The sequence below is a fragment of the Anopheles coustani genome, chromosome X, assembly GCF_943734705.1.
Source record: "Anopheles coustani chromosome X, idAnoCousDA_361_x.2, whole genome shotgun sequence".
NCBI classification, from domain to species: Eukaryota; Metazoa; Arthropoda; class Insecta; order Diptera; family Culicidae; genus Anopheles; species Anopheles coustani.
Window position 1 is genome coordinate 15,289,745 of NC_071290.1, and position 71,840 is coordinate 15,361,584.

At 45.7% G+C, this 71,840-nt stretch overlaps 2 protein-coding genes across 4 annotated transcripts; both read right to left on the reverse strand.

The window, feature by feature from the left end:
* Positions 1-21,773: 21,773 nt before the first annotated feature.
* On the reverse strand, positions 21,774-23,197 carry LOC131268897 (hydroxyacylglutathione hydrolase, mitochondrial). 3 transcript variants are annotated; one of them, XM_058271194.1, is made up of 3 exons: positions 23,017-23,197; positions 22,809-22,833; positions 21,774-22,728 (listed from the first exon to the last, which is right to left on the reverse strand). In XM_058271194.1, exon 3 carries the CDS (start codon positions 22,676-22,678, stop codon positions 21,887-21,889), a length of 792 nt encoding a protein of 263 aa, XP_058127177.1. In that variant the 5' UTR covers positions 22,679-22,728; positions 22,809-22,833; positions 23,017-23,197; the 3' UTR covers positions 21,774-21,886. The 3 variants fall into 3 exon arrangements, with proteins under 3 accessions (XP_058127177.1, XP_058127176.1, XP_058127175.1); XM_058271193.1 differs by lacking the exon at positions 22,809-22,833 and having other exon boundaries at positions 21,774-22,721; positions 22,918-23,197; XM_058271192.1 differs by having other exon boundaries at positions 22,809-23,197.
* A 4,674-nt stretch (positions 23,198-27,871) lies between these two features.
* On the reverse strand, positions 27,872-59,496 carry LOC131269349 (serine-rich adhesin for platelets-like). Its single transcript, XM_058271700.1, has 10 exons — positions 57,928-59,496; positions 53,820-57,888; positions 34,557-34,693; positions 34,272-34,445; positions 32,144-32,298; positions 31,903-32,050; positions 31,642-31,821; positions 31,395-31,541; positions 29,918-30,063; positions 27,872-28,084 (listed from the first exon to the last, which is right to left on the reverse strand). Exons 1-10 carry the CDS (start codon positions 59,494-59,496, stop codon positions 27,994-27,996), a joined length of 6,816 nt encoding a protein of 2,271 aa, XP_058127683.1. The 3' UTR covers positions 27,872-27,993.
* Positions 59,497-71,840: the final 12,344 nt, after the last annotated feature.

Below are 71,840 nucleotides of genomic sequence, written 5' to 3' on the forward strand. Positions count from 1 at the left end.
TTATCTCAAACAAATCTAAAACACAAAACACTATCACTGGAAGCTTGCAAACACTCAATCACTGAAATGACAAAACCGGCCAAGCTGCTCAGCCCGAGCGAATCATTTTTGCTGATCGTTCTTGGATAGTCGAGATCACGAAAGAAAAATGTAAAACAGAGTAAAGCAATACGAGCAAATAGAGTACACAAAAAAGCAAACACATACCCCCAAATAAAACACTATCACGTGCGAAAACAAAAAAACACACAGAATCATGCAATGGAGAACATATTCATTAGAAATGTGTAAACAAATTATCCGAACACTAAATTTAGCACAAAATATCAATAATAAAAATGTATGTAATAACTAATCAATGATAACGCATGCTAAGGTAGTCATCAGAATAATCAGATTTTTTATTAAACGCGCACAAGTTAGCAGAGCGATAGCGTTATAAAGAATTAGCAAGGCTGTTTCTACTAAATAACTTCACTTGGTTTTATTCATTAGAATTTCCCCACAACATCCTTTTGATCTAGCTTAAACAAAACTTAATCAATGCGAAAAATGTAAATCAGATTACATACCAGCTTAAATCTTTAAAAAGCAGTCAAATAAATAATACAAAAGTAAAATAAGATGTAACACATTTGAGTGATGATTTAAAAACAAAGAATCTTCATCATTATTGGTATTTACCATATTCCAAACACAATTCGTACTTTGCATCCAGTATGTAGAGTACTTGTATGAGGAGGAGCACTTGATTCGACCAACGCGTCAAGTGCCGGATTGCGTGTATCGCCTTTTCGGTAACACGATTCCACTTTTCTTCGGCACAATTTCCCTCGTTTTTTTCCCAGTAGCCTTTCTTCCTTTTACATTGTGCCGCAGAGAAGGCTGACCCCGGAGAGTGTGACACATCTGCAAATTGATCCCTACACGTGCAACTTGACCCGCCAGGCTGTCTGGTGGCAACTTTCCGCACGCAGATCTCACCCTACTTCTGAGATGAAAAGGACAAACCGGCAAAACTGCTTCCCTATCGAATTGTTGCTGGTTGTTTCTTGGAAAAGCTGATGTTAACATGCTTTTCTTGCGATGATGGTTTGGAAAGGAAAAAGGCGTCAAAATGGCTGTTGTTCGTTGCTCGGCCTACTCGCCATGCCTTCTATCTTCGTTTGTTTTCCCACGGCGGATGGAAAATTAACTACGTACTTGATTAGACAAATCTATACCAAAATCTTATATTCGAATAGATTGCATATATTTGTTTTTGCATTAAACTTGAGAAATCGAAAAGTTTCCACAACACTTTTTTTATATTTTAAATCCACTTTATCACTCGCTCCTAAGAGAAACAGATCGAATAAAAAACATCCATCAATCTATTCGAACGAAACGTTACTTGATTCACGAAGACATCGTTTCGTTTCTTCGTTTTTTAAGAATTCAATCCTTTACGATATGTTGGACTTTTGTTTATGAAAACTTGTTACCAAATATATTTACCCGGATATACACGTTTGGATATTCGGTTTCGAAACGAGAAATTCAAATTCTCTAACGTTCGTTTCCAACGATGTCGAAAACAACGGTGTCAACCAAGTGGTGTATTTTTGTCCGCCGGAACGGAACGTCGTTGTGGACACAGGACGTGCTTTTTCGAGGTCGCCAAAACCCGTTAAACATAGTACGTGCCAGATTCCCAAATGCTGCCCGGATGACCACCCAACACCGGAAGGTTGTGGTAGATTTCATGTGCTCCAGTTTGATATATTTAAACCAAACGTCGTTGCCACATCCTTTGCCCGAGGAGGATGTAGGAGAACCCCACCAGTCGACCGCGACGCTATCGAAACCCGTCTTTTGGCACGTTTCTTGTATGGCGCCAGTAAGACGAGTAGCTCCCGGGTTGGTTTATGAGGGTACGACATCCGGCAAGGGGTTAAGAAACGTCGTTTCCTGTCTATTTCACCCGTTCTCAAGTATATTCGTTGAAACCTTCCGAACTAGAGTGAGATGAGAGAACGAACACATTTGGCGCCATCGTGATTTCGACTAAACGCGTCGCGCACGAAATGGTGCATCACAAAGAGGTGCGCTCAGGTGCAACAATGTAATCACAATGTCGTTAGCTCCGCCTTTCGTTGGTTCTTTGTGCGCCGGACTGGATTGAACTAAAGTATGGTGGTTATCATTAATGCCAAATTTCCCGTATTCGAATGCAGCTAAAATTAAAACTTTCCTTTCTAGTTCAATACCCAATACCTTTTCCTAACTAGCTCAATACCCAAGATGAAGCAAATAGAGACAAACTTTATTGAATGCTCTAGTTTGAACCCGCTTTTTTGTTTTATAATTTACTTTTCCATTATTTGCATGTTGTTGTAAATTTATAATTTAAAAAAGGCTTTTAAAACTCATTTGATTCAACAAAGCATTCTAAATAAGTCAAAAATACTTTCCTACCATTCGAATCTTACTGTTTATTATGGCCTCCAAACCCTCAACCGAGACGACATAATAATTTGCTTTTGGAAACCTACTCTTTTTAATACTTTTCTCCTTCTCGTTTCATGTTTTTCTACTTCGTTTAACAAATTGAAATTTATTGTACTGTTAAAAGAAGATCTTTTATCGGCTTCTTCTTGGTGTATTTAGTGTAGTTCTTCTTGGTGGTATTTAGTAAGTCCTTCAAACGGCAGGCAAAACCAATACGGTCGTTGTATTGGTTTTGCCTGCCGTTTAAAAGACTTACTAAATATCCCCTCCTTCCCCTTCAGGATCTTTTTATAAAATTCAAAAAGCTACCATGTAATATTTTTAATGGTCCCACAAGACATTTGAAATCGCTCTCCAATGATTAAATCCTTTGATTAGTTTGATGGTCGATTGGGAAAAAAGTTACATGAGTAACATAACATGTTTAAAAGTGAAGAAAAAGTTGTTCCGCGAATAACCCGAAAAGCATAATCAAAAACCTCAACACCGCACTAAAGAGAGACGCAAAGTATTGTAAAAAGTGAAGCTCAAAATAAATAGTGCAAAATGAGAAGCCATTTACTTCACTAGAAATAGATGCAGGTGAAAATTACCTAAGAGTAACTGAAAAATAGACTCAATAGACTGGAAACTCAACTCAATAGAGTGGAAAAATAATATAAATTATCTAAGGATGAACTTTGAGAAAAAGCTGGCGTTCAAAACTCAAAATAGCAAGACCATAAATTGGATAGCTACACTGACAAAAGTGTTTTATCTCTTTATAAGCAGGAAGCCGAAACTAAATCAGAAAAAAACAAATGACTCCTCCTCAGAAAAGAAATTAAAACTGCAGCTGCAACTGAATTGCAATTACACATCGCTCCAATCGATTCACCTAAAGGAAAACTAAGGGCTTTAAGATCATCTGCATGTTGTTTGACAGAATTAATTCAGCCCGACGCTAATGAATGTGGTTATTTTCGTACTTCAAAGGTGTATTTTGCTTGAGAACTTCAAAGTGACCAAGTTATCCAGCAATAAATCACATCAAAAGGCAAGTGTGCAAAATACTTAGAAATATGATGAGACCAACGGATTGTTGTTTGTGCAACCTCCACTAGGTAGGTAGTTGGTGGAGAAGAAAGGGGGGGGGGGGGGGGGACTGGTGGTGTTGGCCTCGAACGGTCGTCGTTCGATGCGATGCGAAGCGAATCGGACGCCATGCGAAACAACAATCAGCTAGACAAAACAGGATGCAGCTGCATTTGCAATTTTCCACGCATCGCCGTATGAACGGCCTATCGGCCTCGGTGGAGCATGTGCATCGGTTCAGGTTCAGCATCGAGACAACGACGACGTTTTACACCATCGTTGGCGACACAAAAGTCGACAAGTATAGGAACCGATAACGAACGTCTTGCGAACGATTCTCTCCCTGTGCTCGATGTGCCAAGGAAAAGCACAAAGAAAACGAACACAGAATGGGGTAGAGATGCTGCTCCATCCCTCCCACCAGCATCCCCCCCCCCCCCCCACAATGCAGGCGCATTATGTGCGGTTCAAAATTAGCCACGCACTCTGTCGAACCGTTTGCACATGTTTCCATCCTTTCCTGTGGCAAATTTTCCTTTTAAGTGATGGAAAGGAGGAAGGGAGGAAGGTGGGGGAGGTACACAGAGTTGCCCAGTTGAACACAAGACGATACGGACCGATGCATGCATTTTCTATCGAGGTCGATAGGCCGTTCACCTTCGAATGCGTGGAAAATTTCCAACACGCCGTCCGGGAGACGGCGTATCTGCAGCTGCAGCTGCAAACATGCATCATTTGCCTGGTTGTTGGTTTCGCAAACCCCCCCCCCCCCCCCCCCCACTCCTTTCACCCATCTTCGATCGCGGTACAGCATGGGGCAAAAAGTCGCATATAGCCGTCCTATGTGCTTGCTTGGCCGATGTTAGGCAAAGGCGACGATGCGCTAATTTGTGCGACAAATTGCACAACAGAAAAAGAAACCTTGACGAAAACCAAAAAGGGAAGATGCGGGAAGTGCGCGAACAAAAATAAAAAAATTACAGGGGAAAGTGGGGCAAGATGCACAATGCAACGGCAAGATTGAAGTAAAAATTGTATGAGAAAATCGTCACTATATCATGCACATACTATGTGAATTTCGCGGCTCTAGATTAAGATTCCGACAATGAAAATAGTATAAAGCAAATTCATCACCAACAAATCAAGTGGTAAAATAATATATTGCATTCGTGAAGTAACGAATACTGAACAGAATTGAATTCATTCATCCTTGCATTCTAGTAGCGAAGTCAAAATTTAACTTTTCTTCTGCATTGGACAATATACACCGGCTTATGTGGTCGAAAATACTCTACTGCCAATATTAGGCAACACAGTTACGGATTGAAATAAATAAAAATAAGATAAAAGATTAATTTTTGATATTTCATATTGAAATGTACGATGTGAAATTTATAGCAGAAACATAAATTTGTATATGGAGTTGGATGTGCATTTTACTGAATTTGATGATACTTTTAACCTTGTCTTAGAATTTAGAATACTCAAAAAATATCAAATCTTGATAGATAGCTCAATATAACAAGTTATTAATACGGACACGGTGGGTGACGCGGATGAGTAGTGCATTTATATAGGATAAGGCTATAGTAGCTTCAAATGCATCCTCTGGGAAATCTAGTCATTGCTAGTGTATTAAAACTGTTTTCTTTTTCATTTTTGATAAGTTTTATTTATTAAACGAATGCTCAGACTTGTTTTAAACCAGTAACAAATAAATTAAGCTTCCCTAAAGATACTTTTTTATAAAGTGCAATACTACAGGAAAACCGTGGCAAGCAATCGGCTAGGAGAAATTAATTGTTTTTCACTTAATGGATGCATCATGCCCCACCACACCTTAATCACACCGAATGACCACAAAAGGTGAGAAAATGTTTGAAAAGTAAAAAGGGAACAGTTTCTTGCAAGCAAGATAAGAAAATCGATAAACTTGTCAACCGTGTCGAACCGGCTTATCTTAGTCAAAGGGTTTTCTCCCTGCTTTTTATCTCCTTCGTCCGTTGGCGGGATGGGGATTATTATTATTTTTTTTGTTTGCGCAATTTTCTCGAAGGCAAAAGCTTTTCTCAAACCCTCATGTCGCCCGGCGATGGTAACCGATTCCTTTATCAGCAAAAAACAAAAACCGGTTCTGTTCCGCTGGGAACGTTTTAACACTTTTGAGGAGTTTATGGTTTTGCAAAAACCGAAAAGTAAAAAAACAAAAAATCCGGTTTGAGCTCGGGTGTAGCTGGAGATAAAACGGTCGCTTGCGCTTTCGAACCATGTGAACAACGAGTTGGAAAGAGCTCTGCAAAAGGTCCATACATAGAGTCAAATATATAAGGTAGAGTTTGCAAATGAGATTTTCTTTCATTTAAATAAATGGTACGACAATTTTTCTGGGTTTTTCGTATGCCACGAAGAATGAAAAGCGGTTTATTTCATGATGCTTCGATATCAGGTGGCTCGACAGACGACTGACGTCTTATAAATGCAGCGTTCCCGGCTGGATCACTGGAAGAACAGCGACGGCACGACGTCCCCGTTCATGTCCATCAGCCAGCGGATGGTGTCGTTGAGCTGCTCCACGTCGGTCAGCAGGTTCGAGTTGACCAACACCTCCAGCATCACCGCCCAGCCGACCATCATCGTCTTCAGCAGCTGCACCAGCTGCAGCATGCCGGAATACACGACGTACAGGGCGTACAGCAGCCCGATGAACAGCGCCAGCTTCGCCAACGGGATCACGTGGTATTTGGCCAGCACGCCCTTCTCCGATGCATTCTGGTTCTTCATGGTTCTGCAGCGACGAGGTTTGTTTTGCTGTCGATGAGGATGGCGTTTTTGGGCGACAAAACCACCAGAATCAGCTCGATGTCTATATGTCAGGGCGCGCGTCACTTAAGACTACCTACCAGCTTGAGATTTTTCCTTCCAAAGGGACGCTTGAGCGAGAGTCGACCGTACACGATGAAGGTGCGCACGCAAGTAGCTTGTCCGAGGATCATTTTTGGACTCGGAGGCGTCCTATTCCTGGCGTGCCCGGTGCGCTCACGCACACCAGTTCACAAATTCGAAGCACGCATGGTTTCACGCTCTCCTTCTCGCCTGAGCTTCCGTTTACGGTAAGTGTAGATATGAGTGCTTCAGAGCGAGATGGAACGGCGTCTAAATGGGCCGTTTGGAAATTCTCTTTGATTTTTCACGCGCACGCCCAATGCACTGGCATGGTATATGTTAAATTATGCTTCCGCTCGGAAAATTGCTCGATTTGATCATGCTTCATTTTTTTTTTTTGAGGTTAAATAGACCTCTAAAACAAGAAGAATGCTCAACTATGCTTTACAGCTTAAGGCAAAACCATTACGGTGGTTGATGGGAAGTTTTTAAAACATCATTAACCCCTCAGTATAGTCATATTCAGAAAGCAAAAAATACATGAAAACAGTGGATGCACACTGATGCAGTGACAAGTCTCTTGATTGGTGTGTCTTGCGAACGAAGTACAAAACCACAAAACGACGAGATTTCAACAGATGAAAGAAGACGAAATGGGCGATCGAAATAGTACCACTTAGTAGATCAGGGGTCCGGCACACGTTATCTGCAACGGGTCGAGATGATAAAACAAGAGCCCGAAACCAATCATTTTTGATAACATTTATAAACCGATTGTTTCCGTGGACCAACTCAGCTTCTCTATTAATAAGTTTTTAATATTACTTTAGTTTGTATGTTACATTTTTATTTATTTATGGGGCAAAAACTTTTTAGAACTAATGACAATTAGCTATCAAAAATAATAGCCATTGCTGTCAAACGGTGTTTTAATGTTTAGAAAGTGTAAACCTTTTTGAAAGGGAGTATTATTTTTCTTATGCTGAAAGTATCATCAAAATGAAACAATGTCATTTTACTTTTAACTCTTAGTTTGTGTAACTAGTTTTGTAGCATTTTGTACTTTTCAACATAATTGTCGTTTGTTGTACTTTGTAATTGTATTAGTTGTAAAAACTAATTACTTTTGTTAAGTTGAAATTGATCGTATTTTGTTTTGTAATGGTGTCGACAATTGTATTCGCTTAATAAAGTTATTGATTCTTGACGAGTTTCAAGAGAATGGGAAATTTTAAGAATGGTAAATAGTAAAACTGTGGTTAAAAGTAAAGTAATGTGTGTGTTTTTTTCGTAGTTAGTCCAAACGTTTTCGATTTCGTTCGATTAACCGCGAGTGACGCTTTCATGATCGGCAAACTGTTCGAAAGATCAGCGGAACAGAACGAAGCAAAACTTGACAAAGAAGTATAAAAATACTTATTACGAAGTATTAATCAAATAAAAACTTTGATTTTAACTTTTACAACATCGTTTGAAACAATGATGTTGCATTAAGAGAACATAAGGCCTTTCAAAAGTGTGTGAGTTGACACCTAAGTGGAAATAATTATCAGTACATTTAAATTTCACGGAACATTTTTTCCACGATTCGGTTTCTTCGTAAGGAGTCATGAAGTGAGTAACAACGAAAAAAAGAGGAAGCAGATAAACGGGAAAGGGAATGAATATTGAATTCGAATAAAAGCAGTGTAGAAATGGCCTTGTTATATTGATCAACATAACTATCTCCCCAAAATCACGCACCCATCGGTGCGTGATGCCATACGCTCCATTTTCTGATACGTGCCGAAGTGGTCGTTTTCAAAATATGTTACATCTCGGTTCTTTGTTCAAGGCTAGCGCGGCCTCTTACGATGACATCAGCCGGTTCGTATAATTTTGTTGAGGTCTTAACTCGACCAACGGACGGTCTGGATTTTTCTGCACACCAAAGACTTACCCGCGATCAAATTTCCATTTCCCTTCCCTAACGATGTCATCATGTTTTTATTTTCCCTCCTTCCAAAGAAATGAAAGTTTTTTGTTTTTTTTTTGTTTTTTATGGGAGGGTGGCCAGAAAGGGTGGAGCCGGTTTACAAATTTTATTATTTTCCAAAGATTTTACACTATTGCTCGTTCTCGGTGGAGGATTGCTTTGCCGTTTTCTTAAGTATTAGTAGCTGCTCGTGGGTATGTTAGTTGATCGAGGGAAAGCACGCGGTTGAATTCGGGAACAGTTTTCGAAGTGGTGGGGTGGGTTTGGGGTAGATGAAACGGATGGCTGCTGTTCATGAATGATTGCACAAGTTCCGTGTTGCGGTGTCCTTTTCTCCATCGCCGGGTCGGTGCCATAATTGGGATCGCGATGTTTTTGGTGCTTTTTCTGTACTTTTTATACTTTTTTTGGGCTTTGTTTTGTGTTGTTTTAATGATTTTTTTGTAACTTTTTTTTCTCCCTCGGGAGGCTTTTTTTCTTTTAATGATAAGTGATGATACGATTAGGGTGTTTACCGAGCGTTTGTTGATTTGTTCCGTTTCCGAGATTGCGGTGTCCTTTTCTCCATAGCCGGGGTCGTTGTCAGAAGGTTTTTTGTGTTCGATGAAAGGTGAAGAGAGATAGCTACCGTGCGTTGAAGATTTATACCAATTCCGAGATGCGGTTTCCTTATCCAGGCTCGTCGGTCTCAGCGTTGGTATCGTGATTAATTTTTTTGCTGTTTTTTGAACTTTTATACTTTTTTTGGTGTCATTTTGTGTGGTTTTAATGATTTTTTTTTGGTATTTTTCGTTTGCAACCCGAAGACACTGTTTTTGGAGGATTTTTGTGTTTTTTAAATTTTTTTTGGGTTTTTTTATACTTTTGACTTTTATCGTGACACTTTTCGGTGTTTTTTTTTTCGTTACTCGGGAGTGTCCGGCATCGGTTCGGAAAGCATCAGCACCAGCTCACCCAACCGGTCGGCGATCTCGCCGATGTTGGCGCTGGTTATCATCGGCTGCGTGATCTCCATCAGGTAGATGATGTGGTTGGTGTCGTTGCGCAGCCCTTGCAGCAGATGGACCACCCGGTCGTTCCGCAGCCCTTGCAGCAGAACGACCACCTGCGAGGCGACGTGTGCTTGGTAGACCATCGCGCTCGCGATGATTACCAGCAGGGCGATCCGAAACAACGCTTGGCCGCTCATTTCCCGTTTCATCATCAGAAACACCGGCGGACCTGTGGCGAACATGGTTTTTTAGGCTTCACTGGAAGTACGACTAGCAAACAACAACACCGGGGCACGAATTAATCAAGGCAACTCACTACGCGACACTGCTTGCCACCAAACCTAACCACCAAAACTAACGAAAACCCACCCCCAAGCAGCTGGCTTACCTGTGTGAAGGTTCACTTTCGAAGAGCTGGAAAACGGCACAAAAAGCTGGCTGGAGAACACTGACCGAGCACGACGAAGGCGCGAATAAAAGTAACCTTCCCGGGGGTTGACAGTTGCCTTTTAAAGGCCCCGAAAGGCACCCGAAGGTTTTGTTTTTTGTACATAAGCGGTCCGGGAGGTGGAAAAACATGCCATACAACCCCCCCCCCCCCACTTTTTCCTTTCACTCGTTGCAAGTAGGGGGGCAGCATGATCTATGATTCCAGTGTGTGTGGGTTAGGATAGCATACGTGTTTTACATACGGTTGTGTTTTTTTTATGACAGTTCTCTTTTTTTATGGCTGCGTTTGAAAGCAACACAGCATGTATGTATTGGCAACGGCAATGTTTCCCCAGTTTTCCATGCCCACGGGCGTAAAGTGCACGCACACTACGCTTAAACGGGAATGCTCGGCACCGTGCTTGAGACAGTTGCGCATGCGCATTTGCAGAAAAAAAAGGTGATTTGTTCAATATACTTTTCCGGATATCTTTCCGAAGATCTCAGAGACTCCCTCTGCGAATGTGTCGCCCTTTGTTTGGGTAAATTTTAAATCATTTCTTTGGTAGCAAATCTTCTCAGTCTATGGTGCATATTGCAACGAATTCCCCTAACGATAGATCTCATCAAGCGATCGAGATGCGTTGAGGGGGAAAAAAAATGCTAGAGAAACATGCATGTACAGCATAAGAGAAGGAAGATAAAAGCCGTTGGGTTTTTTGTCCCGCTTGATGAGCGAGAAACGAAGCACAACGAAGCGAGACAAACGCGTGTGTATTAAAAAAATAAGAGCATTACAAAAAGTCACGTTCTTGCATACCAACTAACTAACCACGTAAAACCGATAAGCGACGGTTAACGCCCGATTTCCCCTACCCGAACATTGCTAGAAGCGATCGAGGAGAGGCTAGAGGAAGTAAAATACTAGGGCAACATGCGTGTGTATTAAAAGAGGTAAGCATAAAACTGTCGCGTTCCTGTACACCAGTACTCGTGTTTGTTTTAAGGCAAAGTAACAAACAACAACGGTTTATGTGCAATTTCCCCTACCCGAACGGTTCTAGAAGTGATCGAAGAGTTTTGAAACGAAAAAGTGTAGATAAGAACGTGTGTGTTGAAATGTCACAATATTTAAAAAAATAATGTTTCTGTATACCAACGATCGTTACACGTACTTCTTAATACATGAGAACAAAGTATAGCAGTTGACGTACAATTTCCCCTACCCGAACGTGCTAGAAGTGATCGGGGAGAACCTAATAGAAAAAATAACTAATAGACCTTGAAGACGTTCGTGTACCTTGGAGCATTCACGTTCCCGTACACCATCGGTTGTTTTTTGTACTATGTATTAAACATAAGATATGAAAACGACGGTTGAAGAACAATTTCCCCAACGTAGCTGGAAGTGATCGAGGAGATTTGAAAGGAAGGAAAACACTAGGCCACAACGCGTGTGTGTAAAAGAATAAAAACATTAAAAAAGTTACGTATACCGCAATTGATTTACTCAACATATAAGGAAAGAAAAGAACGGTTTACCCGCTATTTCCCTGCACCGAACGTTTCTCGAAGCGATCGAGGAGATTTGAAATGAAAAAAAAAAATCCTTGTGCAACATGCGTACGTTTTAGAACATAAAAAAAACGTTATGAAAACATAAAAAAATAGATGTATGAGACCATATACGATCATAATAAAGACACGATTTTGCTCGTTTCTTGAACTTCTTAACACATGAGAACAAAGAACAGCAGTTGACGTACAATTTCCTCTACCCGAACGTTCTAGAAGTGATCGAGGAGATACTAAAAAGAATAGAAAAGAAATTCTAGAAAAAATAACTATATGCTTGGACGATGTTCGTGTGCCTTGGAGAATTAAGAAAGTCACGTTCCTGTACACCATCGGTTGTTTTTTGTACTATGTATTAAACATAAGAAGTGAAAACGACGGTTGAAGAACGATTTCCCCAACGTTTGCTGGAAGTGATCGAGGAGATTTGAAAAGAAGGCCACAACGCGTGTGTGTAAAAGAATAAAAGCATTCAAAAAGTCACGTTCATGTATACCGTATTTCATTTTCTCAACATATAAGGACAGAAAAGAACGGTTTACGCACTGTTTCCCCTACTGAACGTTTCTCGAAGCAAGGAGTTTTGAAAAGATAAAAAGTGATTCCCCTACCCGAACGTTCTAGAAGTGATTCCAACAGAAAAAATAGCGATCGCGGAGATTTGAAAGGAAGGAAAACACTAGGCCACAACGCGTGTGTGTAAAAGAATAAAAACATTCAAAAAGTCACGTTCGTGTATACTGGAGTTCGTTTTCTCAACACATAAGGACAGAAAAGAACGGTTTACCGAGGAGTTTTGAAAAGGTGGAAAGGACAGAAAAGAACGGTTTACGCACTGTTTCCCCCCACTGAACGTTTCTCGAAGCGATCGAGGAGATTTGAAAAGAAAAAAAAAAATATACTTGTGCAACATGCGGACGTTTTGGATGTATGAGAACATAAAAAAGACACGATCGTACTCGTTTCTTGCACACATAAAAATTAAAAACAACGGTTGCCGCACGCATACGGACATACTTTGCGGTTGCGGTGGATACAGTAATGTTCGGCTCGAGAACCGAAGGAACGGAGTTCGGTTGAGTGCTCGCTGTCATTGCTCTCAGTGAGAGTGAAAAAAAATCTAAACAAAAATTTATCACTTTATGCTGCATATAGGCACGCATTAAAATTATACACTATCGACATAACGTGATAACATTGTTGTATAATTTCATTGTTTCTTCACAAAAGATTCAAGATATCTATTTTTATTAGCCACCAAATGTTTATACTCAAATTTCCGTTTGTCCTGTTTGAGATCCGATTAGGTGAAAATTACGTTGAGTGAGATCTGGACAGGTGTAACGAGGCGTCTCCATTTAATTAATGAAGAACAGCTCAGGTGTTTCTTCTCTCAGAGCGCCATCGAACACATTCTAATGCGTTCGACGAAACGGCATCAGCTGTAATCATAGTCCAAGCTCATACACCCTTACACAGGTGACATTTTGGCTACTTTGAGTGATCGACGGGTTCATTCACCTGCTATCAAATTAATTTGATCGGTGGAGGCGCCCCGTCTTTTTCGTACTACTTCGAACTGACCAGTACAAGCACAAAACGAAATGAGAAAACCATACAGCTTTTCCATAAAACTCATTTTCCGCCACCGAAAGCGGTCGCTCCGATTGAGTGCCACCACTCAGACACTCGGTGGTGTTGGTGAAAAATCGTCCGTTCGTCCACTCGCTTCCATTGCGTTCGGCGTTTGTTTTCTTTCTCCCGCAAACGCTAGCTACAGTGCTGGACAAGCATTCAGCTTCGCTTTCTCATCGACGCTCAGGGAAGGTTTAAAAATGAAAGTAATAATTATTTGTAAAAGTAAAATTTATTTGTTCGAAATAAAAAAAAACCAAATGAATGGTTTTATTTGAGAATATCACATAAAACCTATAGTGGAACCTATAATACTTTAATGATTACTAGAATCCTTGAATACGTTGACTGCCAAGGTTTGCAGTTTTGAGGTTTTGGCACACTTTTTAGTACAATATTTTTAAAAAAAATTTGTTCATAATATTTGTTAAACCGATGGTTTTTGAAGGGTAATCAAAAATTTAGCTCCCCAAAGAATTGATATTCAATATTACTATAATTTTTATGTTTCATTTCCATCTATTTATGGGATAAAAACTTTTTAGAACTAACGACAGCTGGCAACGTGTTAAGTTTGCTTAAATAATATAAGTTTCAAATATTCCACTGTCATGAGTTCTTAGTTGTGTTTATTGTTGTTTGTTGACAAATGATTTGCCAACAGCTCAATAAGTTAGACAATTAAGAGCACCGCCAAATGTGTTTTCTCACACTTCGGGAGGAATTTCTAAAACAAAAAGAAAAAACCTCTACTCAGATGAATTATTCTCGAGAGAAAACTAAGCCGGCGCATTTGTTCCGTACCACACTGTGCTTGGAAACGGTTTGCGCGTGTTCTTTCGCGGCGGTGTGTGTCTGTCTGCGTGACGCTTCCGGGTCGCGTTGGCTTTCCGATCGTCGCGTTAATAGTTGGAAAGCGCAGTCACTCTGCATCGTGTCTTTGCCACGGGTAGTTCACCCATTTTTGCAGCTCGCGAAGTTTTCCGTGCCTTTCACCGAGCCGTGAGTCGTGATAGTAGTGTGCCAGTGTACGTGCAGTCGATGACGGTCCCGTACGGGAAGCCGTCCTCGCAGCAGCAGCAGCAGCAACAACGACAACAGGCCGTGAATCGGGCCAACCGCCGACGTCGCAACCTGACGGGTTTGCCGAACCTGCCGCAGAAGCGTAAGCTGGAACGGATCCCGGAAGATGCCGAGACGGGTGCGGATGTGGGTGCAGGTGCCTCGGCCCAGCCGCGTCCGGCGGCGCCGCCGCCGCCGGCCGGCAATGTATCCGCCCGCCCGGCCCCGCTCACTCGGCCGTTCGCGACCATCCGCTCGGCATCGCGTGTGCCGCTGGCTCCAACCGTCCACTTCTCGCCGGGACCGAACTTTCCGGATGCGATGGTGGCGCGAGCTGCGGCCGCAACCCGCCGCCAACTACCACCGCCGCCGACCACCGCCACGCCCACCGTTGCCGCCGCCGCCAAGACCGCCGCCACCACCGCCGCCGGGGTCTCCGGAGCCGAGGCGGCGACACATTTCGATAACAATACGGGGGAATCTGCGGCCGTGGCGTCACCGACTACCGTCTCTCATCCACTACGTCATTCAACCAATACTAGCTTCGCTTCGGATGTCGTTGTCATCCGTCGCGGAGCACATGGATCTACGCGAATTTTATCGCCGATCCTGGCGAATGATGGAACGCTTATAGGATATCGGACACACCCCTCCACCGCCGGCGAACCCCCGCAGCACACCCCCGAACCCGAGGAGCTCAGCTGGTGGCTGCGCTGCCTGCTGTTCCTGTGCTGCTGCCCGTACGTGACGGAGGATGACAACTAGCACCCGGCCCGGCCGCACTCTTTCCCACACCATCACCCTCCCCGGCACCGCTTAACAATTGTACATTTGAATTGCACATTTTAATTTTTTTAAACACAATAAATCACGTAAAGAAAAAGTATTCTCTTCTCGTTTTTATTTTCGCATTATCATCATCGACATCCGAAAGCAAAACGGGGTGGGGAAGAGGGAGGAGGGGTTGATTGTTGTTTTGATGCTTTCACAGCTGAGAATGTCTGCTACACGCTTTGGTACATGATCTTGACAAAGTCTGGTATACACTTAAGTACATTTGTTTGGTGCAATAAGTTTTTCGCGATTTTCCAAGCAATTTATTTATCTGTTTAAAAGTAGACTAAATAAATTAGAAACAATTATCTGTTGAGATGCTTAGTCTGTTTGTGATTAGTTTATAAACAGGTCACAACTATATGGAATATATTAGTTCATTAACACGTTGACTGCCATTGCTATTATTTTTGATAGCCAGCTGTCATTAGTTCTAAAAAGTGTTTGCCCCATAAATGAATAAAAATGAAACATAAAAATTATAGTAATATTTTAGATCAATTCTTTGTGAAGCTAAGTTTTTGCTTAACCTTCAAAAACCGTCTGTTTAATAAATGTTATAAAAGATTTTTATTAAAAAAGATTGTACTAAAAAAGTGTGCTAAAAACGTGTTACCGAGTCCAAACTATATGGAATATATGAAAATGGTTTTTCCTTCGAAAATGCCTCTGCGAGAAACCTCAAAGTCACAAAGTGTTAAATAAACAACTTTCGAAAGCCAAGCAACCCAAAGTATTAATGTTTGTTAAAAATTATAGTCATTGTACTTGACATGCCTAACTGTTTAAAAATAGTATTTTTCAATCGTTTTGCTCTTTGTGCGTTCCCCGTTGGTTATTTCTCCCCCCAAAAAGCAATAGAGATGGATCGCTCGGCAGGCATATGGTTTTTTTTTTTTTTTTTTTTAATTTGCAGTGCCTCGCAGATGCTCCGATTGTTGATCCAATTGTTGTTCTCATACAAACATACAGCTACACTTGAAAAAACATCCGCCGGAGGTGTGGAGCCGTAGATATGGAAGTCTGGCTCACTTCCCGCCCGGGACCGAGGGGGGTTTCCGATGGTTCCGGGACGCTCGAAACTGGAACCCGCTCAGGTTTTTGCACGTCCGCTCCGATCCGCTCGGAATCGGTGAAACGTGCTCACATGGCTAAAACTCGAAAAAGGAGACGCCGAACGGGAAGCGGGAAGCATAAAACCGTGTGCGATAAGAAGGAAAAAGGGTTGGGGGGGTTGAACAACGGCGCCAACATATGTCAAAACATGACGAATGCGACGGCACGCACCGGCAACACCGTTGGAACAAATGGAGGAATAGGCGAGGATGGCAAAACATGTCATCCGCTGAGTCGAGAAGGGTCTCAGATTGCCGACGGCGTTGGGTTTGTGAAAATAAAACAGCAATTAATGAGGGAATATAGCACGGAAGGCGATGGCAAAATGAACAGGGGGATGTTATTGAAACTCTACGAATGCCGTTGCCAGCAATGCAGTCTTCTTCCAGGAAAAAAAAACGGTCGTCTACACAGATGGAGACCGTGACAGATTGTTTTGATTGTCATTTGGAGGTGGGGTTGAGTTTAGATACTGTTCAGAATGCAGAATGACGCAAGCCAGCTCGAAGCCAAAGGCTGCAAATGATGTCAATTGCTCGATTCGTCACACAAAGCGTCTGGAACTGATTTGACTGACCGAGGGTGGAGCTCGTTTGCATACAGGGTCATTAAAAATGACAAACCTTTCAAGAATTTCATCATCCAACAAAAGTACACATCTTTGTACGGGAAACATAGCGAACCTTGTTTACGTCCACTAGCTAGAGACGAAACCATTTGCATCGACTTCAGACTTTAACCCTATCACGTTCAAGGACAGTAACGTTACTCATGCTCGGTGATAAATGGTTCAACTGTGTCAAAGGAAGCAAAATAACCATATAAAAGGTTCCGTTTTTAAAGCGAAAACACTACGAACACTTCATTTCTTTGATTACATTTTCAAACCCAGAGCACCTTAAGAAAACGAGGAATAATTACTTGTCATTGACGCTTTTGCTAATGGGAAGTCTGACAAAAATAAATCACTGTTTGTGCAGACTTCACAACATGCATTTTGAATCGCTTGTGCTTCCCACTAAAATTAGCAATAAATAAAATAGACATTAGTAATAAATGAAATTTATGTAAATTGAATAGTGATTTTTATATTTCTTAAACCACGGTCAAGCATTTTGTTTGTTGGTCATCTCTCCAGATAGATACCTTCTGAACGATTCAATTTGAATGTAAAATTTTAGCTTTTCGAAAGACAATTAGAGAGTGACATTTGCATCATTTTTCATTACAGAAAATATTCGTTTACGGTGTTCGGGTAGGGAACATAACAGTAATAATAAATTACACTTCATTATTCTACTGATTGCTTTCTTCTATTTTTAGTTTTTTAATCGGTTGATGCTTACATGACATTAAACAAAGACGGCCGCATCGAGCACAAAGGCCACCCTGATGGTCGCCATTACGGGTTTCGGTTGATTGCGCTCGCTTCATAGATTCGTGTCGCGGACACACACGACGGCGGCAGGTGCTACATTGTAATTGTAAGCTCCGCCTTCTCGAAGCGCTGCAACGAGCGATGGTGAAAATCACCGTATCAAAGAGGGTAATATCGTGTCGCAGCCAATCGTGGGCCGAGGAGGGCGCGGGCATCGGAGGGTGCGGGATCCGGGGGTAAAAAAAACATCACATACCCTCCGATTGGGTGGTCCGGGCTGGCGGATGGAAAATACCTAACTTTTCGGTGAAAATTTATAGCGCGCAGGTCCGCGCAATCGCACTGGCAGTGTTTCTCCACCCCCCCCCCCCCCCCTCTCACCTACCACCACCCCCACCCCTCCTTACCGAATTAATGTGGATTATTTGCTCACCTTCACCTAATGTCTCAACCGTCACCCAACGATGCATTTCGTACCACACAGATGAAGAAAAGTTGCGACAAAAAAAAAGTTGCGCTGCACCGACACGGTTTTTACAGCGACAAAATAGAGTCATTAAAAAGTGCACCCTTCGTGTGAATATCATTAGCGCTCCGGTCCGGATGGAAACTCCATCGTCGGATCGTAAAACTATAATCGGCGGTAATGGGGCGCTCGACATCGGTGACAACGTAATTAATTCTTTAACGACCGAACACTCCGCTGCTCAGCTCGTTTACGTTTTGCACTGAGACGGGTGTGACCTGAGAAGCACTTGTGTTAAACACCCTTCGAAAGCGTGTTTTCCAAATAACTGAGAGTTGTTTCCTTGCCGAACGTACGCCTAAGTTGGTTAAAAATTTAATTTATCTCAGCAATGAAAATTAATTATTTAAATTGACCTTTTTTGCAGAGCTATTGGGGCTAATCGAGTTGACTAATCATTTAAAATAAGCTAAATCCCTCGTTGGTCATTAAATCCACAACAATCAGTTAGTTTCTCTATTTTATAATCATTGGAACTTGAATAATATTCGACTCAGGAACTCCCTATTTCCAATAACGCTCTACGAACGATTTGTGGAGAAAGTAAAAAATGAGACAAGTCTAAGTCTGGCAAAACTTTGGGCCAACACTAAATGAGTCTCGAGAAATTTTAAAGTAACTATAAACATTTGCATTCAAAGTAATTTTAAAGTTTTAAAAGTATGCTTCTCTCGGCATCGGTGCGAACTTCCAACGCTGTGAAGGATATAAAAAAGGACATAAACGAGGGATGATTATAATCCCCACCTTGGTCTCATTAAATTGTCGGACATGCTTATGCAGACGAGAACTTTATCGAAAATGTCCACAATGTCGGAAAACTCGTATTAAGAACTAAAACCTCAGGGGTGGTTTATGCTCAAACAAGATGTTTTATTCATCTTTGAAGTTGTACAGTGCCTCATGAAAGACCCTTTATTGACAATATTCGATCCAAATTTAGAAGGTTTTTAAAAAGGTTTAATAAATGCATAAAGCAGTAACCAAACCGTCACAGTAGTAAGCAACCTGTCTCATTGTCGTGTGACTGAATAACCTGAAGGGCATGAAACAAAGTTCTGCAGTAATTGCATTCGAATGTCTTTAAGTTTTGTGCCTCGGTGTTTCTGTTGTTTACTTTGGTGTTGATTCCTAAGCTGAATAGCTCAAGATTTTAATTACAATAAGATTCTAAAAAATATGTCAACATGTTACAATACATTATCATTTCATTTGGCAATCAAAGTTTTTTACACTTCATTTGGAGTTTGTGTAATTATTGCATTATTTTGCCCATTTTCTAAAGATTTTTCAGTTACGCTCAAAATTTATCTTTTTTTTATCTTTTTCGAAATGTATTTACAGTGGTAGAATCAAACTTTCACCGATATATAACCTTTTTCAATCATTTTGTATTGTAATGATGTTGTATTTCGATTCATTTGAAACGAGACTTTAAACTAGAAAGTATTCGGTTTCTGAGGTCCGCTGCACGCCTCCCACGATTCGTGGGAAAGGTTTAACAATCATTGCGTGACCATATGGTGGTTGTCGAAAACGAAACCAGCAAAAACTGAGTGTCACCACCGTCCGAAACAAGAGCCACCATTGTCGAGACGCGCAGCGTACACGTATCGAATCGGTAAACGTTGGTGGTTAGAAATTTAATTAAAAGAAAACATCCTCGTCCACAGGATATGGCGAACCGTGGCGAAGCGCGTTTATGGTAGTAACAGGAGAGAGTTGACGCGTCGTAAACCGAAACAAGCCAATTTTTGTTCAATTTCACGCCTTCGGAGGGTTGTCCCGACTGCATCGAGTACATCGAAACGGTTAGGTGGTGTCAAATAGCGCTTCCTTTTCGTCGTCCTCGCCCAGTCTGGTCGTAAAACTGTACTCGAGTAATTGGTTCACGTTTCCGAACCAAACTTTCCAGAGAGTGAGATCTGAATGGCTCGGTGCTGGCTTACGCCGTACCCGGTTGTCCTTAACTAGGTGGTCCCCGACCTGCTTCATACAATGGATAGCGTTTCACAAATAGACGTGGCATGCAGAAGATTGGATAAAAACATGCCAAGTTCCCATGACTTCGAAAAGTTAACCACACTTTCATAATACGATCGATTGTGTCAGCGAAGGCCAAATATGAGTTGCGTCTATGAAGATGTCCAAAATTCCTGGAATTCGAGTATATCGATCAATGCCGATCGTTGTACCAAACGGATGAGCAAAGAGGAAGCCGTGTATTCAATGCTCGTCTGTTCGGCCGACAAAGGACGCTCGCTGGTCGGGTCTCCTGGAAATCGTTAATTCCAAAACGAAGAACATCAAATCTACCGCTGGAAATGGTGAGCAGAGGTGTCCAATGCCAATGCCTCCTGTACAGAATTTACCGACTCACAAGCTTATGCTTAAGCCGACGGGCAAAGGCACAGCAGAACGAGCGCTGCACGCCCGTGGTGGTCCACAAGATGGCTGAATCGTCTTCATACCACCCTGTCGAAATGGATGCAGCCGTAAAAAAAATCGATGCACTCACGGTGGAGACCGCAACCGCCGCAGGATCTGCACGAAGAGCACCCAAAAGAAGTGCAGAAGCCTAATCTACATGCTAAATTATGCTCGGTCCGTCTGACGCTACCGCCAGTGCGCTGGTGGTCTACCCGGGCGGCCACCCGGAGATGGACTGTGCCGCCGATCCTGCGTTAAATTATGCGCAATTCGGAGCGGGCTATTAGCAGGTTAATTACGACTTGAGCGTGCAACTCGCTGGCGGTGCTTCTGATGGGCAACGGGTTGGATTCTCAGAACGCGATGGTTTGCAATGCTGCGGCACATACCGGACCGCTTCTGAAAAGTTGGTAAATCAATTTTAATATCCTGACAGCCTGAACAGTTACTTTATTACTCAGGCAGGCGCGATCCGATATCGGAGGTCATGACAAAAATGCACTGCAGCCTTCGGTTCCGTGATGACCACAAAGGTGAAGAACGGATGAAGAACAGGATCATTCCTGAGTCGAGAAGGGATGAGCATTAATGCCGGTTTTGCGAAAAACGCTTCCAAGCCGGGTGGCAAATTAGATTCCGACAAAGCAGTAGTTCTAGAAATTGACCGCCGTCGGGAGGAGGAGGAGGGGGGCCAGGCCACCTAAGAATTGAGATCGACCAGAACCTGCAGGCCCGGGACCAGAACCACCTTAGCGGCTTTTCCTTTTACTTTCCTCGCCGGCGGACAGGTTTCCCAAGCAAGCGAGCGTTGGCAATCAGCTGAAACGAGTCTAGCGAGCGAACGGCAGCACCGAAAGCCGAAGCCGTTTAACGACTCCATAAAATCGCACGCTCAGGTTCACTCTGAGCGAGAAGATCACATAATTGAACCAACCATCTTCGTTCAACTCTTTCATCTGGCGGTAGAAAAATAACTGAACTGCAAAAAAGGTTCGAGATCAAGCAGAATTTTCAAGGGCAGCTTCCAATTCCCAGGCAGCACTACGTCGATTTAGCGCGGGATCGATATGGAGGCCATAAGCCAAAAAGGTTATTTCTTCACGAAGCGAAGAACCATCTCAAGGCCTGGGAGCGTATTTATGATTAATAATATCGTTTTAGACTCAACTGTACGAATTAGAAATCGCCGCTGCTTAACATTTATACTGCCGAGCCGTCCTATACACGTTCGTTCGTTCGAGCAACGATCTTCAGTTTCGCCGTCAAGGAAAACGGTAGGTGGAGGAGGCAAGGGGCGCAGGAAACCGGCTAAACTATCCCGGGTCATTTTTCGGAAGACAAATTGATGAGTATGAAATGGGATTTAGAGTGAATTCGTGTATTTTAAAAATGCTTACACCAACATCGAATTTCATCGACGTGCTTCCAATATGGCTACAATTAAAATGCACACATGGAAAATGTGTTGTTACGGTTCGGAAGGCGGGTTAAAATTTGTCCTTCGCGGCACGCAGGGCTTGCATCGTGTCGAGGGAGTTGGTCTTGCCGACGAACGCTTGCACCGTTGGCTCACGGGCGCGCATGAATACGTTGATGCGCTTCTCCTGTCCGATGGTGGATGGCACCAGCGCCCGGCGACCTTCGAGGTCGGCTGCCTGCGTTCGTTCGAGCAGTGCCCGGGTATCCTCGTTCGACGGCTCCACCATGTTGCAGAAGCGCAGGTTCTGCAGCGCGTACTCGTGGCCACAGTAGACGTGCGTATCGTCCGGCAGGCTGGACAGCTGGCCGATCAGTGCGTCGTGCATCTGCTGCGGGGTGCCCTCGAAAAAGCGACCGCAACCGGCCAGAAAAAGTGTGTCGCCGGTGAAGACGGCCCGGTCCTGGTCCGATTCGACATAGTAGCAAATGTGGGACGTGGTGTGGCACGGCGTCGACAGGCAGCGCACCCGCAGCTGCCCGATTTCGAACGTATCGTCCTGCTTGACCCGGTGCGATAGCCGGTCGATACGGGCGTCGTCACCGCCGTACACGCGCAGCTCGCCCCAGTCCGCGTTCTCCCGGAAGCGCTGGTACAGTGCCTCGTTGCCCCCGGCATGGTCCCAGTGGTGGTGCGTCGTGAGCACCTGGTTCAGTTGGACACCTTCCTCCTTTACCACCTCCAGCACACGGTCCGGCTCGACTGGGTCCACCACGGCGGCTCGGCGCGTCGCGTTGCACACCACCAGGTACATGAAGTTATCCTTCAGCGCCGGTATCTTCTTCACCGTCATGCTCGCCATCGCGGTTGTCTGTACGCTCTGCTGTCGGCGCTGCAAACTAAAACTGGCAACTGTACCGGGGGGAGGGAAACAATGGGCGAAAAAGTCTTAGCTCAAGACTCCAAAACCAATACGGCTGTGCGGTCCTCACCGGTAAAGTAGAGTGCTGTCAGGCGCTGGGAGAGACGGTGCGGGAGCAGATTGAGCAGTGACATGGGACGCAATCGAATCAGAAAACCCAATCACACCGATTAACTCACATTAGGGAGTGTATTAGATTTGCGGAGTTATACTTCCCACTTGCCGTAAAGCAGCTATTTGAAGGACAGAGTTGTTGTGAAGCTTATGTTGAACCGAACCTTTTCGTTTACTTCGCTGTAATGAGACGCACTGGTCGTCTTGACGGCTTGATTTGACCGCGGTACTGCTGTGTCACGATGAAAAAGACTGAATGCTGATAAGAGTATCACCACTTTTTCGTTTGGTACGATGAAACTTAAATAACACTGTTATCGAAAATTGCGAGCTGCCGATAACGCTCGTGAGGCAAACAAAAATAAAGGTAAACAAACCGATTTTGACAGTTTGACAGCCGGTGTGAGATGGGAGAGCGTTTTTATAGCTGCTCGGTGAGAGGGAGTTCGTGAGAAACAATACGCCACAGGCACATATGCGAAACCCGCGGTTTTCAAAACATTCCAATATTCAAACATATGTTTTTGACAGTTGCTTGATGAAGAAAAAAGGCTTCCTACATCACGTTTACCCCCCCCGGTGAGTCAACAAGTAGTGCAAACCATCCACATCAGGTGTATGTTCAGGGTTTTATACCGATTGACCTATACCTGGTGTACTAATTTAAATCAGGACCGTTGCGGGTTCACTTAATATTATAGATAAGCACCGGCAGCATTTCAAATAGCAGCATGCGCATATTGTACTGCAAGCTATATATTGCTGTTAACTCAAGATCAGCGCAAAACCATCCTTTGAACATTTTCACCGAACTGGTAATCCCATTACGTAACTGAAGCAACATAACACGGGATTCTCTCGGTCACTTTGAAAACATGTGGTGGTCACGAGAGAGCGCCTATGAGGTGAGTTGTGTGAGGTGAGCCGAGTGAGATGGATCACGGCAATTGTTATTTTAGAAAGAAGGTTGGCTCAAAATGAGTTTTATCAATTAATGTTTGAAATAGTATCTTCAATCGAGCGAGAAATTTATGCTGCTTGCTAAGAAATTAACCATCAGGCTAACGATTGCCTGTGTTGACAATACCCAACCCACGATGGGGTGAAGCGATGTAAAGATGTGATTTTTGTGTCTGTAAAATAGCTATGATTTCTAATACGTCTGGCAGAAGGATAGACTGATTATTGCCAATGAAGCTTGAGATGCTAGTTACTTAAAAAACGACATTGGCAGTATATCATTGGCAGTATACTAACCTTTGTAGCTTCATTAGTAAATACAAGATAGTTTACCATTCATTTTTTGTAAGTATTAATACTATTCTTACCTAACTCCTGTATTCACACAACAAACTATCAAACCGAAAGTTGATATTAATCAGAAAAACTCTTGATGTGTTTGAAGTAAAATATATCTATACCTTGGAGTTGTAATATATACCGTCAATATACCTTGTTTACGCAATGGCACGCACGCACAATAGTGATTTCACCTTTTCTCACTTCCTTCTCTCACTTGAGTTTACCTGGGAGAGCGAAGCCCTAAAATAGATTCTCGTCAAGTTCATACTCACCGATGCATTCCAAAATGCATTGGGGGGTGCATGCTCTCGGAGAAATGTGCACTGATTGAATGCACCTTGCAGCGGGAAAGCCAAGGGTATGCTGACTTGTGAATCAAGCGCGGGAAAGGGCAGAGATCACACCGAACAAATTTACAATTTTACCATGTGTCGTTTCCTTTTTTTTCGTTTGATTGCTCCAATTTGCGAACAACGGATAAAGGAAAAACTACAGAACACGACGAGTAAGGTTTTATAATGTGTGATTTTTCTTTATTTTAGCATGGGTTTACGTAAGTAGTATGCGTTACAACTGAACTTCATCCGCGTGGATTCGCTTTTCTCACATAAATTATTCGTGGGGATTCGCCATATCTGGCTGCTATTGGCTGTCGCGTGTTGGGTTTTCGTACGTCGTTGGCGCTCGGTCCAACTCATAAGCAGTTCAGTTAGTATATGCTAATAGACGTGTGACATATAAATAAAAAATAAGTTACGGGGCGTTGGTATATGCTTGCTTTTCTTAACAGACGTATTCCTTAACTGCTCCCCACCAGGGATACGAGGGTCGGGCGAGTCGAATGGTCGGTGCGGCGATGGTGTTGGTTGGTTGTAAAATTTTTTTTGTTTGTTTGCTTGTGTCCATTTGACAGTTTGCCTCAAAAGTCAGACTGCATCAGAGTCTAAAACGAATCACCTCTCGATCTCGAGGACTGCTCGATGAACGGATGGACGCAAAACTGGGGAAAGAAAATGCCTGCAGCCTTCCGCGGGCCGCGCATCCCAAACGTGTGTGTGTGTGTTTCCTCTTTCACTTGCTTGCCACCCACTAGCGCGCCATTCACCCGCCGCCATTCGCATCTCTGGCATTTTGAGCGATACAAAAAAATTCTCTCACACCGAAACCGTTTTGATTTTTCGCGAAAGCTCGATCACGCAACTGGAGGTGTGAAAATGTGTCGTTGTTGTTCCACAGTGATTATGACACGTGCGTGTGTATGTAAGTGTAGCTTCAGTGCGTTCCGATTTTCGCTCCATAGCAGTTTCGGCCGGTTCCAATGCAAAATCAAGACACAAATTGGTTCGCGTGACGCTTCCTCCGCTTCTTTTTTTGCTTCCACCTGCTTGCGTTCATGCTTTTCCTCACGTCAGCGCTTCCGCTCCTCTCCACCGCTCCTGCTCCTCGCTGAGCCTTTTCCGGCCTTCCGGCCGGCGGTACATTTGCTCCGTGTGGTTAGCTTCCTCTGCATCCCTATTACGTTCCTTCAAATCCAAAAACAAAACTTCTCTTTCTTTTCCTCTCTCTCTCGCTCTCTCTCCCTCTCCTTCTCACTGTTTCTACCGTCGTGTGTGGCGTCGGGGTGGCAGGCAAGCATCCCAGCCACCGCCACCGGTGCAGAGCAAGTCCATTCGACGGCACAATTCTTCTCTAAAGTAGTAGCTTCTTAACATCTAGTATCTTCACAACATACGAAAATCGGGTGGGGGGAAACGGGGGAGGGGGGGGGGGGGCGGGAAAATCTTTGGGAAAATATGCAGTTAGCAGTAACTGGTTTTCTTTTCGGTAGGTGGGCTGTTCTGTGGGGTAGGGTGGGGTGGAGGAGGGCTGGGAACGAGGGTGTCACGGAGGACAACGAATTTCGCCTTCCAACCCCAGGCTAGGGTGGTGGAGGGAGGTGGGGGGGGGGGGGGAGAGGGGGAGGTATTAGCGGGGTGGCTTTTTCAGCGGGCGGCGAATGCGAAAAACAAAACAAGCGGCCAAGCGTCCCGGCGCGTTCCCTTCTCTGCCGCGCGCCGCTGGGAAATTCGTTTCCACCGTTTTCGCCAAATTGTCTACAGCCTCTTTGTGTGTTTCTGTGTGCCTGTGTGTGTGCATGTTAGTGTGGTCGGGTGTTTGGGTGTGTTCCCTTCGCACTTGCGGTTCGGTTTCAAAGGTGCCGGTGGAGGTTATAGGTTGCTACAGCGTAGCTGGTAAAGGCGCGTGTTTTCGAAGCTGATTTTCTTAACACAAAATACAAATTACAAAAAAAAAAGGTAGAAAAAATAAGAGAAGACAAAGAGAAGGATTAATAAGTAGCCTGGGCACGGAGGACAGAATCCTGGTATCAAATACGAAGGACATACTAACGGGACGGGGCTGAGAGTGAACAACAAAAGGAAAGAAAACCAATGTGGATGGCCAAACACGAATGAAGGGAAACCCCAGAGAGCAACGATGGACGGTGGGCCGTTTTGGGGTGGAATCAGAGATCAACACACCAAAAACAACCGACACCCGTCGAACATTCTGTGATGGTCCGGAGTCGAGCAGTGAGTCAGTTCAGTTGAATGCTGGATGAACTTCTTCGAGGAAACAGGAAGAAACACACAAAGTAAATAGTCAAAATAGGTAATAGTCATCTATCAAGTTACAAGGAAGCTTTTCAGGTTGTTTTCCGATCATGGCGATGTGGTTGTGATAGACGTGCGTGGTCAGCGTCACTCAGAGTTTTGAAAATTCGGGATGAAGTTCCCAAGGAGAGATGTTCGATTGAAGCGGAAAGAAAATGAAAGTCGTTGGCATGGTAGGAAAAAGGAGTGATAAAATAACAAAGTTACGAATGAAAAATGCGAGGAGGCTAGGAAAAATACCAAAAATAAAAAGAAATAGATAAAGGGGAAGGAAGTGGGACAGTGGGATGGAAGTGGGATTTTTGTTTTGGCGGGAAGTCGTTCCGTCACCCTAAACGGTTTTTCGTTTCAGCTTTGCAGCGCTCAGTTTGTACTCAGTCCGGTCGTTTGGTGGGCATTCCTGGTCCGTTAGGGAGTTGAGGAGTTTCCCTCTTTTCCTCTCTTTCGTTCTCCCTTTCTCTTTCTAACTCGTTTGTTTGTTTGCAAGTTCAAATGCTGTCCATCAGTCAGAAGTTATTTAAAAATGAAAAGAGTCCAAAGGTTGCTCCCTTAAATGGAAAATCCCCCAATACTCGTGGGCAGCAAAAGTTGGTTCAAAAGCCGACTACTTTGATGGCCAAAACAAAAAAGAAAACATCGAACCAAAACCATCGGTTCTCTACCGCATCTGCTTCAGCCGGGTTTAGAATATTTTATTGAAATTACGTAAGATTAATTGCAGCAGGGTAAAAAAGGAAAAGTTGTTTGATCGAATTAAAAAATGTACTAAATCATTTCCTCGCTCCGCACTCTCTCTCTTTACTAAAAAAAAAAAATCGGTACAAAAAAGAAAAGAAAACGGCCCATCTGAAAAGACGATAACTTGATCGTCGATATACTAAACAAACATAACAAAAACAAAATATTACAGCTCCTAAGCAAAAGGCATCTTTCTTAAACACGAACAGGACTCCGCAAAACTCAATCACATGTCGGGACGCGAGTTTCCCGAGTTAAAACAAGACAAAAAAAAAATAATAAAACAAACAACTGTAGAATGGAAAAGTGCACTTCGCACCATCGCGGGACGATGGGCGCAAGCTTGCTCGTATACGTCTTGGTGCAGTTTCGTTTTGCTCCATTTGCTCGGACCCTTTTTCCCCGCGGAGAGCTTTTCCCCCGGGGTCTCCAGGGAAGCCGGGAAACTCATCAGAATATGTTGTACGTAACCTTAATATCACCGCACTGGGGACAGAAGTACATTTTCTTCTGCCTCTTCTTCTGCTTCTCGCGTATTTTCCTGCGCACGCGTGGCAGAAAGATGGTACAATTTTCAATACCAATAGAAAAAAAAAAACAAACCCCCATTTTCATACACGCACGCCGTTTTTCCCCCCCATTCGTCCCCGTGGGGAAGGGGGAAAAGGGGAAGGTGCGCAGTTTTGGGGGCGCAGGTTTGCGCGAACGGAAGCGAAGCGGGACGGGGTGGGTGGGTGGGGGAAGGAATTCCCGGTTGTGAGGGTGGAGGGGGGGGGGGGGTTGTGAAATCCAAATCGGTTGCATTTTTAATTCGTTTCCAGTTTCATTATCGGCGCCCCGGTACCGTTGTTGGCCGAAGGGTCGAGGGGGGGGGGGGGGGGGGGATTTCAGAGGAAGGTGGGTTTGGAGGGTTGGGGTGGTGTTTTTATTTTTTTTATTTTTGCAAAAGGTTTCATCGAAGGAATGTTTAGGTGGTGGAGGGTGGTTGGGGAGGTTGAGGGGGTGGTTTTTGAGGAAGGATGGCATAGAGAAAGAAGAGAGAAGAAAAATAAAGAAAAAGAAAAAAAGATACATTAACGTTAATGCTCCGCTTTCAGCCGCGCGCATATGTTTGCTTCTGCCGCGGAGAAGAATGTGTTTGGTTTGGTTTTGTTTTGGTTTTTCTTTTCAAATGGAAAGCTTAAGTGATGCTGTACGATCGTAAAAAAAAAACCAAGACTCGTTGGTGATAGGGGTTTTCCAATGTCCACTCTACCGACCGAACTCCGAGCCTGGGGGGCTGATCTGCAGCTGGTGAAGCCAATGGATGAGCAAACAAGTCATGAGAATGGGATCCCTCGTGGAGTTCCTTTCACTGCAGATGTGTGAGTTACGGAGCGGAACCGGAAATTGTTCATGATTGTAGAAAGGGGTTTACAAATGAAGTAGGACAAGATTCCTTGCGGAAGCGAAAAGAGGAAGTAGAGTGTTTAGTAGGTGATGAAAGGAATGGGCGGGATGGATAAAGGGTGGCGGTGGAAGTATACACACACAGGATACGGATTTGACCAAAACTAGTAGACAAACGTTCTTCACACACTCACAATGAGGGCGGACGGGGGAGGGTGGGGCAGGGGTGGGGTTCTTCTCCATTCGAGTTCTAAGGTGCGCAAATATAGGGGAAAACCACAAAACCAGCTCGAGATCGGGGGGGTCTGCACAACTCCCTACCAACGACGACAGTATGGCGCTAGTACCTATATGCATGAAGATGAGCCTATAATTACCGCCCTGAACAGTCGAGCGCTGCTGCGGGTGTGCTCTAGAGACCTGCTACCTGCTCGGGCGAGAGTCAACGCAGCGACAAAAAGCGATTGGATATAGCACGCACACACGCACACGCACACACAAATGACACAAATGGTGATCTATTCGCAGGTGGCGACCACAGCCGCGCAACGAAGGCGCCCCCCACGCAGCGTCAAGGACTAACAAACGGATGGGACAAGACAAGACGACAAGACAAGAGATAAGTTAAGGAGTGTGTATAGAGAAAACCACATAGAGATAGCAAATGCCTCACAAGTTCCAGACTTCTGGGTAGGATATAGGGTGGGGGAGGAGGGGGGGGGGGGGGGGGTTGAGGAGGACGACGACTAGGGAGCAGGTTCCTTAGTTCCGATGGAGAGCAACATTTCAGAATCAGATAAAGTAAAATTAAATACTATCGATAAATGTAAGTTTGTTACGCCTAGAGGGAAGGAGGAGGAGGAGGACGAGGAGGAACGAAAACATAGTTGGGGAGGGTGTGGGGGATAGCTAATGACGGAAGATAGTGGCGGCTTTTTTTGGTTTTTTTTGGGGGGGGTGGGTGAGAGAGCTTTGGGATATTCACGTTAGCGTATTGTTCGGGTTGGTGTAGGTGAAGCCCTCGAACTGGGCCTGGTCCATCGAGGCGAGGATGTTGCGATCGATGGGCGTCAGCCGCGCTCGCTCCCGAGTAAACTGCTTGTCGAAATACTGCGTATCGAGTGGATGCCGCTTTTATTTTGGGGGGAAGAAAAAAAGAGGGGAAAGAAAGAGAATACAGATAGATAGATAGTTTGAAGGGGGTTTGTGACACGAACAGGATCAAACAGCGGCGCAAAGGCAATTTTGGGGACTAGGCTAGGCACACGGGGTTTGTTGTTTACACACTTGGCAAGTGCAGAGCTCGTCGAAAACGTTCGGCACGACACCTCACTCGCGTGACAGCCGAACAAGGCTTCATTTGGGCACAGAATTGACAGATATGAGTGGTTTCATCAACGAGAATAAAGAGTCGCTAGACTCCTCTGAGCGGTCTCCAAAGTAGAGGAAGGCTTTACTCGTCGAGAAAGACTTGATATGCTTAGATTGACAATAATTAGAAGGTTTTGACATTTGCAGAATAAAGATGTAATAGAAATGCAACATATAGGTCTAGTTATAGTTCTAGATAAAGACACCTGTCCTAAGCAATGCAACGACCTCAATCCAACGTAGGAGGTCTGAATCTTATAAGGTGGCAGAATAAAGAAGTAGTAGAATAACAGCAACTGATATAGAAGTCAGTCGGGATCTGGATCTTGTAGGTCTAGATATAGTTCTAGATCAAGACACCTATCCCAAGCAGGTCGTCAGCAATGCAACGACCTCTATGCAACGTCTCCTCCATGGGAGGTCTGACACATATAGTGGTAGAATAAAGAAGTAGTTGAAGTGCAACGGAAATAGAAGTAAGTTGAGACCCGGATCATGAAGGTCTAGATCAAGACACCTATCCAAAGTAGGTCATTAGTATTCCGATGAGTTCAATGCAAAATCTCGCCCAATCATGGGAGTTCAAAATACATCAGCTAAAGCTAGTTTGCATTCGCAACTAAACTTTGATGGCTCACAATGCTAATCATTTAAATGGTGATCATGTACGCAATAGGTCCAACTCCTCAATACGTCAACTGCGTAAGATTTCAGCAGATTTGTCTGACAGAACCCAACGAACGCTATAGGCGATCCCAGTTTAGTTGTGTTTATCTGAGGATACCGTTGCCTTTGAGCACTTAGTTGAGGGGAGCTTGTTATCCAAAACATGCTGCTATCACCAGCTGTGTGTGCTGCGCCGCACGTCATGACGGGCATGTCCGTCTCCCGTCGACGGATGTTAATTGGCGTAGAATGTTCATGAACTTCAACTTGTTACTTCAGATATACCTCAAAACACAAACTCCCTCATTATTCGACAAAGTTCGCCCACAGTAGGGGAGGGTGTAAACAGTAGCCTACACTTGCCGACGATGTAAACTGCGAGCAGCGGGATGGCAAAAACAAAAAACAAAAGCAAAAGCACTTACCACTTGCGGCTTGAACGGTGGCTCGATGGCTCGTCTCTCCAGTTTGTCCCAGATAATACTATTGAAGAATGGGTGATACTTGATGTCGCTCTCCTCGTCCATGGTGTTGAGGACGCCCAGGCGTATCGAGGCGTCCTTTTCCAGCAGCTAGCGTACGGAAATAGGGATAGCAAAGTGAAAAAGGGTACGGATGAGAGCCACGCCGTTGTTGATCCTAGGGAAGGTGGCTAAGGGATGGTATATTTACCGATTGCAGCAACCGCAGCGCCTCCTTGGAGAGATAGTGCGGGAACCACGGAATTTCGTTGCAGATCGACCAGAACAGCTCGTCCTCGTCGCAGCCGCTGAACGGTGACTGGCCGACGAGCATCTCGTACACTAGCACTCCGAACGACCACCAGTCGACAGCTTGGTTGTATTTTTGACCCTACGCCGCCGGGGAAGAGGAGAGAATCCGGAGGATCAACAAGAGAACCAATGGACGGGAGGTTCTGGGCCTTGCTACTACCTTTATAATTTCAGGTGCCATGTAATCAGGTGTACCACAGAAGCTGTCCGCTAGCTTGTCCAGATAGATTTCCAGCTTGCACATGCCGAAATCTGCTATTCGCACGTGCCCGTCGTAGTCGAGCAGAACGTTGTCCAGCTTAAGATCACTGCACGATGATAGGAGCGGAACGGAAAAGAAACAACGATTGGTGATGGACAGCTCGCTAGTCAGTCAGTTCTCCAGGTACGACGGGTCTTACCGGTAGACGATGCCCTTTCGGTGCAAAAACTTCAAACCCGACACAATTTCGGCGGCGTAGAACCGGGCTCGCGCCTCCGGGAACCGGCCGCTCTGTTGTATGTGAAACATCAGATCACCACCGTTCAGGTACTCCATAACAAAAAACAAATGACTCTGCGATTTAGAGGAGGGCGAAGAAAAGAAAGTAGAGTGAAAAGGAACGAAATCAGAAAAAGGTATCGGTAAGGTCATCAATCGAAGCTCATCTATCGACGTTTATTTTAACTCTATGAAACGAGATATCAATCTCTGGAAGTGAGACACCGACCGCGTCGTTCGATGGAGGAGAAGATTTAGCGGCGAAAGAGGTGCACGCGACGTTGTGGAATACCATACGGATCCCCGACATCGGGGACCTCATCACTAGCGTCGCCAGAAAGGTTAGGACACCCGAGTTTGCTGATGGGATTCTATTTTTATTGCGACGTTTGCCACCCGACGAGGCTCGCACGAAGGATTATAAACCACGGCTTCAAAATGCCAATTTTATGGCGATCTTGTTTCCGTCTGCTTTCCACCTCGCTCTGCTCTTCTGTACGCGATCCTTTCGTTTTGCTGAAGCGAACATCATGCCTTGAGTGACACGAACCGTCCGATTAAAAAGTGGAAAGCGTGAGTGTGAGTGCTTAGTCGGCGCCGCGGCGAGCCTTAGATGTAAACATAACCTTTAATTTCCCGAGGGGCAGCGGGCAAATTTGCAAATGAATCAAGGATCAAAGCTCTCATAAACCGATAATGGTGCCGCCTTGGGACGCGGTTTAATGGGTGGCGGGACAAGTTTATGTGCCCTCTGCTTCCTAAGCTAGGCCCAAGGGTATATAGTCTGGTGGGTTTTCTCATCTGATTCGGGTACGAGTAAGATGAATTAATTGAGAGGAGTTTCTTCTAAAATTAGCTTAGCTGTTACGGAATTAATATTTTTTCAGAATCACAAGGTATAGTATACCTATTATTTTATAGTTATCTGATAAATCAAATAAACAAACATATTCAATTATTAAAAAAGAGAGTCTCGGCCAAGTAATAAATAAGAGCAGTGCATATGCTCATATGCTGCGAAACGCATATCAATTTACACTGTAACTGTTCCTTTACAAAACGTCAAGTTTTCCAAAAACTTGACTTCACAAATGAGAACTTATAAACTTTTCATAGTTTGATTTCGTTTTATGTCCCACTGGCTGTGCGAGTCTCGTTACTATAGATGTTACTTAACCCTTTCACGACCAACAGAAATATTTTTCCCATCTACAAAACTCGTTACTGTTTGTTGAACTATTATCAAAACGATACGTTTGAAACGAAACGTCAAAGAAAACATTTTGTCAAAGGCGGCAAATGTCTTTCTGAACAAATAAACAATACGAACAGTCGCTTCCACAAAATTGAAAGTAAATTATTAAATAATAATTTAAATAAATTAAAAAGAAAAGCGTCAAAAAGTAGTTATAAACTACACTATATAGTAACAGAAAATAAAAGAAAAATCTTCAAAAAGAACAAGTTAGTTGAAAAATAATAGGTCAACTGGACCGGTTCAAAGCGTTGTTTTACGCAAATATCCCATCAGACTAATCATATTGGATGCTTATAAAAGCCCTTGTTTTTGTTTACAGAAATGTTTGACACATTCCATGAAAGAAAATCGAAACCCCCCCCCCCCCAATGTTGTTGCATTTTATGGTTCGCATTATCGCATCACCAACCTGTTCTCGAACCATCCTGCCGTGCTCGAGAAAAAGTTAAAAAGGCGAAAAGGTGCATACGATGCACAACGCCCTACAACAAGCAGCCAAATATCGGTCAATGGGTTCGGGTACTGGTTTAAGAATAGAACCGCATCCCTTTTCCACGCATCCCGGATGGTTCCCGGTTCGGGGTTCTATTTCGGGTGGGGAACATTCCTGCCGGTAGCTGGTTGGCCCCCCCTGAAAGCCGGGGGGGGGGGGGGGGGGGGGTGGGAGGGCGGCTCTAAAAATAAAGTGCCCCGGTGGCTCCGAGTTCCCGGTGGGAGGGTGCGACTTCCTTGTTCCCGCGACGACGAGTCGGTTGATGAACCGTCGCCAAAGTGGAGTGGGTCAACTTACATCGGTTTGAAAGGTGCAGAAGAGGTGGCACAGGAACGGGTGCTTGGTACCGAGTGCCAGCACCTTGCGCTCGATCAGCGTGCAGTCGACGTCGTCGTCCTCCAGCACCACGTCCTTCTTCAGACACTTGATCGCGTAGTAGTAGTCGGAGTTTTTCAACTCAGCCAAAAATACCTTGTTTACCAAATAAAAATGTGTCAAATGAGATCAATTAAATTAAGATTTCCTATACACAAGAGAACAGGAAGCAAGACGATGCTGGAAACGTCTCACATTCTCACTTACCTTTCCAAAACTTCCCTTGCCTAAAACAGTCAAAAAGTGGAAGTCGTCAACGTTGTACTTCCTAAAGCGCGGAATCACCGTGGCCGGTGCTGTCAGTTTGCCCGTCTTCTGGAACTGGGCGTACGTATATGACGTTTCTAAAAGGGGGGAAAAGCGAGAGAAAGAGAAAGGGAGGAAATAACGTACATTAGAGGTTATTCGACTTTGGTGGGAAACTATCTAGATAAGGGCCGCCCCTCTGGAAAGGGATGTCTATAAAGCCGGAAGTCGAGCACGAATTGAACGAATCTGGCATCGGAAGAGGGGGGGGTTGAATTTCAAGCAGTGGTTTAAAGGAAGTGGTGTATTTTGGAACTTCCGAAAACTACTTCATAGCTAATATAACCCGTTGACATGCTTGTATGCTTGCTAAAGCAACCTTGTTTTTTTTTGAAGAGACAAAATGCTCAAAAGTTTGCTTCAACCTGGTGGAAAGTAAGGTAAGATTGGGAAATATGCACCATTTGCGTGAAAAAAGTCAATTTCTCTCTTATCCTCACGTAGCATATCGAAAATTTTCATCTCACCACGTCAAAAGTTATTAAATAAATCTATTTAAAACCTTTTTATGTTTTTCAATCATCTGTGATTTTAAGCTGAGGGGAAACATTTTATGAAATAATGATCAATTTGTGTCCTGTACCAAATGAAAATGACTTATTATCATATGATTCAATATAAGATGTCAAAAATTAAGAATTTATGAGTTATGGATGTAAAAATGTTTAACCTTGAGTTGATTCAGTTTCAGTGACAATTTTTGTAAGTTTGGAAAGCTTGATTGTTTAGTATAACATTAACCAACAAACATAATAGAAATATCGTGAATCAATTTCTCGTTTTACTACTTAAACAACGCATTGAGAGTTGATTGTAGACCTGCTTTATCCTGTTTTCTCAAAGTTACATTTTCAAATAAAGCTTTGAAATTCACAAAAACATGATGTGTCTAAAAGACACGCTAACGAAATCAATAATAATTCCATTAGGTAATATATTTTAAATTGCTTTGTGACATGCCGGTTCATTAAGCCTAACCGGTGCGTTTTGCCCCAGCTTCCCCACAAGGGGGGAACAAATCCATAAAAGTGTGTACCCAAGCAAACACTCACATGATTGCGTAGATCGTTAAATCGGTTGGTAAAACTACCCCTAATCACTTTGTCTAAGTGATGTCCTTAGCATAAACGTTACTGAACAGAACGGCATTGAAGCAATAAATTTAACGCGTGTAGGCGAGACTACCATCCCGCATCATGCACTATTCTCTAATATCCCTAATGAAATCGAGGGGAATAATTTCTAGTAATCTAACTATTAGAAAACATTCTAAGCTCGAACAAACCAGCGTCATCATGGAAGGTTATTAAGGATGCCATTTAAAGTAAAGTATAAAGCATCAAAGAAGTGAATAAACATCGGAGTTTGGATGTTGTTCAATTCCGAGCACATTTTTTGCAGTGTTTTCAAAATCAAAGGGTTTGATATGACGTTTGAATTAAAATAAACAAAACTAGAGAAATTAAACGACTTTCATGCAAAAACGGAAAACGCTAAAAACTTTCTGTTGAAAGAAAAATAAAGAGTAGCATTTCTTTTAAATTTAGAACAAATACAGTTGTCAAGTATCATTTAGCTTGAATCCGCCATGACCAAAACATTAAACCAACCACGTTTGATTGTTTATCGTGGACCACGTGACCAAAGATTATTTAAAGAAAGATGGCGACAAGTGGTAAAAACGCCTGGTACTTTATGTTGCTTTTGATGCTTGTTAAAATATATTCACGTTACACGATTGGTTTTGGCGACTATGGCTTAAATTTCGGCCAAGGACCGTAAGGCCGATTTACTCGACCGTCGGAATATTTTTTAAAAGTACTTAAAAGATGTAACTTTACAATAAAATTTACTTCATTCAATTAGCTTGGTTGACCTTTTTCTTACCACCGATGAAAATTTGTCTATTTTTTTAAATACAAACGTTAAATTCTTGAATTCTAAGAACGTAAAACCATTCATTAACACGTTGTCTACCGTGTCACCCAAAAGTGGGTCACAGCAGAAATCAGTTCTAAAAACTGTTTGACCTATAAAGGAATGGAAATGCAACATAAAAAAAACTATAGTAATATTAAAAACAAGTACTTTAGGAAGCTAAGTCTTTGTTTAGCCTATTAAAAAATCGTTGGTTTAATAATTGTTTTTAACAAATACTATCAAAAAAAAGATTGTACTAAAAAGGTGTGCCAAAAACGTGTTAAACCCGCCCTCTCCCATGAAACTTCCCGACCATTTTCCATTCCTCGCGAAAACCTATGCAGGTTGTGCCAAAACAAACGCTTCCAAAAGGCGCAGTTTGAAAGCAGTAGTTTGCTTTTTGTCGACACGATGTGGAGCGTTTAAATAAATTGTTTGAAAACTCTGGGCCACACATGGTGCACGCGTTGGGGACTTTTCCACAGCTGATTCAGAGGGTCAGTTTGATCCACCCCCCCTCCTCCACCCCTGTTCCCCACCTCGTAAAAATATTTTAACGCTTGGATGCTGTCAAAACAATGTATCGAAAATAGACGTTCGTCGCTTGACCAAACGTCATCAAACGTCATTTTGTTCCACAAAATCAAGCAAAAAAAATAAAACACTGTTTGTCCACTCCCTTTGATGTCCCCATTTACAAAGCGGTTGGTGGTGGGAGGAATCGCGATACCTTTCGTTCGTTGGGCTGGATTGGGATGACGTCTCTCGTTTCGTGGCAGTTTGTTTTGTTTGTGTTTTCGGTGTTGGGAGCGTTAGCGTGTGTTAATGTGGGGGCGCGGAGGAAGGGGGGAACAAAGGGTTGAGCACTTGATTAAAGAACAAAAAGAAAAAAATACTGAACAACACTACGACTAAGCACTTAGTAAGTAGCTGGTTATTGGCGTCGGATGACAGGTTATTCGTCGCGTCGCTGACAGGGAACGCAGCAGCAACATCGCTGCAGCCAACGCCAGAGGGCGACGCAGCGGGGAATGGCGTGGTAGAGCAGGGTGTCGAGGGCGGTGTGGCGCGGCTCGTCGACCACCCGCTGCGCCCGACGGCGCGCATCGTGCACGAGGGCCAGGGCGGCCAGGTTGTGCATGATGGCGAGACGCTCGGCGTCCAGGTGGACGTTCGGGGGAATGTCCTGCAGGGCGACCAGCTCCGCGTACCGGCCCCGATCGAACAGGTTGTCGTGGTCGCGCGCCAGCGGAATGTTATCGCCCGGTTCGCCGTCCGAGCCCGACTCGGTGGTCACCGACCACTCGTCGTCCTCCGGTGGTTCATCGGCCTCGTCGACCGTCTCCTCACCGTAGCCATCGTCCGGGCTCTGACAGGTCGGTTCCTGTTCCTGTTCCCGCTCGGGGTCCGGCGACGTTCCGGCTCCCTGCCAGACCTCCGTAAGCCACGGTGCGTCACACGTCCGGTGGCTTAACAGCGCGTGCAGCAGGCTACCCTCCGGGATGCGGATGGTGCGGTACGGGACGCAGCTCCCCTCAACCGTATGCCACCTGTCACCGGGACGCACACACCGGACCACCCGATCGAGCCCGTCACCAAGGACAAACACGACGAAGCCGCACTCAGGCTCCATCGCAGCTTCACACCACACCAAGCGTCACTCTCGCACACACACAAACACACACACCAGTGGTTCACTAGCGAACGAAAACAGGGCCCCCCAAAAAGCGCTTCAAGCAAGGAGCAGCAGCAGCAGCAGCGTTCTATCGGAGCCGGCGCTACAAACTAGATTAACCCGAACGGTTCTGATCCGTACAGCGAACCCGCCGTTGGCGGGCTCAAGCTTCTCGAACCAAGGCAAAAAGTTATGAGTGGATGTGGTGCTGCTTTTTTTTTATTATTATTTTGCTCGGTTCGCTGTTTTTTTTTTTGTGTGTTACCCTCACATTTTTAGTTCCTTTCCCGTGTTTGTCACTTGTCTCGCACGCTCCCCATCTTCCGTCTCATGGCGGCTGCGTGTTCCTTGCCTGGAGCCTCGCCTCGCCACACGGGCGGGGAAAATTGGCCCGTCGCACACGTAGTCGAAGGAGTGTTTGACGGGGGGTGCGGACTACCGTTTTTGCCCTTCACCATTAGGTGTGTGTGTGTGTTTGGGGGGTCGTGTGCGCGCGCGCTCGCTCGCTTTCTTGCCTGCTTGCTCGCGTGTGTTTATTCCCAAGCAGGGGGGTTGTGTCAGTGGAGAAGCGGAAGGAAATGGTAAACGGAGGGAGACGGGGGGGGGGGGGGGAAACGGTACGGTTTGAGTTTCCAGCCAATGGTGGAGTACCTTAGAGGGCGGGCACTGTGTTTGATAAGAGCCGCGTAAGAGAACAATTCGATTGGGGGGGGGGGGGGGGGGGGGGGGCTGGGAGGAATTTGCGGGTGGTTCACAGAAGATGGGGGGGGGGGGGATGCTGCGCACTTTGTGAGTGCACACAAACCCCATCCATTTTGCAAACTCCGTCAAATGCATGGCTGGAGCTGGAGACAAAATATTAAATCATGATGCGAAAAAGGGGGGGGGGGGGAGTGTGGTGGGAGAAAGTACACATCATCAAGTAACGAGCATGAATCCCTCCCCATTGTTTGTCCCCATCTAAGACGCATGGTTCGATGGCCGATGGCCTTCAGGATGGAAAGAAAGCCAGACGAACAAACATTCTTGTCGAAAGAATGCTGACAAATCATTTGCTCCATTTCAGGAAGGATGGTTTTCCATACGCAGCGTTATATGGAAACCGCATATTGATGACTAGTTCACGAAGTTTTTGGATTTTTTCTCACGAATTTATGTTTAAAATAAAACATAAATGTAGAAGAAATGAATGAAAATTGAAATTCGATTCAAATCAATCTTACAGCATTACACCAAGCTAGCGGAATGATGAAGTAGTGCATCAAAAAATCAAAACACGTCAAAAGAAAGTCAACAAGTATACCAACAAGTAACAGTGTATTTGAAAAATCTTCAAAATATTGATGTTTTAAGTTAAGAAGTGCATTTTGAAAACAGGGGTCGAAATGACCCCGAAATGACGAAAAAGTATTCGGGCAAGATTCCAAAGCAGTGAATTCTAGTGTCAAATATTGTACCTTATTTAAACTAATCATTTGAATGTTCCTTTTTTGAAAGATAATAAAATTCAGCGATAATCTTTAAAAATTAATATAATCAGAGTTTTCAAAAGAGAACACCCATTCACTTTTGAAGATTTTTAAATCCTGGAACTTAAACAGATGTTTTTTGTATCAGACTATGAAAAATACAGGATGGACAGGAAAATTTCGGTTAGTCATTAGCAAATGAGAGAAAGGCTATCAGCTGATATAAAAAAACCACTGTCAACTTAGTTTAACAAATCCAAGACAAGACAACACTAGTCTCAAGAAAAAGAAAATAAAATTACTTGAAAGTACAATTGTGCCACCTTCGCGGCACGCCGGAAGCGCTTGGAGCTTTTCCAGGGAGATTAATCTGTTCTACGAGCATCTTACAATATTTCTATCAGTAAAGGCATTTATGCTATGAAATAATGCTTTGAAACACCCATTGGTTTTGCAGCACTTGCGTGAAATCAAAATTCAAAAAACAGCCTTGGAAAGATGATAATGTATTGCATCTTTTTTCAAAAAGAATATGTGTGTCAAAACTGAAATGATTTACCAAATGCCTTTAGACCTCATTATATCTCTGATATTTGTAAAATTAATACTTTTCTTTGTTTTATGGCAACTTTATCCTATTTAAGTAAATCGCATATTTGGTAGAAATGGAATAAAATAAAATTTTACATGTCTACTGAATGTTAAGCTTTCGATAAAGATAGGATTCAGAAATTGGCACACAACTACAGCATTGTAAATTATGGTCGTGTTTTACACTACGGCTACAATTCAAAGCAATAAAAACCATGTTGTAAACTTCCAACAGTGTACGCGTTGACCCACTTCCAAGCAGTTATCCTTCGACTCGGCATGAAGCACCGATTATTACAAAGCATAAACTGTGATTGTTCTGATATACAATTACCGTCAACATAAAAAGTAAAGAAGTCATCACTTGCATTTAAATATATCAAACACCGTCTGTTAAAACCAAGGAAAGTGGTCTGCAACTTATAATTTTCATCATTTGATTATTTGCCCCTCAGTCAAATGTTGCTGGGTTCTCAGAAAATATATCTGAGTGTTACTGAAGTATGTAAAATGAATATCATAACTTCTGCGCGTTAAATCTAGCGTTTGTTAAAAAGAGCAAGTGAAAAGGATACTGAAAGTTGTTTCGGTTTCGGTTGCAAAAATTTGACAACATCGCGAGAAAGTGGAAGTCCACCTTCCGCCGTTGTCTTTGCCCGCCGGATGCAACTTCCTGTGCACACTGTGCAGGACGCGTTTGTTTTACCAGTGCCGCTTTTCGCGGTGTTTTACAAAAGCGCAGCGAGTGCATGTGTGTGCGGGGTTTTTCGCTTTGATCTTTGCTGGGCTTGGGAAAATGTTTTGCCAGTGCAGGTTTTTCTTTTTGTTTCAGCAAAAGGTGCTTTATGTTTTTCTAACGGGAAACTAAAGAAAACGAAAAATATATAATTTGGGTGCAGTCGAAAGTTTTTTCTTCCAAAGGGCTTCGGTGCACATGTGTGTGACCGGCTTCCCTTTTGGAGTCGAATCGGTGTCGGCTTCGAACATGGGCGCTGTATGGTACGTCGATGCGAGCGCCTTTTGCATTGCCAGCTGCTTAAATCGAGCCGACAAGAGATTATGCGTAGTCGTAAAATATTTTTCGCTTTACCTTCTCGGCGATGATGTCGAGTGTGTGTGTGCGTGTGTATATGTGTAGTTTTAGCACAACCTAGAAATGTTCGTCAACGGCAGTCACACCTTAATTCCCACGGTTGCATGTTTTCTGCAACCTGAAGAACTTTGACGAAAAGTAAAAACGACAATCTCGTCGTCAAATTAAAACACTTTGGTACAATTTAATTTATAACATTTTAACGCGTTTGTTTCTCCATTCGTTCGTCAAACACCGTAGTCCAGGAACCGTACGACAAATAGAGTGGAAAACTACTGACTCAGTAGACAATAATAAAAAAAAAAACAAACAAATAAAAAGCATTTTGATTTGTTCGCTGTTAGTGATGTGCGTAATTAGATAGAATGAGTGAGTGAGTGGAATCTCACTTTTGCATCCTCGCGGACAGTTTTTATAGCTCGTCTTTGATTTGCATCCGTTTCGGGGATTCGAAACCAAACAGAGTGAATAAAAGAGTTGCTAGTCGCCATAGAGATTTGAATCTGTCTAAGGAATTGAAACTCAATTAGGGATTCGAGTCCCGTAAAAGTGATTAAAGGAGTAAATAAAATAGAGACACAGTGTGTTAATGACGTTTTTGCAAAGAAAAAGTAGAACAAGGTATAAACAATTATTCGGCATGTATTTTCCGTTCTTATACATTGTTTTAAACTTCGTTAAGAACGGGAATCTCTGTGCATTCTTCCAATCTCTGTTTGAGATTCGAATCCTTGTTAGAGAATCAATCCTCTGTGACGACAAAAAACTTATTTTCACAAAAAGAACAATTCACAAAAAAGTAACTCAAAGATTCGATCCACCGTGATGACTCCTCAGGGCAAATTAAATTTCAAAAAGGAATTGTTATTCTCATTAGTGCTCGTTTAGCGATAAAGCTAGGTGAAAAGGAGTCATCCTTTATGAGTGAATTCATTTTATTGTTGAAAAGTTGTGCTTTTTTTGTTTACATTTCACCCGGGCAGCTGTACTTCTCCCAGCCCCCCCTGATCTATCGATTGAACAACAAGGTTTCGTGTAGGTCAGAAGTGATCCACGCGTTGTACAAATAACCCATAACCTTAGGCAATGAAAGTTTGCTCATCCGATCGTTTGCTTCATCCCAAAGCATGAGGATTTATTTTCTGCAAACTCACTGGAATGCCAGACTGCGATAAAAGCGCATCGGGTTTGGGATGGATAGGATTGGACATTCGATCAGCCAGCATTGGCACATATGGTCGTCGATAAAATTCAACGCTTGAGACTAAACAAAGAGCGAGTCGCAGGATATGTAAATCGATCGTTCCTCCGATCGATGTCCGATCGGGTGCAAAACCGTCCCGGCCGCGGATTGTTTGGACCCGGGGCTAGACGCCATTTGTTGCCCGTCGTCCTATTTCTACACCCGTCCACGGGTTGGTGGGGGGGGTTTACCAAACCCTCCTCCAACCACTGCCACCTACTTGTCGCCGCTCTCCCCCTCCCAAGCTGATCCCCAAGCCGCCATCTTCATGGCTGAGGGAAAACGTGTGTACAGGTGATTTTATTTATAAACGGAAACAAAACTCCCTATTTTTAGCCGCGTCCTCTGAGTGATTTTCGGCGGGTTTTGCCTTCGGTCCTGCCCCGGGACCGTTTGCCCCTTTCCCCTATACTCGCATCCATCCCCTTGAAGCGTGGGCATTTGTGAAGAAGGAAGCGACTTGGGGGCCCTCGGTAGTGTGTGTGTGTGTGTGTGTTTTTTGCGATCATAAAACCGTGTCCCCTTTGCCACCGAATGTTTCCCACCTCCACTGCGGGGGGAGGGAGCGTCAGTTACGTGTGGTTATTTACCTATTTTTCCCAAACCAACGACGCCGTGCCAAAGGGAAGGGTGTCGCTTCTCGCCGGCATTTTTCTTGGTGCTCCCTTGGCCCATCACGAGCTGATCATGTCGCGATATCATGTTCGCAAGCGAAAACAGAAAGAGAGAGAGAGAGGGACAGCAATACACGTTGGCGACGCATTTCAATCCCGTACGTTGGTTTTCGGTACGGGATTTCAAAAGTACGTTTCGTAAGGGCGAATTTTTTTGTTTTTGCTCAACAGTCCCCACGCTGTCTCCGGCCATGTTTGGAACACTCTGCTTGTCTTCGACCTTCGACGTGAACTCTCACAACAAGTCACACAACACAACAAGAAAATAGTTCAATTTTGGGGTCGATTTGAATTTCGTTCAGTTGGGTATAATTATTAAAGTTGGAGATAATTATCTTTAACCGACAACGACTCCTGCGCATCATTCGTTGCTTTGTGGCATCTTGCACAATCTGCCCATCTCTACTTTGGATACATTGTCCGACGGCCGACGGCTATAAATCAGCGCCAAACGCCACGGATCGGATCTGGTTAATAAATGCTAGGTGGACCATTTCGAACTCAAGGTGAATTCAGAAAAATTCAAGCTAGTAACAAGCAAAATGTGTATGATGCGATCCGGGTATCCGATGCTTTGCACCAAGTAGGCACGAAATGGAGCGTACAAAGGCCAGGGTAGGAGTTTGGCAAACATGGGTTGTACGCCCACCAGCACCGCTATACTTTATCAGGTTTCAGTTTAACGAATGTCTTGAGCGAAAAATTAATCCAAGATACCGAAAGAGAGTGATGAATCATGACAAGTATCCAACGAGACAAACTGTATATGTATTCAAGGTAGTAGTTTGTGGAACTTTCAACCAGGCTTGGCAGAAAACGATCGAATACAAATCTCTTAAAATATGAACCATTCTGCTCGTTAAACATAAACAAAGCAGAAGGCTCTCTTGTGGTTCCGAGTAAGATCTAACACTCGCTGAACAATGATTGTGCATCGTTTGCATTCTTCCGCACACGTTTTGATTTTTTGGGAATCAAAACTATTCTACCATTCACGTAAACAATTTCGTGAGGTTGAGGTTACTAAACAATCGTTTCGTTTGATAAGCATTTTAGTCGTTTTTAAGTCGGGAGAGATTTAGACACAATTTCGACCAAATCCGAATGCTGTCAGATGGTGAACACCTAAGATCAATCCATTGATGTTTTTTTTTTTATTTATAATCGAAGTGAAGACAGTTTTAACCGAGTTGATGATAAACAGCACCAGGAACAAGGCCAACGTTGGTCTGCTCTCAAAATAGTAGAATTTCACTTCAGTTGCACGATTCAAAGCATATTTGAGCAATTTGTCGAGCAAGCAAAGGCGTCCTTACGCATGACTGTGCAGTACTTGGCCTTTTTTGTAAATAGTGAAATTCTTCAATACGTTGAATGCGATACACGTTATGTTTTAAAGCCAGTAGAAAAGAAGTTCTAACATGTTGTTTCACCGTAAATAAGCATTTAATGAAACAAGAATGCTGATTATATTTGAAGCTAAGTGTTGGAAAATCATCGGTTTTATACGTTTTTATATACAATTTAACCAACGATTTTACTATAAGAAAGAAAGATTGTTGTTAAACAGATTGGCAGTAGAAGTGTTCATTGTTCGTGCGTCGAACATTTTTCAGTAAAATCGTATTTGATAAAATTTGTTCATAAAATAAATGCTCAGATTTGTTTTTAAACTAATAACAAATACATTAAGCTTCCCTAACGTTACTTGTTTACAACAGCCTACCACCATCTTTGCGCAATACTATTTGAGTTTCGTGGCAAGTTCCAAATTGCCTGTCATTCACTATTTAAAAAAAGGGATTAAAGGAGATTAAAGAGAAACCGAAAGAGTGGGATACCTTAAACGTTGATTTGATGTTTTCAAATTAATACTAAACCCTTTTGAATAAACTTTCTAAATAGTAAAATAACATAAAAATTGTTTTATTGCTAATTTGAAAATTTATCGTTGTTTTTTTTAATCATTTTCATGCTTATTTTCGTTGAATTTTGATCAACATTTATTGTACTGCTCTTTCCTTTTTGAAATTTGTACTTGAAATTAATCCTGTACCAAAATTATTTTAAAATTTCTTAGTTTTAGTTTTTTAAATTGTGAGCCTTTAGCTGGTAACGGATCGGAAAATTATTTGGATTCAAAGTAAATGAATTATAAGAGAAAGTCACTTGGTATTGAACAACAGGTTCAACAATTTTAATCTTCATTTTGAAACTTGAAAACTTGAATTGAGATAGGTTTTTTTTTATGAAGTACTAACATTTTACTACGGGCCGGATAGAATTATTTGGCGGGCCGGACTTTGCCGACCCCTGCTTTACACTAATATAGTAATGCGCTTATAGAATGGTAGGCTACAGTTTTTATAAAAGTGTGTCGATCGGGAAGCTTAGTCTCAAATCGTTGATTTAATAACGTGTTAAAGATAATTAGTAGCTTAGGTAATTGCATTCAATTTGTTATGCTATCAAGTGCTCGAAAACGTTCCTCGACGGCGGGCTTTAGGGTTTGATGCGGTGCATTAGTACTTTCGTAGCGTTTTACCTATTTCCTCCGCCTTGGCGGCCCCCCCACCCGGCCCACTGCCGTCGAGCGGGGGGGCAGGAGCCTCGATGCGGTACGCCGGGTTGGCGCTCGGTGGCATCTTCGACGGTGAGTCGCGCGCCTCGTGCGCTCCTGGAAAAACCGGGGCCGAATTTGGAAAGAAAGGAGAAGAAAATCCCCCACCGATGTAGTGCCGGTGTCTGTGTGTGTGTGGGTGTGATTTTCAGGGGTTCCGGTCCGCCCCGTCTGCCACCCGTGCGCCTGCCGTGTGCCGTTCCGACGAGAGAGGAAAAACGTCCGACCTAGCGACGAATGCCAACGAAAACCGAGACGCGACTCGTGCCCGCCTGGGGTGGGGTGGGGCGGGAAAACTGTCCGCTCGCGTCGAATAGCAATGATAATAATAATAATGAAAGTGATAGGGTGTGATGGGACTGCTGTTCCGATTTTCCCGCCGCTTGGCGTCGTTTATCTCGTCATTAGTGTCATCGTTCTATTCTCAACACTCACTTTGATACAGTAGGGGGAAGCTTCCTCTTTCCCACCCTCTTCCACTGGGTTTTCTTTTCTTCACACCTGCACCTCTCAGTCGCGCCCTCTCCTTTTCCTTCCATTTGCGCTAACACTTTCTCTTTTTCGCACCTTTTGCTGCGGCGTGCAAACGTAATACAGTTCTCACGAGACTGTACTACGCCATTACGCCAGGAAGGCGGCGATCTGGTCCCGAATCTGCACCAGATCTCCCTCCCTCTACCCCACCACCATTTTTACGTCTCATCGGTCGAGCCAAGTATTCACGTACGTACGTTGGCATCGGGTGCGCATTTCGCACAACCGAAACCGAACGAAGGAAAAACAAAACCATTCCGCATTCCACGGACGCAGCCACCGACCGAGGGGTGGTGCAGTGCGGGGAGGAGTGGGGGGGGGGGAGGGGGTGGGTTTTGTGGATGCATCTTGTTTTCATTTTTCTTTACGCCCTCAGTTTTCCCTCATGTGATCGCGTGGTTGGTGTGTTCACGTTCGTCTGGTGTGCTCACTAAAGGTTTTCCTCCAAATTTTCCTTCCCCCAGTTTCCAGGGGAAACCCAACACTAAGCTGGGAAAAATGCAGGAACTGAATTTGCACCGTTTTCCGATCGGTTAATGCTACTTCAAAAATATTAATCCGTGGAAAATTTGTGTCGCGGAAAGATTTGGGGATTTATCGAATTTTCATAATATATCCCCTTTCCCAAAACCCCGCACAGGGTGGGGGTTTTCTTTCTAGTTTTTTTCACTACACACTTTGCCGTTTCGTTGTGCGACTCGGTGGTTTCGTGTGTTTTGTTTTGCTTGCCCACAGTTCGGCAACTCCCCGACCTTTTTGGCACGATCTGCACACAAACACCAGCGTCAAACGACGCGGAAAGCGAAACCCGGGGCGAAAAAAAAAACAGGTCTCTTCCGGGGGTTTTCACTCTCCGGACGGGTGCTTGATTCGTTTGATTTTCCCCCCCAGCCAGCTAGAAACCTCGTTCGAAATGGATGTGTTCGCCAGACGGACGTATGTTCGTATTGATCCGCCGTTTATAGTTTTCGCCTTTCTGCTCCCAGCGAGTCCAACGAGGCAGGGTTAAATGGAAATGCAAGCACACGGACGCAGTTTTACGACGCACGTGAAGCACAATTTCCAGCCGGGCGTGTGTAAAAAGCCGCAACGTATCGGTGGCGGCACGAGATCGCAACTATTTCATTTACTTTACCTCCGACTGACCACTCAATATGCTAATGATAGTGGTGCCGGAGGGGGGTTTTAAACCCTTCTTAACCCCGTTTTTTTCTGTGGCGAACCGTTTTGCTAAAAGTAATTGCATTGGACGGTTTCGGTAAAAGAAAAAAATATATGAACGTGCATTTACCGTTTATTTTCCTCATCATTAACGGTCGGTCAATCGAATCGGTGAAATAACGTTGGTGGATTATCGGTTTACGGGACACTGCGGGGGTGGGGGAGGAGATTGCGACGACGGCGATCAAACCCGTAACTGATGCGTTCGTTTAATTATCTTTTACAGTAAGCGATACCGCTTGGAAAGGAACATGTTTTGGGAAACGTTATTCAATGTTTTTGAAAGTTTTGCAAAATACCGATCGATAACTGGAATAACTGTTTGGTACGATGTGTCTGACAATTATCTAATCGAAGAATAAATTGTATGCAAAAGTACTTTTCAAAACAACCGGTTTCTTCGTTATGAACTAAAAACTTAACAATATTGTTTCATCGGTGAACCGTTTTTTAAATGCTTTTGTCTTTGACGTCTTCGATGCGGTACAAATAATTACGGAGATAAAAAAAAACAGTTTTACAACTTTGTCAGTGCTTTGTCTTACGGAATTTAATAGGACGTCCGATTCGCAAGTGTTTCTGTTATTTTTAAAATTCTAAGTGAGTTAAGAATTTAATTATTTTTCCTAGATAAAAGCCTCAATTTTGGGTTGCAAGAAGAATTTAATTATTTTTCCTAGATAAACACTTCAATTTTGGGTTTTATTCAATCAAATCAACTAATTTTAATTTTATCGTACGACAAAATCGCACGCGAGATTTCATCTTCCAAATGCCATACAATATATCGTTTATTAAAATCGGAAAACTGACACCAGCATTAGTCCTTAGTACACTTAAAAAGAAACGGTTGTTTACGTGTACCCGTGTAAGCAGCGGTTTTACGAGTTGGTTCTGATTCTTTCATTACCATCAATGCTATTGTTTATCTCCTCACCGAGTGATAACATCAAACATCCACCAATGCAAGTTGTACAAAACATTATACTACTTCAAATCATTAAAAACTGGCAGTTTTTTTAATCTAATTTAACACTAGAGAAAATGTTTTCAACATCATTCCGTTCTTTTGTTTTCTCTTTTACGGTGATCAAACAAACACACCTGTTGCGAGATTTGACGTTTGCGTTAACGGTTTGGTCGAACGTTTTTGCGATCGCGACCGTCCATTACCACCAAAAATAATAATGTGCGAGCGTGTGTTTATTTTTCAACAGTTTTACAAAAACTCTCACTGCAGCCATCTGTGCGGATGTGTCCCCTACTCTCGGGGCAGGGCAGAGTGTGAGTTCAGTGATAATGTGGCCTTCGGTGACCTAAAAACCTGCACCGCGCACCATCATTGTCATTGAGCGTCGAATGGAAAGGTACGCTAGCGTTACGTTGTTCGTGTTTGGTGCAACGTAAAATGGCATTTTAAACTACTTCTAGGAATTACAAAACAACCTACTTCAAGAGATGAGTGCCGCGGAAGTGGAGATAATGGATGGCGCATCAGTTGGCAAAAACAAAAACCGATGAAAAGTACTCACACATCACTAGCACACCGGACCAAAGGTGACGATTGATGGAGCGCTAATATGTGGTACCATCGGTTCGTGACTTCTAGTCCGGATGGTTGGCTTGACTATTTTGGCCCGGACTACAAAAACAAACTCATTGACACACACACACACCGCTAGGGTTTGGCCGGCCAAACGGCCTATGGACAAGCGTCTGTCTATTTTTCTTTGGCGTAACAACCCGTACTCTTCAGCCATTCTAGACCTTTTCCCTTTGTCGGACTGACAAACCGGACTGGGACGTGCAGGAGAGGGTCGAAATTTGAACCCAGGCCAGCCGAGAGCATCGCTCATGGACCGTTTTTTCTTAAAAGCAACTTAAAATGGAAAGAATGATGTACGGTTCGGGACAAATGTGAAACTGTTTTGCCCGGCTTGAAGAACACACTTGTCGGAACGGACAACGGCTGTGAGTGAGAACCAAAGTGGCGGAATACTGAGGATTACATTGTGCACGGCGATTGGGTCACACCTTGTTCGAGGGACTGAGAATAAGAACGTGAGGAAAACAACTTCACGTTGGCATTCGGGTGGTCCTTCGGAGGTGGTTGAGGTCGAACGGTTGTGGCAGCAGTAGCAGCACGGGTGGCAGACACGGTACCGGACGCGGTGGACGAGGAACGATGACCCTACTACCTCGGCGCACGGACGAGAGTGCCTCGACAATCAGCTTCTGATTGACGCCGCACAGGTTGGCCGCCAGCTTCTCGCATTTCTTGTGACAGTTCACGTCGCAGTCTGCCGGGACGCAGATTGCACCAGGGCAGGAATGTGGTACCGTTGCCAGCGATGGGGGATATACGTGGCGTGAGGGGATGGAGGTGTGAAATAAGTATTTATAAATGTATATTTTGCATATGTAGATTGCATATGAATAAATTAAACCGAACCGCCAACCGTGAGGACCGTTTTCGTAGTTCACCGCGGGTGTAATTACGTTTCGCTCGTTTCTCATCTTACTCTTTATCGGCCGTTGCTCTCTAGATCTTCTGGCAACCAGATCTGCCCAACATCCCCAAATCCCCCTGGGTTTCCCCGAGCAGTAATATTTACCATAGCTACGACCTAAAATTTAGGTTTTCATTTTCTTTGCGTAATTTTACAGGATGAAACTGACATTTGCCGCCATGTTGGAATAAGACATATTTTAGGGAGTCTCTATAGTCATAGTATCTATCACTATGTCAATCGTTTTTTCGTTCGTACCCAACAAGCCAGCTGTCAACATATTATCTGTTTATACCAACACCTGTACGAAGAACAAAACACGAGCTGGTGTGCTTCAGCAAAAAAAAATGTTGGCGGTGGAAATAGATCCAGAATTAATTAGTCTAATTGCACACCAATTGGCCGGACCAATGTCGGGTTCATTATAAACATTAGGTGCGCATACCAACTGCCCCCGTGACTGTTCGTTCACGGACCGCAGAAAGATGCTGATATTTGGTTGCTTTGAGAGACTCAAACTTTGTGTTGAAAGATATTTTGAAAAAAGAACTTTTGTAATATAGAAGGGTACAGCGGAGGGGTTGCTGTGTCCTACCGCGCGACCTACGCGCTGTCTGTGCTGCAGTCGTCGTGGAAAAATGAAACCGAGCTAGCGAATAGCTTGCATCACTCGAGGCCCTTAGCTCAGCATTCCCTACTGCAGGTGGGAAGTGCCAAGACACGGAAAAACAATCGCAGCAGAATCCCCCGATTCGAAGTTCTGTGAGTTTGTTTGATGTTGCAACACTTGGCGATCAGTTGGCTGACACGAGTGGTGTATAGTAACACTCCAAGCGTGAAGTTATTTATCCAAATATATTGCATCAAAAGTAAAGTCTGCGTTTGGGTTGGAGTCAACATCCGACATTCTGGCCTTTGTAGACGGTGCCGTCTGCCTGGTTCGCCCGCTACCGTAATGAATGAACTCTTCGGAAGGTGGGCGAGAAGCTTAAGGGAAGCACCACGCGTTCCAGGGTGAACGCTCCTCCGCCTGTTTATTGGCCAACCTGCCAACCCACACCTCGGAAAACCTTTGATCTATCGTCCTAACCGTAATACAGGCGGTTTTCGCACCGGACTGCAAGAAAACAAGCACATTCCGGGGGGAAACAAACCAACAAACCACGGTTGGCATGGTCCAGGTGAAGCGCTGAGAAAACCACCGGATTGCACGCTTTCTCCTTGCGGAACTACGGCATGTGGGAGCTGAATGTGGTATGGAAGTAAATAAACTCTAGCTTGTACGCTATCCGGCGGCAGGGAAATTCCGAGTTCAAAGCCGCAAACCCTGCGGTTCCGTTCACACCCACGCCACAGATGTTGCAACGTCGGACGCGAGCGCCAGGCGCTGGTTTTCGTTGGCGTAATAATGGGCCGCCTCTTCTTTCGCACCTGATCAGGCGCTATGCTCTGGTGTTCGTTAGTTGCCGATGGCGGACGATGCTCTGGTTTGTTGCAATAGAGCTGACAGTTGAAATCGCTTCAGATCTACTATTTATGCCAACCACACTGGATCAGGTTACGTGAGATAACCAGTCTGACAAACGCGGGTCTAATTTTTCTATAGGAGACATAGTCCCGTGCCGGCTTTAGCCTTCGGAACCTTGCTCAACCCCGTTCAGGTGTGCCCTGCGATTCGTGCACGCGGTTTGGAAAGCAGAAAATCATCCGCACAACGTTCTCACGATCCTCTAAACCCAGGGTAGAATGTACCTTCACCCCTTTCCTGGCTAGAGAAAGCCGCAGAATAAAGATAACCGATATAGACATGACAGAGCGCGCTGGCTATTTTAATTAGTCTTAGCCGCCGTAATGAGAGCGCGAGACTGATGCTGGTGGTTTTGTTTTGCCCTCCCTTTTGCTGTGTGTTGGTACAGACCGTCCACACGGTTATAACTTCCTCGGCATGGTGAAGGTTTTTTTTCAATTCGCTTCTTCCGCTTCTCACGTCGAGTTTATCCGATTAGCCTTTACCTCACACAATCGACCGACATAAACAAGGTAACATGTACCCAAACTTTTGAGTGTTTAAATGAAGTTGGAACCGTATTCCGGCTGCAAAAATCACTAACCTAACCGGTCGGTTTTACGTCACCTGCCTGAGGGATAACAAACGGTCGGCCAAGGTTTATGGACACGCCGGACTCGTTCGCTGAAAGGCTACGGAACAGCGTAGTCGCAGGATGAATGGCAGATGTTCCCACCCAGTTCATCCGAGTATCGGAGACTCTCGTGCGGTCAACGAGCAGCGGTCTATTTTTATCACAATTTCGATCACGATCGGCACAGACATCCAGAAGTCGTTCGCTTCGCTTGCTCTCGTGCGCAGCGGCTGTAACACCTTTCATCGGCATGAAAATCTAGTTAGAGCCACGGTAGCGACTGCCGGTTTTTCAATTCCAATCCATCATGCTATATTAGATGAGAACGGTGGTTTCACATTGTTTGAAGACTCGCCGGGAACCTTCTTGATTTATAAACTTGTTTGTTTTCTCCACCTCCGCAAACTGGGTTAAAATGTATGACCTGGTTTGGCTGCTGGTTCGCTAACCGATTCTGAAGTACGAAGAATAGCAAACAAATAAACATCCCCCCCCCCCCCCCATCGCACGCGTCCAGCAAACCAAATCCAGGCTGACGAGATTGATGGTGCTACAATGTGCCTCGGAAGGGCGAAAAGTTCAGCGTAAGCCGATGTGTTCATCAATAACCAAAGTGTTTGGATCAACGCCGGCGCGTGGTGTAACGTGGTGACGATACAGCGATAATCCTCAGACCATTGGATCTCGCTGGCGAGAGTTCAGGGTCTCGCCGTTGCGTTCGTCCCCACAGGGTCAGTCCCCACGTAACGCACGGGAGCGTCACCCGAGCTGCCTGGCCACCTGTTGCCGCTCAATCAGGAAGCGTTGATCTCCCAACCAACCCGAAAGGGCTGACTCGACAACCGTGGCGCGACGTAACAATCCGCGTTGCGAGTGCCGACTCGCCGACGGAACTGAACAGCGGACGTCAGCGGTGACATTGAACTTGACATTAATTCGCCTAGCTGTGATTCGTGCCGGTGCTTCCGAGCAGTGCCGAGCAGGCGTCGTCTGCCAACTCTGCCGGCGGGTCAGCGCACGTACATTTATCGATCGACTTATCGACCCGACACCCATACGCTCGAGGCATGGCTCAGAGACGAGCTCGGATTAGCTCGGAGGATTATTTTTGGGCGTTGTTTGGGAAGGGCGAGGGAAACACGTACAGCACGGTTTGGCACATTGAAGCGGATGCAGCTTGGTAGCGTGGTAGCTTCCGCATGTGCCGGCAACAATCCGCTCGAGTGTGTGTATGTCGATGGCGAAAACGGATCTCCGATCGATTAAAGGTTAGCAGGTAGATAGCTCTGATCTAGCATCGGTGATGACAGACATGCGATCGAATGTTAGCAAAACATGCAGCTCCCTGAAGACTTCCATGAGTCATAGGAGCAGGGCTTCCTACAGGTGAATTATAGGCCAGATTGTGGGAGCTCAATTCGCTTTCGACTAGAGACGGCGACGCTAACGACTGAATCGGGGAAGTTCACTTACCTAACGCCTTCTTGGGGCTGATCGGTGCGGTACCGCCGCCATAGAAGCCGGAGTCGTGGCTGCTGGTGCTAGCGCTTCGTACGTCGTGTCCGGCACTCATCGAGCGTGCCCGCTCGTCCTCGTCGTCGACTGCGGCCAGCGCGTCCACAAGCGCCGCCGTGTTGTTGTTCTCGTCCTTGGAGGAGCCGCTCTTGCGGCTGCTGCTGCTGCAGCGTGGCTCGGCGTGTAGCGGGATCACCATCGGCGTGTCGTAGATGTCACCGAACGGGTCGGTCGCCGACTTGCCCGATCCGGCCTTGCCGGCCGCGCCCTGGTGGCGCCCTCGGCCACCACCCGACTTGCCCTTGGAGCCGCCTGTGCTCGAGTTGACGCTGCTGTCGGTGTTGATGTCGGACGTCGCGCCGTCCATGGTGGAGGCCGTCTCCGAGGACGTTTGATCGGTGGTGCTGCTGGTGGTGGTGGTGCTCTCATCCTCGCTGCCGCTGCCACCACTGCTGCCGCTGCTGCTGCTGGTCAGATCCGCCTTCCGGTTGTGCCGGTGCCCGTGCCGCTTCACCTTCCACAGGGGGCGCGGCCGGGCGACCAGCACGATCGGGCACTTCTCCTCCTTCGAGTAGCACTTGCGCATCTGGTCGAAGTTCAGCTTGACCCGCTTGGTCGGATCGAACGGCTTCTTTTTCTCCGGCTTGTCGTTCGCCATATCGTCTTCCTCCGATGACCAGTCGTCTTCTACGCCCGAGAACGATGTTTCCGATGCGCTGTCCTCACCGTCTTCGTCGTCACTGCTCGAGAGGTACACTTTCTTCTGCTGTTGCAGCTCCGGCTGCTGCTGCTGCTGCGGTTGTGATGCACCAGTTGCTGCTGCAACCACCTTTGTTTGTTTGCTAGCGTTGTTGTTTCTCTCGCGAGTGTTCACCGCAGACAGGTCGCTCAGGTTGTCTAGCGTACCGAATTTATTCTTCGTCAGCTTCCCACCATTGGCGATCGGCTGCTGCTTGGGCGTCGCCGACGCGATGGCTGCCGCGACCGGAAGCGCCTCCGACACGATCGCCGACTGACATTTTTGGCATTCCTTCACCTCCACCGTGAGCCCCTTCGCGCCCATGTTCAGCGTGATTTGGTTCAGCTTTGCTTGCATGCGCTCGAGATTCTGCTGCTGCTGTTGCTGCTGCTGCTCGGCGATTCTACGCTGTTCTTGTTCTTGCGCCTCCTTCCGCTGTTGGGCGAGCTGTTGCTCGGCTTTAGCCTTGGCCGCCAGAGGCTCTGCCGCTTTCGTTTTGACCGCTTTGACCACTTTCTTCACGATCACCTTCTTCACCGTCGGCTCTTCGGCCGGTTTCTTTACGACAGTGTCAGTGGCGCTCGAGGAAATCGCGAGGGTAGTTGTCGTCGAGGTGATCGAGGTGGCGGTGGTGGTGGTGGTGGTGGTGACAGTACTAGCGCCTGCCACACTCGTGGTTCGTGCGGTGGAGGCGTTCGATGCCTGCTTCGATTTTTCCTCGGCCAACTTTTTCTCGGCGGCGGCAGCGATGGTGGGTGCCACCGCCTTGATGAGCTCCTTCGGCGACAGCTTCTTGGTGTCGATCAGTGCTCCCGTGCCCGGATGCAGTGCCGGAAGTGGCAGTTTCCCTGTCGTTGCCGTCTGCAGCAAAGACTTGCCGTCTGCTGGTGTGGCTTTCTTAGCAACGGCGGGTTCCTTCAGAGGCAGCTCTTTCTTTGGAGTCACTGCCTGAGTTACCGCATCCTTCAGTGGCAGCTCTTTCTTTGGAGTCACTGCCTGTGTTACCGTAGCCGGCGCTTCGGATGATACAAACCCTGCAGACTTACTCTCGACAGCCGCCAGCTTTTGTGGCACTTTGAGTTTCGGAGCGCTGTCGCTTCCGACTGCTAGCTCATCTTTCACTGGAGTCGTTGTTTTGACCACCTTTTGGTCTATATCGACACTCTTGGTACTCGGGGTAGCTTTATCTTCGACAGTCTTTGTAGTCGTTTTGGGGAGGTTTTCCTCTACCTTTGGTTTTACTATCAAATCGGTTCCACCCACTCGCAATCCGCCATTGTCAGGTCCCGCCGTGAGAGTATCCTTTAATTGTGCGGGTGTGATTTTAGCATCAGATGTAACGGAGTTTACCTTTGTATCCGGTTTTGGTGTGGTACCTCCCAACGGCGCAGTCGACGCCGTAGTCTCTCCGCTTGGTTTAACCTTAGCCAGCGGTGTGTCTTTAGCTACCGATGGCCGATCTTTGGTGAGTACTGGTGACACTGGCCCTGCAACCGGTTGCTGCGTGGGTTGCGCCACAGTGCTACCGACTTGGAATGGCTTACTTTGAGCAGCGCCGGGCGAAGCAGGTGGCGACGGCACTGCCGCGGGCACCGGGAAGTTCGTCTTTTTCTGGATCGTCGGAGAGGTCACAGGTGAGGGTTGCTCCTCCTGCTCGCTGAACTGGCCCAACGTCATGGTCTGCGTGATGCGTTCGATTTGCTGCTTCCTCCGCGCAAACGATACCGTCTCACGGGTTCCGATTGCGCTCCAGAAGTCCTGCTCGTCGGTCGCGCTCTTGCTAAGTTCGGCCGGTTTTTTGCGCAACATCGGCTTACCGAGCGGTCCAAGTTTTGGAGCAGCTGTCACCCCCACCGAGCCTTCCTCGAGCCCACCTTGTTTTACCAGGGGAGATGGTTTTGGCACCTTCTGTTCGGCTGGCATGATATTGGTTTTTTGGGTTCTCAACTCGTCTTGGTTCACTGAGGTAGTGTTTAAACCTTTCAGTTTACCTTGTACATCCTTACCGAAGTTGAGTGGGTCTGGCTTAGGCTTTTGTTCTTGCACCTGCTCTGCAATCTTTTTAGTACCCTTTGGAGATTCCGATGCTTCCTTCTGTAGACTGGATGCTTTCGTTTCATCCACTTTTGGCACCAGGTTGACTTTCTGAATATCTGTATTCTTTGCTAACTGTTCTGGTTGTTCACCCAATGTTGGTTTAGCTCCCTTAGGCGCATTCTTCTCCACACTAGTCAGCTTTGCGAGGGTACCCAAACTTGAGTCTATAACCTTTTGAGTGACCTTGGGAGATTCTGTTGTATCCTTCTGTAGGCTTTGTGCTTTCGACTCATCCTCTTTTTGCACCACACTAACTTTCTGAATGTCTGTATTCTTCGGTTTTTGTTCTTGTTTATCACCCAATGTTGTCGTGACTCCTTTAGTATCATTCGATGTATTCTTCTCCTGGCTAGGTAGCTTCGGAAGGGCATCCAGATCTAATTTCTTTCCTTTTTCCTCCTTCACAAGAGTAGGTGATGGAGGTACCGATCCATTCTGCGCAACTGTTGAACATCCTTCCCCAGAGATCTTCTTTGCTGCAGTGGTATCTTCTAATGGTAACGTACTTGGCTTTATAGACTTTGGTACCGCAGGGGAGACACCAGGTTGCATATCTGGAACTTGCTCCAGTTCTCCAAGTTTTGCTCCGAGCTTGTTCTCCCTGTTACCCAAGAGGATAGTTTTCGGAGTGGTCATCGCTGGCTTGACTTCCGCCGGTTTGGTCGACTCCGCTTGGGAATTTGTGGGGATCGGTTGCGTTGGTACATTGCTGGCTTCCTGCTGTTTCGGTGCTGGTGTTTTCTGCTCCACCGACTGCTTCGATTCTCCACCTTCGTTCACTGTCTTTGGCTTTGCGGCCTCCACCACCCGCGCAACCGCTTCCTTCGTCGACAAAGACTCGCTGCATATGTCTGGCAAGTTTTCGACCGTCTTTTTACGAATGTATGTCTTGATGCCGACCTTAGACGTCGGCTTCGGTTGCTCCTTTGCCCCCCCTTTCTGCATGCCTGCTCCATCGGGCGCAATGTTTAGCTCCACTTTTGGGCCCGCTTGTTTGCTGGCGTCGCACGGACCAGCCATTGCGACGCCTGTCTTTGCCTCCCCGGATACTTCCGGCAACGTCGAAGCCTGCTTCGACCCCTCCGACCCCGGCAACCCGTTGGCCAGGACTGCTCGCTGCTCGACCGGCCGCTCGACGTTGGCCACCTGCACCGGTTGCTTCTCAGTGGTACGCAACACAGCGCTTTCCTTCTTCACCTTCTTGACCACTGTCGCGTCCACCACTAACACCTTCGTGCCGGTGCCAGTACCCTCGTCTTCTCCCTTCTCTTCCGAGCTGCTAGTTGGCGTCTTTTTCTTCTTCTTCGGAAGCTTAAAAACGGTGCACTCCTCGATCGACTCGACCTCGGCCACGATCTTTGGTGCGAGTGCGGGCGTCGCGTTCCTCACAACCACCACCGCGTCATGGTCTTGCTCCGTGGTCGCCTGATCGTTCGGCTCGGCGTCCAGCCGTGGCAACGGTTTTGTCTTGGTGCGCTTGATCTTTTTGAGTTTGCGTTTCTCCGCCACCTCGACGCCGGAGTCTTGCGCAATCTGCTGCTCGAGCGCCTCCTTCAGGCGCTCCTCGAGCGTGTCGGGTGTGACGGGGTCCGCCAGTCCGCCTAGGTCGGTCGTGTGTGCCGCCACCTGGGCGGCCTTCTTGAGCTCCTCCTGAAACTGTAGCAGCTCGTCCTCGATCAGCTGTGAGGCCCGGCGCCGCAGTTCGCCCGCGTTCAGATCGTCGTCCAGCTTGTCCGAGCTGATGTCGGCGCAGATCTCGTGGAAGCTCGGTATCTTGGCGGCACTCTTACGGCGCAGCGTTCCGCGACGCTTCAGCACCGGCGAGTGCTGCTGGGCCAGCGTCGTCACATCGAGCGGTGCGCACCCATCACCGTCTCGTATGAGGTGCTTCTCGAGCAGAAGCTCACCCGGCGACTTGCTCGGCTCGGTGCGCACCCTCGGTCGCAGGTACAGCTCATCGCGGAAGTTGTCCCGCCAGGAGGACGTACCGCCTGCCCCCGCCGAACGCACTGTTGGCGGTTCCAGCAGCAGCATCTCCTCGTCGAACGTTGGCTCGGAGGTGGTAGGTGAGCCGGTGCCCACACCACCACTGCGATCTCGGCCCTCGGTGCTGCCACGACTCCCGCGCGATCGGCTCCGGGCACGGATCGTGTTCAGCCGCACCACGGTGCGATTACGGTTGATCGTCGACCGGGCACGTCGCTGTTCGCTGCGCTCGCTGAGCTCTTGATCACGGGCAGACATTGGCATCGCCGACTCCCGCGGACTGCGCTCCGCTTCGACCGCCGGTGCCGTCGCCGTCAGGTTGATCGAGGAGTTGACGGATGGTGCGACGGACGGTGGACTGGCCGCAATGCTGGACCGGGAGGGCGAACCGGCGGTCGGAGACTCTCCACCGACGCTAGTGTGCCGGTAGGCAGCCAGCGACCGGGACACACCGGCATACTTCGCCGCCGACACGTCGATGTCGGCCGTGTTGATGGTGCGCCGCGGCTTCTGATAGCTCGGCGAGCTGTGGTGTCCATGGCTGCCGATGAACTTTGGCGAGCTGACGCGCCCTAGGGCGGCTATGCGTGTGCTCGTGAGCGGCGTCTCGGTGATCGGCGTCAGCTTCGGGACGTAGCCGCGTGTGAAGGAGGGCGCCGTCCGGGTGGCCACCCCGAGCGGGTTCGGGAAGGCCCGCGACACGCCGACGTAGGTCGGCGGGCTGTAGGTGGACGAGCCGACCGACACCATCGGGGTCGGGATGATCGGCGTGTTGCCGACGTAGTTGTGGTACAGCTCCGAGTACAGCGGCATCGTGCCGGACGCGCAACACGAAACGGTAAACCGAAAACAAACAAAACCCGCTGGACCGCTTTGGGCGCCTTAGGTGCACATCCTGCAGGTGCACAGGTTAGGTGGACCAACAAGTCGCGCAGACAACACGAGTGCCTTGGTCCGTAGTCGAGGTCAAACGGGACAGCTTCACGTTCCTGCCAGCTGCCACACGCTTGCTTTTGTTTGTTCGCTTCACGCAACTCACTCACACTTTGCACTCTCCCGATTGACCTTTGAACTGGTACGGTACACACTTTACCTTTTCGCAAACTGGTTTCCTCCGTTTCTCACTCTCTCTCTCTCTCTCTCTCTCTCTCCGCCTTTGAATCGATACCTGCCTCTCTCTCTCTCGCTCTTTTTCTCGTCTATCGCTTGGTGATGTTGCTCAACCGATCCTCTTCCCTGGTACTTGTTTTTTTTTTGTATGAAAAAATGGATTTTCGGTCGCTATCAGGTCCTTCTTTACTCCTTCCCCGGTTTTCGCCTCGTGAATTTCTCACAACCACACACCCACACACATACATTCACACATTCATGCACACTATCAAGCACACACACAGCGAGGACTAGGCCAAAGGCCAATGGGCATCGCTTCCGGTTGGCGGTTCCCTCCCACACACGCTTGGTTGATTGATTGGCCGAACAAGACCACAAGGGGGTAGTCAGAGGCGAGGACCTGCAAGGTGGTCACGCACAGAAACGGTGGCACCACCAAATTTGACACCAAAAACTGACAGCCACTACTTCCGGAATGTCCGAAATCCGTGAACAGCACACCAGGCGAGTGGACGCCGAGGAGGAAAGAGGAGGAGTAATTGAATGCCAAAAAAGATAAGCCAGATGGCAAAATAAAAAAAGAAAAATGGCGAAACCCCCAGATTTTGAACCGTCTACTGGCTGGATGGCGATGAATATGGCTTAGTCAGGACCACTTCTGTCAACGGACGCTCACAAACTGAGCCAGAGATGGTACCGCGAAACTGCCAAAATTTCCAACCAACCAGCCGCACAAACACACACCTTTGGTATTTTGGGGGAAAGAAGGTTTGACTCTGGCAGGTTTTTCTCGCGATCGAAACTGACTTACACACAGACACACACACACACACAAACGCGCGTGCTGGTGGCCGGCGCGATGAGCAACCGGTAGACAGTGGGGTAGGAGCGTGTACTTAACATCTTCCCTATTCCCTGGGGGCTACTACAAACTCTCTCAGACACACGCACACACAACACACATACACAGACACACACACACAGAGACAAGTGGATGCTATCCTGCAAAACACGGTGAGAGATGACAGAGCGGTGGCCGATTTTTTCGGCGACTCTGGGAAGCCAGCGTACGGCGCTGCGTCTCTCTGTGAGATTGCGCATTTTCCGAGCGTATGCCTCAAAATAGCATCGCCTATCTGTGGTGCCGTTCCATCTTCCCTGGTGCCCAGCGTGGGTGGGTGCGTGTGACGCGCTTCGGTGAGCTGCCCGAGACGTTCACCTCGCCTTGTTAGCTACCTCGTACCGTGTGCGTGGTGCTGGGACGTGCGACGTACGGCGAGGGGCGATGACGTCCCGAAAACAGCTGACTCGAACCTACCCGCGCACTGAGGATGCGTGGTGCGTGGCCTAGGGCATAAAGGCGTGAATCATCGATCACCACCGTGTGTCAGCTAGCCGTTCCGGTTCCACCGGTAAGAACTCATCTCCCCACATTCCTCCACCACACATTTGGCTGTCAGGTAGTATTGTTTGCGTTGGGAGGAGGGACTCAGCTACCGTGCGGCGATTCTGGGCTGTTTGGTGATGCAACCTGCCCTGGTCCTGGTCCAGTTCGTTGGCCCAAGCCACACTCCGCAGGTCTGCGGACCTCGACAACTCGCCACAGAATAGGCACCCCGCTCCGCGCCCCATCGCTGGCACGAAGTCGCGCTCTATTTTGACCGTCGGTGTAAATGAACCAGGCCTCAGCGTAAACCACGCTTACATCCACATACACCGTACTCCTCGCCGACAGGACATACAGCTGACATTTGGCAGATGATTTAAAGCAGTCGGCCGACGGGTTTTTTCGGGGCAATCCCGTATTCCAACCCCCCCCCTCGCCGCGACTCGCAAGCGCTGGTGACATCTTCCATCTATGTCTTATTTGAGGCGCACCAAAATAGAAACACCGACACCGGCTCACGGGGACTCACTCACGCAGGAGCTCGGCCGGGTAGTGTTCGGGCGGAAGGGCGGACGGGGGGTTTGGTTCGTGCAATGGCATGCAGAGGCGACGCCGTGCGCGTGCCTCCTGCGGGACCTGCGGTGGATACGCAAGGCAAGGGGATACGGTAAATACCTACGCGCACGGTCGGTCGGTGGCGCAATCGGCATTCGACGGCTTCCTTTGAAACTGCCGTAGGTGATCTCGCAACTCGGTGTGTTACCTAAATTTTCTGGCTGCATTCTGGAATGTCTACGCCAGTTGCGGCTGATGACCAGTAGAATTAATTTGACACTGTGGCTAAGTGGAATGTGAGTGCACGTGGAAACAAAACAAACCCAGATCAAAAAGGCCTCCGGACCTATTTGTCTAAACCAATCTCTGGAGGTACTATCCTTAGTGCTCGATTGTCAGTAAGGTGTACTATGCATGTCAGCCTAAGATTGGGTATAACTAAGCAAAGCCGTCTTCTTATGTGGCGCTGCAACCACTAAGCGGTCTTGGCCCTGACGAAGCATCATCCGGATCCGTTCACCGTACTGGTTCAATTCCGTATTCCGGTGTAGCTGGCTTCTTTCTGAACCATTCATCCATTTTAATTTAGGTCTACTACGCCTCGACTTCACGTCTGTGCTAACTATCGGAGCCTGGTGATCGTACAACTCCTTGAGTGTCTACCTCTGGAGCACGCCTTAAATTTGGACAGAACCTATATCTCGAGGGCTTATGCCTGTACTAGGAATGTCCTGTTTAGTTCCAGCTCGACATGATCTTATACTCGTAGATCAATCGACATCGTATCTGTAGATCAAGCAACATGATCTTATACTTGAGGTGCTCTGGTATTTGAGGTATATTGCATGTAGCCGCTTCGGCTTGTAGACAAAGTTACTCCAAATCAGGTGGCGATAGCAGCGATCATACACGGCGCGTTCTCCGTAGAGAATAGTGTCGCTACCAGAAGTTACCATCAAACTGTTGACAGAGCTGAGCCAATCATCCGAGATTTCAAAGGGTTATCGACACGCATCGGAAAATTCGGCTATCGATTGCCACTCGCGGACGGCACGCGCCCACTTCCTGCTGGCTGCAACTCGGATGCTGGCTGCGACATCTGTCCTCGACACCGGCGTGCCATCCTCGGCCTGTGCGCCGGAAGCATAACGTTCGCGCCTGAGAGCGAAATGTTTTGGCTGACTAGAGTGTTGGCTTGTTTGTTTGCTCGGTTGTTTGCTTGTTCGATCAGGTTTGTTTTGGTTTTTTGGGCGCGCGGCCGCGCTGCGACGCGAAATTATTGAAATGCGCTCGCGCAGAGCGCTTCGGTGGTATCGGTTACGGGCGTACGTCACCGCACGTCACCGACTTACAAGCCGACGATCAATCATGGCGGCTAACGAGGGCCGCAAGTTTCGCTAGTTTTACGGCAGACAAACCGAGAACCCCGCCCCCGTCCCCTAGTGGCGAACGACGGTGGTTGCATTTTCCGCGATGTTCCGGACCACCTAGAGCGTGAGCGTGGGATAAACCCGGCAATTGTCACACTTTCCCTTGTCGGTGGAAATTAATTTTCCACCAGAAGGTTTATTTTGGGGTTAAAAATACGAGCCCCCCCCCACCTCACTCCCCCCCACCAGACTATTTCCGTCCACGGTAACGCTCGAGAAACGCTGGTGAACACTGCCGAGAGTTTTCCTTTCCGTAGACAGGGACATAAAGAGCGGGAGAGAGCGAGCGCAAAAATTGGCACAGGAAAAAGAAAAACTCTAGACATATAAAATAATATTTGACGTAAGACTTTCACACCTCATTTGGCCGCTAATTGTTGCCTTTACATGTCGTACGTGCGATCAGTCTTCACCCTACGATAAATTCCGTATAAATCTTGAGGAAAATTCTGGTCAGACGCGCAGAATAGAGCAGTATCCGCGCAGTACTATAGTCTGCGACCACCCAGAGGTTCTCACTTTGGTTTGGGACTGAGAAAATCGGTAACCGCTCGCTCGGTGAGAAAATCGGAAAAACTTTGAGAGCACACCGTTGTTGGCGGAAACGGTCGCTCGTGGAGCTTCAGGCACCCGAAAAAGCGGCCTGAGTGAACCCTTCCCTCCTATCCCACCCCTCTGATACCAAGAGGATAAACGAAAAATCCACACGACTGCCATCTAGCGGCAACGCAGGTGAAACTACGAATCGGTCAGTGCGCTTCGAAGCAACGGTTGGCGAATTTCGGTTGGGGTTTTACTGTTTTCAAAATGTCCGGTTTTTTTTTGTGCCGAGGTGGAAGCGCGCCAGGATCGGCGAGCTTTCGGGTTTCGCTAATTGGCGCCGGCGGGTGTCCGGCTGTTTTGGAGCACCCCCGGGGGACGCGATCCGTTCAGCGCTTCCACCCCGGCACCAATGCACTTACCTTCGCATTTCAGCCCCTGGCGGAAGAAACCGTACAGCAGCGAACCGCAGTGGTCGCAGAACGTCGGCGACATAAAGGTGTACACCCTAAACCGGTGTGGTAAGTCTATTTTGAATCTTTCCCTTAAATACTGGGTTGTAGAGGGAAAGAGGCGGGAAAGAGAAGGGGTAAAACAATATGTTAGCGGAGGGTTTTTGCGAAACGGAACGATCCCTAACCCAAGTTCGAATTAAAATTTGGCCTGTTTCCCCAATTTTATGTTGATGACCTTTTTTTTTATTGTTTCGGGTTATAAATGCCTCATTCCCTTGATGCGCAATCGACGTGCCAACCCCAGGATGTTTTGATGACGTAAGCTACGGAACAGTGGCAGGCAAGGAAAGTCGGACGCCTAACAATCGAACGATCTTTCTACTTTGAGTTACGTTGTCTTCTTCCCAGAAGTTTGCTAACGACATGGACATTCACAGGGAACTTATTTTATATTTTCTCTATCGAAGTAGATACAAAGAAATGGTTGTTTTATTATTTGGTAACGTTATGGTTGGCATTTGCTTCTCGCTAGTATTTTGTTTAACCTACTCCGAAATTTGAGGTTATCGTGAGATAACGATACGATCTTGTCAGCTTTCCCGACGCTACCCGTCAAATTCTCCGTACAAATAGTAAACAATGTCTAGAAAAAATTGTGTTTTGCTTAATGAATCTTTTGGCGAGATTCATTCATCTGAAACTTTCACCTAAGATTTATTCAGATGGATTCATGAATCTTTTAGGATTTTCGAGTTCAAACCTTAACGGACCTTTCGAAACCTTAATGAGTCTTTATGAATTTTTCATGGATTTGTCACAAATCCTCAAGATTCTTCCATTGGCTTGGATCAAGCGACAAAAAAAAAACAAGGGGTCACTTAACCCAGTTTTGGCTCATCACTTTTCATAAGTTTCATGTTTTTTTTGGGATTCATGAATCTCTCATCGAAAGATTCACGAATCTCTAAATCGTATTGTTGAGTAGTGATTATGATAACGACCAAGTAAAGTGAACTAGCTCAGAGAGAATGAGATGGCTTGTAGACTCGATTCGTTGTTCACTAAGAATGATTTGGCTCGTTACCAATGATTCAATCGGGTTGAAGGAATTGTCACTATTGTTTCAGGCCTTGTTTAGTTTGTTAGATCATCCTACAAAACAGCAAAGGATTTTCCCGTTAATCCTGACACTTTGGGCTTCACTGAGTCACAACCATTGTTTGTGAATTGAATCAATTCACTCATTAACACGTTGCGTACCGCGTCACCCAAATATGGGTGACAGCAGTTTTAGTACAAACAAGTTTTTGACCCATAAATAAATGAAAATGCAACATAAAAATTATTATAATATTTTATATAAATTTTTGGGAAGCTAAGTTTTTGCTTGGCCTTCGAAAACAATCAGTTTAACAAATATTATAAACAAATTGTAATTTGAAAAATTGTACTAAAATATGTGCTAAAACGCTTGGTACGCAACGTGTTAAGCATAATCAACTAACTCACGCTGACTCAGTTTGCACTAATCGTTATCTGTTTAAGAGAGAAGATAAACTAAAGCGTATAGATTATCCGTTTTACAGCTATCCGGCTTGGACTGCCTGCCACTGTAAATGTTAGAGCTGTAGTTTGAATGGGTATCAGATACATTTGCATATCATAATAGCTAGTGTAGCGTACCCACCGCACGCTGACTATACTTACAATTGTACTTTCGGAATTAAAACTCGATTCAGAGCAGGTTCCCAACAGCTTATCGTGGCATTTCTTATGCACAGCCGTCTGGCACGCTGCAGAGGAAAGACAGAGGTACCTGATTAGGTTACATTTAAGGATAGTTGTATACGAAGTTTTGGGATAGCAAAGAAGTACGTCTGTGGACCATTCTAGTGGGTTGCGCCATACTTACTTTTGCACTGGTAGCCCTGCTTGCCGAAGCCCCAGAGGAACTCCTTGCAGAACGCGCAGAACGTCGGCTGGCGGAAGAATTTGGCGACGAACTTGTGCCCGTTGATCTCGTGCGTTCTGCAAGAGAAATATCTTGTTCTGGTGAAAAAGACGGAACGGGCGGAAACAACAGAAAAGGAACGATCAATGGGTACAACCCGGTGGCGCTCGAGAAAGAAGGGTCGAAGCAACGTACAGCAAGGGTGCTGGTGGAAGGGTAAGCAACAGGGGGGGGGGGGGGGGGGGGGAGGGTGGGGTGGGCGTACCTTTGGTGTTTGATGGCGCCCCGGCGCTTCGTGATGTCGCGGGCTTTCGTTTTCTGCACGAACTGGGCCTGTTGTTGCTGTTGCTGTTGTTGTTGCTGCTGTTGCTGTTGCTGTTGCTGTTGCTGCTGTTGCTGTTGCTGTTGTTGCTGTTGTTGTTGTTGCTGCTGCTGATGCTGGGACGTTTGCGAGGATGGGGTCGGCTGCCCCTGCTGTTGCTGCTGCTGCTGCTGCTGCTGAAGTTGAGAGTTGCTCAGACTGCCAGAGCCGGAACTCGAATGCTGGTGTGCCGGATGTTGATGGAAAGAGCTGAGCCCGCACGGTCCGAGCGCCTGCGAGGAGGACGGGCTGAGCGGTGACATTGGGGACACGGTTGCTATCGAGGAGGAGGACGAGGTGCGTACCAGCGGCTGGTGCTCGCTGTACGTCGAGTAGTAGCTCGAGGTTGTGGAGGACGAGGAGGACGATAGCACGGACTGGAGCGACAGCTGCTGCTGGTCGCGCGACAAGTAAGGCCTTTGAGATTGATTTCGGCTGCGTTGCTACGGAAGAAACATGTGCAAAAGGTTCGGACGTTACTTCTGAGTTCGTTTGAAGTTTTGCTTTCTAGAGGCTCAAACATATTTACACGGAAGACACAATGCTTCGCATCTCTTCATATTGTTTATTACCTAATAAGTGAGGAGTTAAAACTAAAGCGGACTCTGGGAATTTATAGAAGAGTGTAGAGGAACGAGAGCGAATATCAGAAACTTTTATTATTCAAATCATTAGGCAACTTATATTAGGCAACTAATATTAAAAGAGGAATGAAGAATTAAAAACCACTAGTGTCTTTTAAGCTTGATCATGGTGAGGGCAAAAGTATAAACAGAGTTGGTTAAAGTATAAGTAGTTTAAACGGTACGTTTCACCGGTTTGCTAGCCCCGTATAAGTATTGCAAGTTAAAAAAACACAAAACAAAGCAAACAAAGTATCACCTTCCAACCTGCAATTAAAGTTTACTGTAACGAATTAGAAAGATTTTCCTTCATAAATGTTTTATCAAGTCAACAATATTATACCAATATATAAAACCTTTTAAAATCCTTTTGTATTTTGTGGTTTTAAAACTGAAAACTCAACGTTGAGTACTTGTTTTTTCTCAAACTGTTAATTGATGAAAAACTCTGCTTTAGGTTTTATATGTGTTTGCTAGCAACGACAATCATAATATTGTGGCTGTTAATATAGTTCAATAGTTACATCAATAGAAGTTTCGCTTACCTCCGTAGGCGGATTGCTGCGGGAGCTGCGCGCGTTGCGCTGACTGTTGCTTTGCCCATTTCCGGCACGGCGTCGTCCATGGGCTCCAGTGAAGATCATCTTCCTGCGAACACTGCCCAGCCGGTAATGCCGACGTCGAACGTGGGCCCCCGGGGGAGAGGTGGGAAAGAGCTTTCAGGTAGCCAACCGATGTTCGCCGACCAAATACTCTTCGAACGAGACCTGAGGCAAACGTGCGTTAGGTCCGGATAATACTCTTAGTCCGAGCGTTTGTGCTTGAACGATTCTGGCAATCGTGGAATCACAACTGTCTGCATCGGTGAGGATGGCTACGTACAAGCTCTTACTTTACAACATTTGGAAAGAGATATCGGCGGTCCACAATACACTCTCAGTTACACACTTTTCACCTAGGTATCTTCAGCGTCGTTAGGCGGGCCATCTTATTCCCGTGTGCTCTAGCATGACGCCGTGTTCCTTTAGTTTTGTCACTGTTTTGCACGCTTACACACACCTCACCTTTCACTCGACCTGCTACTTGAGTCCGCGAATTACCTACTCTGCAATGGACACCAGAGGATATCACTAACTGCAACTGTCACTTTGAGACACTAAACGTAGTTGTCAGCCATTACTGTATGGCACTCGCGTCCTCTGACGCGACGTGCGCCACAACTGTGAGGACAAAAAAATTAGCATATGGAGTTATTTGGAGAAAACAATTACTTTTCCAACGAGGCTTACATCAATCCGATACGAAAAGCAACAAACAAATTGAGTGGTAAAAAGTATTGTAAGATTGAAACGACGGTAGCGACCCGTTGAGAGTTTACGAAGATACACTAGGACAAAGAGAAGTCTGGACGCTTGGGACTAGAATAGCTGTCCAGCTTCACGGTCTTTTTTAATGCTTTTAGCTTTGATAACAATGATTTTTTGATGTGTTGGGGTCATTTACATCCATGACGAACACTTCTTGTAACGTTGTTTTAGATTCACAGTAGTAGTAAACGGATCCGTTCCTCCATTTCTTTTTCTAAATTGTGCAGCTTTTTGGAGTTTTTACTAAATTTGGAAGTTTTATACTTTTTAACGAAGTCTGAACAACTAACTTGCTAATACTTGTCCCAATACTTATGCCTTGAATAGTTGTTCCATCTTTATGATGTTTTCGTGTATGTTTGGAAAATTAAAAAATGGAATCGTCCGAGTGCATCTAATGAAGACAATGAATCGAAAAAATGTGTCCCACTGTCCGACTTTCCATTTGGCCTTTGCCATTCTATTTTCATATTTTGTTTACCATTTTTCTTACTCATACTTCGTAGGAAGATATTCAAAAAAGAATGATGACCTAAAACTATTTTTAGTAATTTTAATCACTCACAAATTGACCGAAAAGCCGAACAACTCCAGGTGTCCGGATGTCCCTTTATCCTAGTGTACAGTAACGACGTTGGTTTGTTTTTGTTGCCCTTTTGTATGGGATTTCGAGCTGGCCGCGTCGAGCCTGGGTATGTGAACTCATCATGACCTCATCAATAGCTAGGATAACGCACTTCAGAAGCCCAGATTCCGGTTCTTCATGCCCGTTGCGAGGCCAACCAGCTGTTTATCTAACCTCTAACACTGCTCAACCCATACCATACACAACATGAAAGCGTAGCGTACTGCACAACCGTAGAAGATGACAAACGACGCTGTTTGGAGGGCTATTGAGGTTGGACTCCCGCCAGAAAAACACCCAAAAATGAACATTTACGACGGATGAGTGGACAATTAACAATCGAATCATTCAACTTCGGCTCAGTTGATGTTGTTTGATCCAGCGCGCGGGAAGTTGACGCAAAGAAGGTTTCACCAAACAAGCCAACGAAGGAGAAAACGAGAACAAGATAAGCTTGTTGGGAAGAAGAAGGTGGGTGTAACGAAATTGGATGGTGTGAATAAAACGTGTCCCGACACGGTGATAACGATTACGTTTAAATTACGTGCTCCTTCTCCGAATCGACACCGCGCCTCAAGACGGAGATCCTTTTCATCGTTGGATGTAATCTTCTCTTTATGTTGATAGGCTTCCTATTGGCTTGCGGTTTCGTCCATCCAAACAACCGGAGGTCCCATCGTTGGCTTTAATGTTGTTAAATTCCCTCACCGGTTCGTCAATCCCCCTTCGAACGCAAACGAAATCAGCTTCGGTGTCTTTTATGATAGATTTACGATCCCAACCCGTTCATAAATCGGTTCGGTTATTCGGCTCGAGTCCCCAAAAAACGATCCGACCGCTGATTGATGCGCGGGATCAGAGCATGTCCATGTCTACCCTCATAGGTGAGCTTCGTTTATTATCAAACACCACAAAGAATGCGAATGATGCGACTCGGTTGTGACCAGTTTTGGTTTTATTTTTAATGTTTCGGTCGACGGAAGACACATAAGCGGTATACCTGGGTCTTGGGTAGATGGATAGACTTACCGGGTTCAATCCACTCGCGACCGGTTTTACAAAAAGAACGAGTTTGAAGTGGAACACTACACATAAAATCAAATGCAAAAATCAAAAGCAAACCAACGTTTTTAACTTTCATATGGTCGGAGGTGTTTTGATTCTGTTTTCTACTTCAACTGCGCACAAGCATAATTTGGTACAAAAGTTTAAAAACTTTAAATAACTTTAAACTCCTTAAAAGTAGCAGTTTAGCCACTCTTGTAAGGTATTGTTTAAAGTACTTGTCATTATTATTCTTAAAATCATCAACTTTAGTCGCCTTTACTTTCTCCAAGCGAATGTTATAGATTTTTAAAACGTTTTACTCTTCCCATGTTTACTGCAACTTTTCTTATTTATTTTGTTTTTTTTTTCTTGTTACGGAATAAATAACTCTGAAACGTTTCATCGATCAAAACCGTCATCATTGGAAACCAGTGTCAATGTTTTATCGCTTCACGTTATGTGCCGTGACCGTGGAAAATGGAGTTCTAGGAGTTGGTTAGATAATCCGCCCATGACCGCTGGAATGGGTTTTTTTACCCCTGCGAGGCGGGTTGTTAAACCAGATCAGAAAAAGAAAACATTGGTAACAAAAAATGAAAACTATCCATGACTTTCGTTTGCGAAAAAGGTGCCAAGAAAAACCAAATCTCACAACTTCCTTCGGCCAAACAAGTGGAACATCTCGTTTTGATTGTACATTTTTCCAATGAATTGCGAATTCACTGTACTTAATTGCTTTGCAAAACATGTTATACCACTTTCGCTAAGGTTTTTGCACTTGCATTTTAATAAATTCCAACATTCGCACGCTTTCGTACTGATGCGGTGCAATGCAAATGCAATAAAACCGGAAACACCGAGCCTCTTATGCTCGTTCACTTTTATTGGTACTCGGTATGCGAAGTCTGGAACACGCTTAATGCTGTTTAATAGCGAAGGGCAACCCGATTCCGGCTGTTAAATCGAACCCGACGACGACGACGACGACAAGCGAGAGTGTTTTACTGACCAGCTTGATCAGATCAGGTGCTAAAACCGTTGTTGGACATGGCATGGAGCTTGTTAAGCCGAAGCATGGTGTAACGAATTTCAACAACCGACGCGCCCGATCTCTACGTACGATGAAGGTGTTGTACTAATAAAAGCATCCAACGAGTCATGCAATTTGTTTTTATATTTTTATTGTAATCATATGTGCAACCCTTCGGTTCGTCATTGCATTACCCTTGAACCATAATGGGAGGTTGGGTAGTTCACCCAAGGCTCTGCATACGGTTCCATCAATTACATTATGATGGGACTTTCCTTCTTTTTCCTTACTTGAACCTCATTTTTCCCTTTTTCGGTAATCAAACAACAGCTCGAACAGAACAACCAAAACGAAAGTACTCACTTTATGAAGCCAACGGTTTACGAAGTTTGTGCGCCTCGGTATGTAACTTCGCCTAATGATGCCCACCAAGTGTCCGACAATATGTAAATGTACGCCAGCGTTCGTTTTCATGTTTCAATAATGGTTTTAAAGGATTTTTCAAAACGCCTTTCCTGTTACACTATGTGTCTTCCTGCTCTGTTCGACGCGTCCTTTCCTATTTCCTTACATCCAACGTGCAGAAGAAGGGATTGAAACTCGGTACAGAGGAAAAAGCGGAACGGACGAAGCTCGAAAGGAAGGAGAAGGAAGGTTGAAAGTGGAAAACAGGCCC

Excerpts from the sequence above, each read along its gene's own strand:
- LOC131269349 (XM_058271700.1), bottom strand. The coding sequence starts at position 59,496 with ATGCCGCTGTACTCGGAGCTGTACCACAACTACGTCGGCAACACGCCG. Across the intron at positions 34,446-34,556 it reads GCAAGGGAAGTTTTGGAAAG|GTATTTTTGGCTGAGTTGAA; the intron begins GTAAGTGAGAAT and ends TTGGTAAACAAG. Across the intron at positions 28,085-29,917 it reads AACCCGAACAATACGCTAAC|GAAAATACGCGAGAAGCAGA; the intron begins GTGAATATCCCA and ends ACGCGTGCGCAG.
- LOC131268897 (XM_058271192.1), bottom strand. The coding sequence starts at position 22,872 with ATGTCACTGCTCAATCTGCTCCCGCACCGTCTCTCCCAGCGCCTGACA. Across the intron at positions 22,729-22,808 it reads GACAGCACTCTACTTTACCG|TTGCCAGTTTTAGTTTGCAG; the intron begins GTGAGGACCGCA and ends CCCCCGGTACAG.